Below are 65002 nucleotides of genomic sequence, written 5' to 3' on the forward strand. Positions count from 1 at the left end.
CTCCCACACTCCCCACTGCCTCCTCTGAGCACAGCATGGCAGAGTTATGATCCCACACACCTTGGGGAAGGGCAGACAAAGGAGCCATGCCAGGAATCGGGCACCGCCATGCTAAGCACAGTGGTGCCCAGAGGTTAAATGTTCCCCTTCCTTTGCAAAAGGAAGTCACACACCACCATCTCACCCCTCTGGTTGACTTTAGGCCACTCTGCAGAAGAAAAAGTGACATTTCAGGAAGACAAGCAGGGTGCCTGTGTAGGAGCCTGACATTGTAGCCCAGGAGTGAAGTCATCTCCCCAAGAGAAGTGGAGGGTTTCTGGTATGACTTGTGTGGATCCGTAATCCTCTCAACATGGTCTGCAGGACCAGGGAACAAGGATGAGGGACTTGTTACTTTAAGTTACTTTAATATAACCTTTGTGTACCCTATCTATGGTTAAAAAATGGAGAGGATGCAGCATGTCCCCAAGAAGAGGTCATTTGTTCTGAGTAGCCCTTGCAAAGCTGGAGGCAGCCCTGACAGAGGTCTTGACAAACACTGAGAAGACTCCTGTTCCACTTTCAGACACTTGTGCACTTGCGCAAAACCATGGGACTGAAGCTGAAACTAAGGTTAAGGGGCTCTGGGCTGTACCATGCAGCTCAGGCTGGGAGGTCTGCATCATTTGTCTGGCCTTCAAAACCTGTGAGTGTGTCTAAGGGGAAAGGTGGAATTAGGGTTTGTCCAATTCATTGCACAAAAGCAATGATGACAACAATTGTAATAATACCCCAGTTTACACTTAGTGAGTGATGCTTAGAGCTGCTCAGCGTTGCTTATGATGAGAACCCACCTCGGGAGCCAGTTAATGCTGAACTGACCCTCAGCCATCTTACGTGATGGCAGAGAGACGGCGAATGGCCTTGTGCCCCGGGTTTCTTCGTGACGTCTTTCCTTGTATCCGCCGGATCAATTTTATCTGAACTGTTTGTTGCCCCTGAGCAGTGGTGAGGAGGCAGGAATGCTAAAGATAACTCTGTAAACAGAGAAGGCATGGAGGGGTCAGAGCCCAGGGGAAGGATCAATATGTTGGCTTAGCTGAGGAGATGAACGAATTGTACCTGAGGGCCACATAGACATCCTCAAGAGAAAAAGCAAAGTGTTTTCTGTCTTTAAGAGAAACCACAGATGATTTTTTTGCCTGTATGAGACGAAGGCCCAGATTCCTAGGAAAATCAGGAAATAATAACAATAGTAATAATATTAATAGCAGTACTACTACTACAACTAGTAATATGGTAATAATAATGGTAATAATAGTAATCCAGACTGTGCACCTACAGAAGAGGCGAGTGAGGCGAGGACTCGGGCTGCCTGTTGCCTTTGGAGTTGAAATGCAGCGTGCATACGGGGGCCCATGCAGCGGGGATGTCCCCTGCAGCCTGCAAAGGGCTTGCACAGACATAAATGCTGACTTTCTGCAGTACCCAAATTCCTCATTCCTTCATCTGTTTCCTTCTCATCAGAGGCATTACGGGTGAGAAAACAGGCTCCCCCATCAGCTGTTTCTGGCTTTTCTTTCTCCTCCTTTCAGGCCCCCCTTTGCCCTGTTCCCTGGCGTCTGTAGCCCCCCTTTATCCCCTTTGGTGCCTTCCCTTTCCCTCACAGCTCCTGGCTCCCTGCCCTGGGTGGGTCCCAGGCCCTCCCCCAACAGCCACTAAAACCATCCTTGATTAAATGGTCAACGCCAATATCATTTGAGGTGGGAAAGGCTGTGGGAGCCAGGGAAGGTACCCCTGATGCCACTCAGTTTGGGGTGCAGGGTTGTCCCTGCAGGGAGAGAAGAGGGCAGAAAGAGAAGCAGAGCAGCAGGGTTGGAGGGACCTGGTCTCACCAATCAGCTCCTGGGACTGGGAAACAAAACATCCATCACTTGGGAGAGCAAGACATGAATTTCAGGTTCCTCTCTTGGTTAGCCGGCCGCCAAGCAGCTCTGCTCTCCGGTGCTCAGAAACGTTGGGTCTGCCTGGGCTACTCTTCATTGCAGGGGTCTCTGCCTTGCACAGGGTCTGCTCCCTAGGGTGGTGTCCTCAGCCCAATGGCCTTTCCCAAACATCGTTGAAAGCATCCCTAGAGCTTTTCCTTCATAGCCTCTCCTCTTCCTGCAGCCAGTCCCTCCACTCCCCAGGGGCTCCGCTCCTGCCCAGCGCTGCTGCCCCTCCTGGAAAGCCCCAGCCCTGATGGCAAGGGGAGCACGAGTGCCCCGGGACACTAACAATGGCCACTTCCCAGCTCGTTTAGCCACCACCAGTCCATCCTGAAATCATCATTTTAATGCCAAGAGGGTCTGGGTTTTCCATTTTGTATTTAAGAACTTGATGAAATATCAAGGCAACAAGTGGCTGATCCCCTCCCCATCTGGTTGGGCACGGACTCTCAGCTATGAAGCCATCACCACTGTCCTTGCTCCCGGATTTCCAGCTGCTTCTTCATTTTCTGCCCCCCCGCCTCGGCCCTGCCACCCCATGCGACAACAAGTGAGATTTTCCATCAGGGATTTCTCCTGCCCATCCGTCAGGTCCTCCCTCCCCTGCCCCGTTTGATTAATTGGCGAGGCACCGGCGCATGCAGCGGCAGACACCCCATCTACTGACGCAAGTGCTTTGTTTTTCCATCCTCAGCACTGTAGTATGATACTGATTAAACAGTCGTGGGTATAAAACTGGGTTAAGGCTCCTTTCAGATAACAAGACATTGTTTTCCCTTCCAACATTAAACCCTGTGGGAGGGGGCCTACAAACACAGCTCTGGGAGGTTCACAGCGATGGGTGGTGGGAGGAGGGACTGTCTTGCTCTCAAGGTGCTGGAGAAGTACTCGGAAAGGCTGTGTCCATCAGCTCTCCAGTGCTGGCTTGGAGGGTCAACCTGGGCATGTGGCACTGCCTCTCCAGGCTCTGGTTCCCCAAAAGGCAAAAGTTTTTCCCCAAATGCACGTCTTGCCTAGTTGAACTGGAAGCTCACTGGTTTGAGTACCGCCTGCCCTGGGCTCTCAGCTGGCTGGAGAGCCTCAGCACTGCATCACAGCATCCTGCGCGCAGAACTGCAAGTGTGGGTTAGTGCACGTGTTGGTGCTTACGCTTCCGTGAGTGTCTGGTCAGGAGCACCTCTCCTTCTGCACCCCCTTCCCTTGCCCCATCTCCACTGAATGTGGGAGGAGGGAGCGGGCAGAGGGGACCTCAGCCCTGGGGCAATGCCTCTGCATCATGGCTCGCAGCGTGGCAAGGTTGTGCGCCCTGACTAGAGGATGAAACCCTACCATGGGGACTGTCAGAGGCCACATAGTGACTGCTTGGCTAATCCTTAGCTCCCAGCTTGGCGGGTGCTTTGGGACTCCCCGAGTAAGAAAAGCGTGGCGCAGCCGCACGGCTGGGATCTGTGCATTGTCCTCGTACCGCCGGAGAGCGAAAGACTTCATTCAGGCAGAAGGCGCCTTCAAACATCTGACATTGCCTCCCCAGGGGAGAACGATGAAACCTAGGGATATTTTAGATCAGGCGCTTGTTTCATCTGTTAAAAATTGTGGGTCTTCCTCTGTTGGAAAAGGATCACACGCAGCAGATAAAAAACAGTCCTACTGCTTTTAAAGTCATCTGGAGGCAAGTAAACCTCTGCTTCAGGAAGGATTCAAGGTTGCCTGTGCAGAAACCAAAAGAACATGGATGGCAAAGAGCCATAAGAAAAACCAGTCCTCAGTAAACACAAGCGAGATGCGGGGCTGTTTGCTTCCACGATGGCAGCAGCCACGCTGCTCAGAGAGCATCCAGGTGATTCCAGTCCTGGGAAAATGGGGACGTTATAAGCTTCTGTGTAAAAGTAGCGTCTATCTTTGCTTCCCTTTTAACAAGATTAGTCTTGCTTTTCTCTCCCTCTTTCTTTTGCTGTCTGCCGGCCACCTCCGTGCTCTCCCACTAATGTGATTAGCGGTGCATGGGGACCATACTGGCAGCAACTGTCACAAAGATCTCTGCTTACTTGAGTGCACCTCTTTCCTCAATGAAACATCTTGTGTTTATGGTCACAGGGGGTATTGTTAACTCCTGGATTCGAATAGAAAGGGATATTTACGACCCTCCCATAAAAGTTGATTCAGGGAGACATTTAGGAAAGAAAGGGATAGAAGACAGATGTGTTTCCTACCACAGATGCTGAGGAGGTTCAATTGTTCTGCATATGTAATGACTTTTTATGGTTCCTTACAAATGCTTTCCACACTGCTAGAAAGGTGCCAAAGTCAAATACGTGTAGTTGCTTACAGAAGACAATTTAGTGACCATACAGGACACTACAACTTTATATCTTGTTAAATATGTTGGAGACAGACATTGTTACATGTACAACGTGAAGGGGAATCTCTGCCTCCACCGAGCCATGGCTGCCTTGCTGCCTTCCCCACTGCAGCTCTGCTTTCATTTAACATTTCCTGAGGCTTTCAGAGCATGTTTACTGTCATGCCCATATGGTTAACACTTAAAGCACCTATGGATTTTTTTCCAAGCGAGGCAAGTTATTGGTGTTACGTCGCCAGCTAAATTGCCTGCAGTTTGTGTCTTCCCAAAAGAGCAGAAAAAGATGTTTAAGTCTTCCTAACTGTGCAAACAAATAAGTACTTGTAGGTGACAGGACCGGAAAGGCTGCTGGATTATAGGTTTGAAGAGAACAGATGACCAGTGACTAAAGCATAATTACAGGCGAGAGAAGAGAAGGAAGATGGCAAATTGCTATGTTATCCTAACAGCAGCCAGAGGATGGTTGGCTACATGATGCTTCTGCCCAGGGCTGGCTGGTTTCACTCTCTGATGTGAGCTCCCGCTGTGTGACAAGAGGTTTAAGGTGAGTGTACAGAAAGAAACATGTATCTCAGGTGGTGAAATGCGCTTGTGACTATTTACAGCAGTGGAAGATCTGGCCAAAGCCACTGACTGTGGTCCCTCTGTGCTCCTGTGACAGAAGCAAAGCCATGTCCCAAGAGTTCTTATGCCAAAAATGTTGCGCAAAAAGTGGCTGTGCGCTGAGATGCCTTCGGAGAAACGCAGCTTGTCCCAGCTGCACCCACCATCCTCCCACTGTCATCCAAGGGATCAAAACTAACTTTGACTGAGGACAAAGTCCTTCTGTCTTGACGCACACAGAAGAAAGGGGAAAGATGGGCAGCATGAGATCATCAAGGAGCTTGTGCACCTCCCTTTGCGCTCAAACACAAATATTTCCAGCTGGCCTGGGGTTTTGCAGTGTAACAGAGCTAAGGAGGGTTTCATCGGGACTGGCTTACACTTTTACCAAGTTATCTATGAACTTAAAACCCAGGCGGGGCAGGCTCAAGTTTGGAGTGGATGGATAATTTTCAAATGTCCAGACTGAGTCAAGCTTGTTACAATTAAGAGCTGAACTGCCATTACTTGGGCAGTGCCATCAGGGTGGCTGTAGCTGCCAGGCTGTCTTCCTGCAGTGTGTGATTTTCCACGCAAACATCACAAAAAGGGTTGTGACTGGGTTCCCTGCGCGGACAAGTGCTTTCTAATGATTTTGTATCAATGGATGCATCTTTGTCTAACCATCGGGGATATCAGCGTCACTCCTGCATTCTCATGTCATGAGTGGCCATTCATTACCCTATCATCTCCTGTCCACAAAGAAAATAAAATGTTCCCAGATGGAGAAGTTTTCTTTCTCTGGTAAATAATTAATAATGAAACTACAAGCTGCTGCTTGTCTTGTACGTTCATACAACAAATGGTACTTTCTTTGCCTGCGAATGAGCAAGGTAAAAACCTCATGGGATAGACAGCATGTCTGCAAAAGCCAGACCTCACTTGCTAGAAATATCTGGGCTAAAATGACTGGGGAACAGCCAAGTTTAGTAAAGGCTGGAGTCAAAAAAATGTTACGACTCACAGAAATCCCTGCTCGGGGGAAGCCGAGCTCAGCCACAGCAGTCTCCTTTCTCAGGAGAGCTCAGGTGTGCTCCGTCCACATTTCTTCTGACATGGACAGTGGGCGTCCACGCTGGCCTGCGATTGACCTAACCGTCCCGAGTAGCGAGGGCAAGAGCAGAGGTTTGCAGCCCACCTGCCACGTCAAGCTGAAGTGAGACACCAGTGAAGCCTGGAAGAAGGGGAAGGCCCATCGCAGCAAGCGTCAGACCCCCTCCTGCCAGTGACACAGCGCTGCCGCTAATGTAGGCTTTGTTAATGTTCAACCGCCTTGGGAGAAAATAAGTTCTGACGCGTATTTCTGGTTTCCGAGGTTCTTGCATTATTTCCAGAACCGTAGGGTCTTACCTCATCCTCCAAAATGCTGCATTTTCATTACCAATCGCTCTCACCACATGCTTTGCAGGCCAGATCCTGCCATTAGGTCCTGTACCAATCTCACTGACTTTTTAGGAGCAAATCCCTGTCTTTGAGAATGTATTTATATATTTCCTTCTTTTTGATGTGAGCAGGAGTGTTACATTATAAAGTACCTGCTGACAAGGAAAAACCCCTGGCTACCAGGCCAGGAAACCTGACATTAGTGACATTAGTGACAGCAGCTTCTCATGCATCTGCAGATTGCAACTTTTGCAATGGTCCCAAGGAAAGGACTACACAGGGCAGTGCTGGGCAGAGACAACCAAGCTGGTTCAGAGAACGTTAGCTCAAGCACTGGAAGCTGTGTAAGACCGTGGTGTTTCTCTGTGTTTGTCCGCAGTCCCAGCCCCACACTGATGGAGCCCTTCCCACCACCCACTCAAAGTCACTGGTGCCCTGCCCAGGCAATAGGGATTGTGCCTCAACGACGCTGGCTGTAAAAGCGAGCTAGCAATTGTTACCTAGCCCAGCTTATCCTTGTTTTAATTTGTGTAGGTTTTCAAATTTCATCTCTCCGCTGCCCAAGTCATTTGCTTCACCACGTCTGAGCCCACGATGCTGCCCTGCGCGTCGGGCGGGGGCACAGCCCTGCCATAAAGGGGGACTGCTGCGAGCGGTGAGGAAATGAAGCCAGGAACGCTGCGAGTTCTTGGCCATAAAAAACATGCCGCAGGCTGTGTCTTGCTGGGCAATGTTAGTTCCCAAAGTTGTTTTCCCTAGTTGTTGTCATAAAACTTCAGTGAAACCACTTACAAGCTTCAGAAGTTGCATGGGGGAGGGGGTATACGTTGAGAGTCCATTGTTAGAGACTATAGAGCCTCTTCTGCTTAAACTGGTTTGTACTGGTACGACTTTGCTGGGCTCAGTGGGACGGTCCGTGGGTCAGATCCCAGGAATCAATTAATCATCATTTTCTTTCTTGAAAACAGATGACTCAAGTAAGAGAATTTTGAATAAAGGTGTTTGTGCTGGGCTCCGAAACCTTGCTCTTTCATCTCTCTCATTGGGGACCGGGCGTCTATTCAGCAGGACTGTTTCAAGTGCGAGGCCGAGCTGCAAGCTGCTGGCCAGCCAACGTACCGAAATACAGAAAACAAATAAATGAACTCAACTGACAGGCAGTTTTACAAGGGTGATTGCAAACAGTCGCAACACATCTCTGTGCACATGTACAGCGGCCCGGCGCTTTCAGAGTATGGCAAATATGTAAATGTGCCTCTAAATGAATGCTTAATGATTCAGCTGACCCCCCTGCATATCATTAGCTAATTGAGGCAATCTCTCCTTCTGCCTGCAAACCATCCCCAAGCCGATCGCAGCTCCCCACGCTAACATCCCTGTCCGGATGCCATCCCTCCCTGCCACTCCCAGGCAGCACGTGGCTCGACGGGTGTTTGACACTTAACATTGGAGCTGCAGAGAGCGTTGGTCCATTCTGATGGGCACCCAAGTGGCACAGAGATGTGTGTTTTCGGATGGCAGTAAGCAGGACAGAGGGGCAGCATGGCCAAAAGGAGAGATGCAAGAGAGAATGGATGTGGTCCAGATGCGGTAATTACAATTAAAAGCTATAAAGAGAGTTAGTTCTCTTAAGGAGGAAAGGAGACTTCTCCTAAGAGCCTGAGTTGAATGACTCAGCCCTATAGTCCCCCAAAATCTGTTACAGCAGGGAAAAGCCATGTCCCGCTGAGGCAGACAGGGTTTATTTAAGAGCAAGTTGGCACAACACCCATCAGAGGGGTGGCAGCTGCTCCCCGCGGGGCAGAGCAACAGCTTGCAGGTGGGCAGGGAAGATGGAGCAGAGAGCAGAAAGCCAGAGAGCCTGATGAGTAAATCTGGTTGATGACTTATCATCCAAGTCAGTTGTAGTCACGGACTTATTAATAGATATGATGTAGAATTGTGAAAAACAGTTGGTTTTGTCGGCTTGATGCAGAGCTGAGGAAGGGCTTCATTTTTTCTCTTTACTATGCTGGAGAGATGGAAACTTTTCAAATAAAACAGTAAGCTGTTTTGCTCGGAGTCCTTTGCAGAAAGCACAGCGTATGTTTGTCCAGCTTCCAGCACTTGGATGGTCTGGTGGAGTAGGTATTCACAGAGAGCCTTCTGTTTAAATACATTCAGAATTAGGCCTTTAAATTAAAGGTTGACCCTGGCTATGTGTCACAGCCAGCACTGTGAGCCAGCTACAGGCTTTGGACCCAACTCTGAAGTGATTAAAGCGACTTGAGTGAACTAACTTGTCACTCCCAGATTCATACTCGATTAACCATGACCGGAGTTACACCTTCAGATGAGAGAGTAAGGGAGAACCATGCACCGTTAAGGCACTTGCACTGTATTTATAACAGCCCAGTGAAAGACTGTGCCAAGTGCTGGATGAGCATGTAGCACAGCTTCTTGCCCCAGATTTTAGTATGCAGATTTATGAGTAGGCACAAAATGTGGGTGAATTTTTCACCCACAAATGGCCAAAGGGAGCTGAGAGGATCTGGGAAGAGGAACACATAACAAAATGAACAAAGCTAAGTGTGGTAGAGATCGACCATAATCAGGTAATAGTTGCAGGGAATTCTTGTTTTAAATTATAAACCTACACAAAAGTATTTTTGTTCCTTTGATGACTGCATTGTCCTTGTTCTCCTTCCACGCCCTTCACTCTGGTAGCTCATTATATCCACTCATTTCACCTTGGCTTAATTAGGGATGTGAGAAACAACCAGGATGCTAGTGCTGAGTTCCTGGCTGGGACTGCAGGTACAAACAAATCATTAAGTAGAAAATGTCCAAAGGCCTGTGTCATCTGAAAGAAAGAAAACCTTTCTGTGGGAACAACGGAAGGAAAATTTTGGCCTCATATTCTCAAAAGAAAAGCAGAAATCAGAGGCTAATCCAAACATGTAGGTTGACCTCAAACAAATTGTTTTGCTTTGGGGTGTTTTGTGATGCAGTGTTGGGTTTGTCTCCACTCTGAGTCAAACCAAACTTTGCAGCTGGAATTTCTCTGCAAAACTGGAGTTCAAGTCCTTCCCCCTCCCAGCACAGCTTGGTATGCTTCAGTCTGTCTCCGCCTGCCCCAAGTTAGGGTGATGCTGGCAGTGATCAGCCCACTCGTTGCAGAGCTGACATGCTGGTCCCAGCCCCGCACCTTCAGACAGCCTCACGCCACACTCTCACAGGTACCTCCACCCTCGTGCTATGAAAGCACCGCTCGGATGGGCTGCTGTGCAGCCCACACCCATTTCAGGTGCTTTGAAGTGGTTTCTGCTCCTGGCACAAGGTGACAATCCTGTCTTTTGGCCATGCGGAAACCTCATGGGGTAAGGAGAAGACCTAGGCTTGAGGGCTCTGTGGTTGGGACACAACCCCTTTGCCCTGGGGGTCCATCACTGAGCTGTGTGGATAGAGCCCAAAGCACCCAAATGGTCTGTGTCTCGGCTTTGCTTGCAGCACAGATAGGGCCAGAGCGGGCTTTGGTCTCTCTCCACCCTGGGGCAAATGGTCTCGCCTCTGGGTCTCCAGCAGTAAAATCCCTTCCTTCCCAGAAGCCTAGGAGACCTGGATGATGCTTGGGAAGGCTAACATAAAAGCTATGGTGGCTACCTTATCTCCCACTTTATAAACTAAAAGAAGTGTATGGAAATTACCCGAGGAACAAAACCTGCTAAGTAACCTCATTATCCCTTTCTTTGGGGAGTTTACTGTAAAACGGCAGGCTTTGGATCTTAATTTGCTGGGAAGTACAGTAATGTAATTAGCTAGACTGATAACGAGCTGAGCTGTGTAAATTCTTCAGAGGACAGGAGGAATGTGCTAGACAAAAAGAGAAGGAAAAGGAAGAAGAAAAAAATAATGCTTGCCCTGACAAGAAATCAAAATTTTTCAAAATGTTAGTGATATAAAATTATGGAAGAGTTTTGTTTTGTTTTGGTCAGAGGCAATGCCATTCTCAAATATTTCCTTACTTAAAAAGGACACAATTTCTAGAATCCTTTAATTATTTTTTTAAAATAAAATTCATACATATTTTGAAGCAAAGTATTTTGATTTTTTTCTTTTCTAAGAAGCATCTCCCCTGTCCTGAATTTTTCCTTGTTTGGCTAAAGCAGCTCAAAAACAGCTTGGGGAAACCGTCTCCCAACAAACACGAGAGCACCATCTGCCCGCTGCATGGCTGGGGTCAAGCTCTGCCTGCACCTGGCCCCCTGCGCTGCCTGTGAGGCACCACGGGCTCTTCCCAAACCCAAACTTTGTCGATGACCCAAGCAGCCTTTTTGCTTGGCGCTGCCATCCCTGCTCCCAAAAGCTTTGCTGAGGACCATGCGAAGCTCCGGCGGTGTGAACTTCGTGAGGCTTAGCCATGCGCACCCCTGGGAGAGGAGCTGCCCATGCCTTGCGGGCCCACCTGTCCTGGTGGCCAACACAGGCTTTTGGGGGCTTGTGAAGGTCTTTCGCAGCATGAAATGAAATGAAATGAAGAATGCGTTTCTCTTGTCACTAGATGGCTCTATCTGCTTTCACTAAACGCACACGGTTTTCTTTTTACGGCCCCGAATGAGCAGCAGCCCTACAGCTGTGTGCTTGTAGGGTCACCAGCCACAGCCGGGAAGGTAAATCTCCAGGAGCTGGAAAAATTCACCTGGGTTTTGGTGATGGTTTTCATTATGTTCTTGCTAACTTCCCTCAGTAAAATGAACACTGTTGTGAGAAACCTCATGGTCTGAGATTTGTATGAAACGGTCCCCTTGGGGAGAAGTTCTGGGTTTTCCTCGTCTCAGACTCCTCCAGCAGCCATGGCACTCCAGCCTCTGTGCAGATTCAAACCAAAAAGGGAGGAATTCGGGTGGCACACAGGCATTTAACTCAGGTGCAGGCTGGTGGAGAGCTAGGAGCTTCCTTTTCCTTGTCCTTCCTTAGGTGGGAGGCAAAGAAGGGCTGGCTCCCAGCACACCCCCGAGATGACTCAAATTGGTGGGATGATGCTTTCCAGGCTCCTTGTGCACCACCAGCCATCCCCAGGGTCATCTGGCCCCTGACCAAGGGACGCTGCACCCATGCCAGCAGCTGCCATCCTGTCCCATGCTCACCCCGTGGGACCTGCTTCTGCGCTGCATCTTCTTGGGGGCTGCAGCTTTGAGGCACAAATTTACCTTCTGAAGATGCTCTTCTTCAGGGGCGGGGAGCTCACTGCCACAGCCTGTGCACAGTAGCACGGGGGAAGGTCTGGGGCGATGGGGGCAGCAGGGGACAGGGGGGTTGCAGGGAAGCCATCCCATTGTTTGGCCCATGATGGCAGGGGCGACACTCTCCTGGGATTTTGGCTTCCGTGAGGTGGAGCAGGCAGGCAGCCCTGCCTGCTGGAGCAGAGTCTGCAGCTCTGCAAGCATTGGCGTTTAAAGGTGAGGATGCCGGTACAGGAGCAGGCACAGGGGGAGCACAGGGGAGGTGGACGGGAGGGCAAACCCTGGCTGTGCAGCGGGCAGAGGGCATGCACTAAAGCCCTGTGGATGTCTGCAACCTCAAACCCTTACACTGAAAGCCACATTTTCAGGTTTTGGATGTCTGCAAGTAACTAAAAAGCTACTGCAGGTCTGACTCTAGACAAGAAAGCATATCAGATTGTTGCTTTCCCCAGAACTGTGTGTTGAAAAAAAATACAATATATTCAGGGGCTCCACTGGCTGTATTGGCTTAAGGCTGAGTATTTTATCAGCTGCCAGATCTCTCAAGTGTGTTCGAGAGACGTTTGAAGCAAAATTCCTGCCTGGAAAAAGTTACTATCTGAGAATATAATCCAAAGTCATGAAAGACTGGGAACATCTCTCTACTGATTTCAAAAGGATTTGAATCAGGCCCTGGGGAACTAGTCCGGCATCTCTTCCTTGCATCGGCAGCCTCTGCGCTTCGAGGAGACAACCCTTGTAATAACAACTACTTGCAGGGGTATTTGCAAGATCACAGCTTCAGCTGCAGGCATGATACAAGAGACTAGTGACCACGGTAGGAAAGGAAGCAACTTTGCTTATTTAGATAATTAACAGGCATTTGAGACAAGTGTTGCTGTCTAACGCATTAGTGACAGACTAATAATTCTGTCTGATGAAGCAGCAATTATTACAATAATGTTATGGTCCACTAAAATAACCATCCCTCCTAGCCACTGCTGCCAAGACAGGATGGGTGAAATCGCATTTCTCCTTCTTCCAGGTGAACAGACTACGTGCCGGAGAAGTGCCCCGTGGGGCTTGGCCAGTAGAGGAAGGACTCGTAGAGCTACTGTGTGGCAGCTTCTGTTGCAACCCGCCTTCAGAGGATGCCTTGTTTTTATGGCCACAGATAGCTGCAGGCATAATTTTGCACCTGCAATTTTAGTCAGATAGATAACTGCCGTCCTTATTGACCCATGTAATGCGATGCCTTGAGAGGCCAGTGCTGCGAGCACAAATAGTTGTGACTGATTAGGACAGGCATCATTTGCAGGGCAGACATAATGCTGGGTGTTATGTCCCTTCTGAAAATTGGCTGCGCCGTGAGCCAGGGAGGACCGATAATCCCATCAACGTCCTTTGGGCAGGCAGCTCCTTCCTGGAGTTGTGCCGGGGGATGGAGGAGTAACTTTGCTCGCTTCAGGGGACTTCAGTGAAATGGAAAATCAGGACCATTTTGTTTTAACCTGATTTTGTCTGATCCTGTCTAACAGCTGGGTGAGCTGAATGCTCAAGTGGGTAAATCCTTCAGGGCAAACGCAAGGCAGGGGCAGGAACAGGGGGAGGAGGTGTTTTCCAGAAGAGCCCTCCATCACCCCACAGCCCATGGAGGAGCTGCACTCAAGGCCTCCTTTTCCCCATCCCATCTGGAGGGAGCCAGCTCACACAGGTGCTCACACAGCCAGGTTACCTTTCTTCTCATGCAAGCCATGGCAGACAGGTACAGATAGAAGACTCAGGCAGCGATATTAACTGACTGGCCTCAAACCGTGTAAGGAACATCTGGGACCTGGCTCTAGTTTGGTTTGTATGACATGGAGGAGATTTTATTCAAGGTCTGACTCCTCACCATAAAATAGGCAGGTCAGGATAGCCGACGGGAGGGTTGATGGGGCACAGAGGGCTGTGGGCACTGCTCAGTACAGCTCTGCTCTGCAACTTTGCTGTCGCTTATAGCCCTTGACTCCTGCAGACAGGAGAGAAAAACAGGTAATGCAGGTTTCCTCTATTTCTTCTCTTGGGGGATCAGTCTATTGAGAGATTCATTAAAATCCACTACACCAGAGACACAAAAATATCACCTGACAAGAAAATGCTCTTATGGAAAACAAGTCTTTGATAGCTTTACATACTTCTTGAACACAGGGGAAGCCAGTCAATAAAGTTCCTTGTGGCCTAAAAGCAGAAACATCTGTTGGAGGCGGCTTGCTAGGCTGAATATAGCAGCAGGAAAGCCCAACTGATTAACTCCATCCTCTTCCTAACATGTTTTTGTGGTTCCCAGAAATCCCTAGAAAGGGCTCCTGAGGACACTGGCGCCATTACAAGCCAGCTGTAATTCTGTAAACAGAGAGATCAAGGAATCATTATCCTGACTGCAGTTCGCTTCTGGCATCCAGTTTGCGTAATTCACGCGTGCTTCAGCTGCTCTCCTTTAGCCGTGGGACAAGCTTGTCATGTAGGGAAAGAGGAAGAGCCCATGCTCTGATGAAGGAGAGAATAAAACCATTGTTATTGTGAGGAGGACTGGGGGGGTTGGGGTCCATATAACCTTGCAAGTAGGCTGGAGCTGGGGAAAATGGTAGGGAAGATTAGAGCAGTAATACAGTAGACGCAGGAAGCACTTCCAGTGTGGCTGGGCTGATCCTCCTCGATACGAACAACCACCAGGGCCCTTCTCCCATAGTAACCCCACGGGGTGAAAATGCTTAAGAGGAATAGCCTTTTCTATCCCCTCCTCTGCACCGACTTTTGTCAAGATAGAACAGGACAAGCTGGTAGATAATCTCATCCAGGCTCCCTTTTCCACCAAAGGTTGGACCAGGTGATCTTTTGAGGTCCCTTCCAACCTGAGCTGTTCTATGTTCTAGGACTTCAAGTCTGGTATCAAGTGACAACTTTGTCTCTGACATGACAGACAGCATGAGGGCAACTGCCTTCTTGGTGCGAATAAGGCGTGACTACTTGGCAAACAAATCCAACATGTCATTTTAAGAGTTGTGTTAGGGAAATACGCATTTCCCATCATGTAGCACGCTTTTTTCCCCCCTCACTGGTACACTTCTGCAGTACACAAACACATAACTCAGAACAATTCAGAACTTACGATTTTAAAAGATACTAAGCAACCTGGATGCCTTTCAATGCATTTTAATCAAATATTTTTTTTTTATTTGTACAATTGAAAATAAGTTCATTTTGGAGTTCAGGTTAACATAACATTTAATAAGTTTCTTCAATCTTCCCATACCTGTTTACCCAAAGAAATGTTATTTTCACTGCTGCATTTTGGACAGCTATAAGTAGTTAATTTCACAATTTTTAAGAAATTTCAAGAACTAGAATTTAAGTTGTGATGTAGACAATTTCCTAATGCCAGGCTCCTGAAGCATTAGCTTTACTGACCACTCACCATACAGTATTCCTAATTATCCATATGCTGCCATTCGTCAAGTCTGAAACCTTCAAGAACGATTACATTTCCTGCAAGCTACCTTTCAACTAATGCATTGTCATAAAATTGAGGAAATCCAAAATCAGGTTGCTCTTGTGTTCAGACGTTGTCAGCAGGCTGAAAGATGTAAGGAGAATTCCTTCGCTGGAAGTGTCTCTGTCATCTCCCCTTTGTCAGCCTTGAAGGACATAGCAGTTCCAAGAAGGCATTCGCACTAAATGTCTTCCAGGAGTGGCAGCACCTGGACAATATTCTGACATCCTTTCAGCTGAAAACTATGGAAATAATGATCCTGTGGGGACATGCCTCAACATTCCTATGTATTCAGTATTGCCAAAATGGAGTATCATCTGCAATCCCAAAACCTTGTAGCTGATGAGGAAATATGATTGAGAACTTCTTTCACAGCTTGTACAGCCAAATAATGAACTACCTGCAACACTGCTTCCTGCAGCATGCTGTACATGGGCTAAGCAAACACCTAGGAGGAATACTTGTTCTGATTGTCCATGAACTTCTAGACGGACTGATATCTCAAGTTAACGTTAAGCATCACCCACTGCAAATATTGATACACTGTCAAAGTCAAAACATTTGACTGCGGTACATTACTTTTACCTTTTCAAATATTGCTACTGCAGCTTCCTTACGATCTTGGAAATAATCAACAGACAATGGTCTATTCCCTTTTCAACTGTGTAAAAATGAACAACTGCCAAAAAACCTTTGTTGTTTTTGTGCTTTGAGGCATCTATTGCCCAGAGGGGAAAAAACCCTTTTTCAGCTAAATGTTTGCTTTCTCTGTGAGAGAGGATCTAATATATTGCTGGCATACACAAAGCTCTCTTCCTAGAAAGATGAGTTGTCTTACCTGTAGTTGGAAAACTACACTATTGTTTTCACAATCAAGTGATCCATAGGAGTGATTATGAATCCTACTACCATAGGTTTCCAGCACATCTGGAAACACACAGCACATTTTCACATTTCTACTAATAAAAAGCTCAAAGTTTCACCTTTGTAAGAAATGCCAGAATTACTTCTTTGCTGTATTCCACTTCCATCCTACCCGATGTGACAGTTCACCATGCATAACCGAGGAATGTCTCTATAAACTGCAGGATGTTTCCTGACAATTATTGCCAACTTTATTGAGTTACTCAACATCATTTCTCCACTTACTCTGGAAAGCAGAAAGTCTTTTTTTTTTTTAGACATGTGTCTGGACTTGTTGCAGGATTGTTGACACTGCAATTGCAGTCACGGTCACAAAACTTGTAGGGACCAGCTAAAAACACATTAGTAATAGTTAGCATTATTCTTAAGTCACAGTCATTCTGCATCCCACCTCCACTGGACGAGGCCAAGAGACCTTACATATGGTGCCTCAAACAGCCAATATTAGCTTGCAACAAGTCTATAAGAAAAAGTAATCTTTCAGTTTGCAAACTTTCTCATGCAGGGGAGTAATTTCTGCAATTCCACAGCTACTCTGTAAGCACATTTAAATGTATTTATCTGCATTTTAGTACACATTGAAATAATTTCTGTGTAATGTTCATAAACATAAGATCTTTGGACTTCAATTGTGCTGCATAAAGAGAAACTACTTTTCTTGGAGACGAAGTAAATACGACTTTGCCTACAGCAGAATGATGGGATGGGAAAACGAAACAGCCTTTGGTAGACAGATACATGGCCCATTCACTCAGCAGTTCTTCAGAGGGAAATGAGTATTCACTCATGTGCAGTCTATGTGCAGTCTTTCCTGGATTGATACTTAATTCTGGGTAGATCCTGCTGGCTTAAAGGAATAGTTTTAATCAGAATCCGAGGGATTTACTACCCTGTGGGCTTTTTGGGGGGGGGGGGGGGGGGGGGAGTTGTGCGTTGTTTTTTTCTTGAGGGAATGAACTGCCTCAGTTTTCTGGTTTTTTTGCTCCCTTTCAGCTTACAGATTATTAAAATTTATCAGTAGAATGTGGACCTTGTGTTGGAAATGTACATCTTCAGACTTATTTTTCTCCATTGCATATGTTTACCTCTCAGAAGGTTTACCTCCCACAGTGGAAAAGAGTAAGATCAAATGTGAAAGGGAACCCACTGCTCTTTCCAGCTCTACTAAAGGACTCCTCAAAATCCTCCCTCTGTAGTCACCTCGGAAGACATCAACAGCACAACACAATGAGAATCGCTCAGTCCTGGAGTCTTCCTCTATTTATATATTTCCAAAATTCAATTAAAATTCCCAGAGGACTCTGCTGAAATCTCTAACTGGCATTGCATAGAGCAAAACCCTATGTGACGAATATTTGCTCTCTGTGTAGCCAGTAGCAACATTTTACAAAGTTTTCTCCCTCGCATGCTATTTCCTCACCTGTGTTAGAGAGGCCTGAGGCAATATCATGTTTTCACAGGCAAAGGCTCAAAAAGGAAGATTTATAACTTCAGGCTTGTTTTTTACTGCAATTCTGAGACAAAAAAACATAGCAACTTTTTAAGTGTTTTGGTTAGCATTTGTTAAAAGCTGAGATTTTTTTCAGACTGACTTCCCTTCCAAAAATAAGGTGATTACTTGCCATTGCTTTGCGAGGGTCTGACTGATTCAGCCCTCCCCTTAATCCTGCTACAGATGAGTGAGATAAGAGACTTCCCCCAGGGCCATGGGGATCTGCTTGTGGCCCTGGCCTGGCATGAACTCCTCGCTCTGCCCAGCAGCTTCCCTCCCCGCTGCGTGCTGTGCACAGCCGTTAGGTACCTCGTCCAGCACTCCTGCCAATCTCACTTCACGTGTCCCCTCCTCTCCCATCCAGCCCTCATAGGCTTGATTCCTGATCCTGATCCCCCCACTTTCCTCCCCCACTTCCCTAGCCTGCTCCAAGCACCGCCATCTGCTCAGGCTTTCCCAGCTCTCAGGACACATACGGAGAAGGAGGAATGGGAGTTTTTCTCCCTGGGATGGTTCCCTTGTCACAGCCCTGTTCCAGCTTTCTTCCCCTGTCCCTCACTCTCCTAAAATAAAGCTCAGGTGACAACTCAAATAGCACAAAGCAGAACAGATGATGTGATACCTCAGCAAGGCAAGTCAGGTACCAGAGAGGTGCTGCGCAAGGTATCAGAGCCCCTCAGCAAAGTGGAATTCCATGTCCTCTTTCCGTAGCTGTGACCTCAGGCAGCTTGGGGACACAGCATGACCACAGGCCACGGTGACGGACCACCTCTGCTGTGGGATCCTGGACAGCAGACACCTCTGCTTGGGCTGCAAATGCTTGAATCGCAGGGCAGGTGGCAGGGAGTGTGCAGCAGAGGCTGATGTCTGAGTCTAACCAGCATCACGTAGACCCATCCTCTCTCCTGGCAGGCAGGGACTCAAATCAAAACTACTTGGAAAGACCTTGCCCCAGGACGTGACCTGGCACCTGCAAAATCCATGCAGTGCTTATTGGGGAAGCAGCAGAGCTCCTACGTCCCTAAAACCCCAAAAGAGCTGCTCTGTGGGAGGAACCAGAATTAGGTATTTTTGATCTCTTCATAATCGGATCTCCTCTGGTGCGTGAGGTGGCTCCATACCAGGTGGCAACAGGGGGGTCGTGTCTGGCGCATGAGGTAATGGAGAAGGGACCACGGACCCGGGCTGCTTTCGGGATCAAGCTCTCAGGTGAGGAGGTCGTGGCCCTGTGCACCTCTCACAGCCCCTTAGCGGACGGCGGATCAGGCAGGATCACGGTCGCCGTGCCACGCTGGGCGATCGCAGCCGCGGCCCTGCCGCCTCAGCCAGCTCCGGGCCGCGACGGGCCGGCGCCATCGCCTCAGAGCCCGCCAGACCGCGCATGCGCCCGCTGGGCGCCCCGCCCCTGTCCCCGGGCCCTGCGGCTGGCGCGAGAACGGGAGGCGGGCGGGGACATTCCCGCTCGGAGCCGGTCACGTGCTCGCCGGCATGGCCGGGGAGCGGGCGGCGGGGAGCGCGCAGGAGGCCGCGGGGCCCGCGCGCGCGTCCTCGCCCGGCGGCGGCGGGAGCGCGCTCCCCGCCCGCCCTTTCATCTGCTCCTTCCCCGACTGCGACGCCACCTTCAACAAGGCCTGGAAGCTGGACGCCCACCTCTGCCGGCACACGGGCGAGGTGAGCCGGGCCGGCCGGCGCTGGGCCGCCGGCAGCGCGGCGATGGCCTTGAGGGAGCGGCGACGCGGGGTTCCCGCTCGGGCCTCCCCGTCGGCGGGGGAGGGAGGTTTTGTGTGAGTGAGGTGAGGGGCGGCGTGCCGGGGCCCGGCAGGTGGATGGCGCGGGGCCAGGGCTGCCCCGGGGCCCTGCTGGCGTTGGCCCCCTCGGGGGGGTCGGGCAGCCTGCTTCACCTCGTGGGTACCCACAACACCGTCGGGGGGGGCTGCGTGGGTTGTGTCTGAAATGCCGCCGCCGGGGCATCCTGCTGAAGGCAGCCTCCTGGAAAGAGCCGAGCCCCGTGAGGTGTGGTTTGTCGTCTCTGAACAACCCTCTCCCTTTCAGAGGCCGTACGTCTGCGATTACGAAGGCTGCGGTAAAGGTTTCACGAGAGATTTCCACCGCGCTCGACACCTTCTTACGCACACTGGGGAAAAGCCGTTCGAGTAAGGCCAAATTTTTTACTTCTTAAAATGCATTACGCTTGTCCTTATGGAAATGAAGGGGAGTTAGAACTGGTGCGTGGGTGGTGCAGAGCATGCATGCCTAGTTTTGGTATGAGTGCTGCCGTAACAGCGTGCACGCAGGGTGAGACGTGAGGAATCTCCTTAGCCTAAAACCTCCTATCTGGCAGTGATCCATAATAGATGCTTAAAGGAATGGGCAGATCTCTCCCTAGAATACAGAATTAAAAGAAGGAAGGGCAGTTATCTCCTGTTACTAAGCCCTTAATAGCTGCATGTCATGGATTAGGAGCTAGGAATTCCTACGTGTTTTATTAAAAATCTCTTCTGATATGTTTTCCTGTGGCTTTTGATTGTAACTTAGCCTCTGGCTTTTCGTGTCTTTAAAGCAAATTTTTATATTTGGGTTGTGAGTTTCGGTTATTCTTTGTGTATTCCTCTTGTCCAATGATTGCTGTATCTGCCTAGGAAACAAATCGCTGTTTGAGAGTGATAATAAAAAATGCAGTTCATTTGCAGGTGCACAGCTTATGGATGCAATCAGAAATTTGGAACAAAATCAAACTTAAAGAAGCACATTGAGCGCAAGCATCAAAATCAGCAAAAGCAATATGTGGTGAGTAATTACCTTCGACGCTGTAAAGTGGAGGTTAAACAAGCTCCTTTTTGTGTATCTAGTGAAATACTTCAACTTGTTATCATGCTGTACAAGTTCAAATACTATGATTGGGATTTCAGCAAACACATGTGGACTGAGCTGTCATTATTTGGCCTCTAATGATAACTTAATTTCCTAAATAGTGCGACTTTGAAGGCTGTAACAAGTCTTTCAGGAAACATCAACAACTTAAAGTTCATCAGTGTCACCACACCAATGAACCTCCCTTCAAGTAGGTGGATAATTTTAATAATGAACTTTAACAATTCCATTTAAACACTGTAGATGGAAACGGGTGCCTCTTCTCAAGCTTTTCATTGATGTGGCATTTAAAAAAAAAAACTGGAATGAATTTGTAGTCATGGCTGCAAGTACATTTCTTGTACTAGTCCTTTGCTCAGTAGTCTGTTTTCAGCAACAGTCTTGGTGCTCTGTAACTTCAGCATTCCAGACATTTTCTTAGGGTTTATTACAAGTTCATAGGAAAAATAAACAAAAAAACCCCAGTTTTTAGTTCACACAGTCTGAAATACAAGCATAAGAGCTTGCACAGTAATGAAAAATGCAGCTACCTCTGTTTTCCAGTAACAAGCAGTGACTTGGCTAACACTGAAATGAGTAGTAGCTTAAAAATGGTGAGAGGCTTGGACACCAATCTGAGAAGCTGTGCATTGCAACTCCACTATTTACATGACACATCAGTATAGATCTGATGAAAGCAAAGTTTAGTCTTGTACTTCCTACAGGTGGAACACACTTAACAGGAGTGTTCCACTTAAGTGAAGTGCACTAGTATGGCTCGGTGACAGGCACAAAAATACTGTCAGAGCTGCTGCTCTGACTGCTAGATGTGTACAAGCCACTTAAACCCTCCACTTTCTATCTCTCTTTTATGTTTCAAGAGCCTACTGTGTAGGGATGATATGAGGCTTGATTCTTCAGCGAAAGCTTAACTTGCTGTATACATGAAAATCATACTATAGTTTTAACTCTCGAGGGGATCAAGAGTCCTCTCTTAGAAACATATTATGGAATTTACTTTTACAAGGCCGGGGGGGACGGGACAGAACAGCTCTCTAGGCAAGGGGAAACTTGGATTATTTTGTCCACTTTAATTGTTCTTGACTTAAAGAACAAAAAATATGTGGATGCAGTGAAAGAAACTAAACCAGTGTATTTTATACCTAGATGTAATAATGAAGGGTGTGGAAAGTACTTTTCTACTCCAAGTCAACTAAAGCGGCACGAGAAGATACATGAAGGTAATACAGTTTTTCTTCTTGCTTCAATTATGTTTTAGCAAAGGAAAAAGGACTTCTTCCAGTACAGAGAGTATGCAGGGATGTATGACAGACATGAAAGTATTCTGGGCCTAGTGATCCAGACAGACAAAACAAGAGCACCCATTTTGAATACTCAAATGGGATACAATTGCAAGGCATTGCAGTGTTCAGTTACAATGTACTCGCAGCAGGCTAAACAGAGCTCAGGATTCCTTCAGCCATTTCTTCTGTCTTCTGGAGATGGGCTAATGGTTAAGGCACTAGCCTAGAGCTCCAGAGGTTAGGATCAGTTGCCAGTTCTGCCACAGATCTCCTATGGAGCCTTGGCAAAACCATGTAGGCTTGCATTTTTTAAGTTGTTAGTGTACCTATGTGAAAGGTATTTAAGTGAAATCGTCAGGAAGTGGTCATGTATGTTTGAGCTAATCCTGCTACGCTCCTATCCATTCTTTCAGTACTATTGACAGCTAACCCACTTTCCAGTGCTAGAAAAAAAACCAAACCCAAGGGACTAGGAAGAGTATCCAAAAAGCTGTGATTCATACTGCATTCCTTTCTTAAGACACGGACTTGTTCATAGTTGTTTGACCTTTCCAGTCCTGGGTTTTAAATACTGTTGACTTTCTGTGGTTCATTTAAAAACCATCCTGTCTGCTTGCTAGAATGGTAGAGTCTCTTTAGACTCTGGAATATTACTGTATGGTCAAGATCTTATTTTTTTAATATGTAATACAAATATTTATAGAGAAATTATATATTATTACAGTTATTTTCATCTATTTCAGTGAAAGCGTATGGCTGGTGAGGAAGTAGTTTTACTGAAGCAAGGAGAGAGAGTTTCATAAAATCATTTAAGTTGGAAAGGACCTCTGGAGGTCATCTGGTCCAACTCCCTGCTCAAGGCGAGGTCAGTGAGACCAGGTTACTGAGGGCTGCATCCAGTCAAGTTTTCAATGTTTCCAGGGTCAGGGATTCCCCGGCCTCTCTGGACAACTTGTGTCAGTGATACAAGGTTTCTTCCTTAAATCTGTTAGGATTTTCTCGTGGTCTAATTTGTGTTGGTTGCCTCTTGTCCCATCACTGTGCAGTATGGGAGGAGAGGAGCAATACTGGCCTTTAATTTTCAAATGCTGAAAGTGGAGTTCCCCCTTGTAAAACTGGACTGTGTTTGCCAGAACCTTTGTGATTGTAAACATTTGCCCTGTCTAACAGGCTATGCATGCAAGAAAGAAAACTGCTCATATACTGGAAAAACTTGGACAGAGCTTCTGAAACATAATAAAGAAAGTCATACAGGTAAACTCCAAATGCTTTAGTAAATAGAACGTAACTTTTAATACAAATAGGAAACAAACTGCTAATTTGAAGAGGAGTCCTTGCTGAACTCATTTCATCAACTTGTCGTTGTGTCTAGACAAACTTGTTTGCTAACACTTTATCAGTAAAATGGTTGTCACTCTGGCTAGACTTTTAAGGGATGAAAATGCTGCTCAGTATACTAATTTTGCTTTGTGATCCAGTTAACAAGAAATTGTATAACGCACAATTTCAGATCTGGATAATTCATACTGCATTATTCTCTTCCAGTCTCTGAGCTCCTTGCATTTCATGTGGATTTTAGCATTGTTCTAGGGGACTACTAGGGTTTGATTCTGAGCTCCTGTAAGAAGCTGTTAATTTATACTCTGCCTGTCTCTCTCCCACTCAGAGCCGATAGTTTGCAGTGAGTGTCACAAAACTTTTAAACGGAAAGATTACCTCAAGCAGCATCAAAAAACACATGCTGTGGAGAGGGAAGTCTGCCGATGCCCAAGAGAAGGATGTGGGAGAACTTACACAACTGTATTTAACCTTCAAAGCCATATCCTCTCTTTTCATGAGGAGAAAAAACCATTCTCTTGTGATTATCCGGCCTGTGGAAGAGTGTTTGCAATGAAGGTATGTATTTTTTACACTGTTCTAATCTGAATCACATCATCTGAAATGATAAACCTAACTCTTTTTTCTCCCCCCCCACCCCCGCTCTTTGTAACTGTAGCAGAGCCTAGCAAGGCACGCAGTTGTACATGATCCTGAAAAGAGAAAGCTGAACTCGAAAGTAAGTTATACTCTTGAAAAAGTCCGCTCAACCATACCCTGTCACTTCAGAGGAGGGTAAACGTTATGTGTTTTAGAATGTGACTTCAGGCAGGAAAACAGGCCAGCTATCTACTTAATTTGGGAGATTCTTAATTTCTGAAGCTCCTTTAAATAATGCAGTGCTGGACTATTCATTGATTTCTTCTTTCCCCACCACATTAGTAGTCTTTGCTCCATAGATATGTTAAGTTGCTAATTCTGGATTTATTTCTGGCAGGCAAAGCGTTCTCGTCCTAAGAGGAGCTTAGCCTCTCATCTGAGCGGCTACATTCCTCCTAAAACGCAGCCAGGGAAGGATGCGGTTGTGACAGAAAGCAAGACAATGGATAAGCCCATGGAAAATGAAATACCAACTGTTGAAATTCTGACTCTGCAGTAAAGGTTAACTGAGACAACATTCTTCACAGAATGACCAGTGCAAAGCTCAACAATAACTTGATCAAGTTTACAGTTTCGTTTTTTTTAATAAGAAATTAATATTGTTTACACCTCTTCATAAACTCACTGATGCAACTCATTTGACTTCAGATCTTCGTTTTCATCTTTCTTTACTGTACCATTTTTCTGTTTTTCCATCTTCTGGTGTGCTTTCAACTCTTTGTCTGACATGTGTCTTAAAATACAGGTACTCACTCCTTCTCTAGTAACTTTTGGCTTGGAAAGATAAGTGGCTTTCTCGGACACAGTCTCCAAAATCTGATCAAAAAGCATGAACTAAAAAGAAGGAGAAAAATAGGACTAAATGCCCAAACACAGGTAGAAAAATATTTCAGGCTGTTCTGTAATGACACGATCTCCTGCTTGTGGTTTAGCTATTAGCTGAAACGAGCTAGTTGCTAGTCCTGGTTTGAGCAGTTCCGTCTGTCCTTTCCTAACCATTTGTTCTTTACTCACAAGCAGGTTTAGGAAAGTCACCAGAAGGATTAAGCCATTTCCTGACACTTAGGCTGAATTCCTGACTCATCCTGTTTCGCTGTTGAAAGGTGTCTGTGAAAGTGGAATGCATCTGACTCCTCCCTACCCTCCTCCCACTAGATTCGGGCATATTATTATGGGGCTTTCCTCTTAAGGGGCAGTATTGTTCTAAGGTTAGCAGAATGTGGTAGTATTGAACTGAGTGATACAGTGCATTCATATAACAAGCTGAACTCTTAAGCTCATAATTAAACTTTTAGATTTAAGGACAACCTAAATCTGGACTTTGTCATGAAATGTTCTGCTGCCTCCCATATCCAGTTCTTCCTCCTGCTACCCTTTCCTTGTGAATTCAACTTCCTACAAAAAATTTTGTTCCTTCTGGATGAAGTGATATCACAATTTTTTCCAGCAATTTAGTAGAGAGAATCATCAGGGAAACCTAGTTCACTATGCACATTAAAAGGAAAAAAAAACCTTACATGGAATCTTTATAAAAAAGCCATTTGTGCAAATGACAATGAAGACAAGTCTCAAGGCCCTGCAATTATACTCATGAGTAAGTTGCCATGAGCTCCCTAACATCTTTATAGATGTTTACTTTGCCGGTCTTGGAACACCATTCCAGTAGTTTTTCACACAGCAGTGGACAACTAGCCTTAGCCACAGTTGCACAAATGCATCTTCAGAAGAACACTTAGGTTATTGAAATAATCCAGCTAAAATACAGCAGAATTTTTTTTAAACCTTACTGTTAAACTTTTCAGTGAGTGAGCTGGCTTAAGGCATAGATAGGAAAATTTCAGGGAGTGAGCTGGCTTAAGGCCTAGACAAGAAAATTTCACCAGCAGCAGTTAATAAGGTGGTGCTGCAGAGGAGTAGGAACTGCTTACACTCTGCTCTCAAAGCCAATATTATAACTGCATTCTTAAGAAGGCATGGTACTTGAATTGTCTCTATGGGACTACTTTTCTAGAACTGCAGTGTTTGAACAGATGCAGCTTAAGGTGGGTCAACCATTACTTTCATGGGACCTAGACCATCACTTATTTTAACAGCACATGATATATTAAAAAAAGGTGGCAGTACTGAATAAGGGAAGCTAATACAAGTACAGCTATTTAATTAAATTGATTGGTCCAGCTTTCAGGAGTCCACTTACCATGTCTGTATTGCTATCTTTTGCTTGCCGGATGGTAACTTTAACATGGTATTTCTTTTCAATCCACTGTGCTATCTGTTTAGTCTTGGTCTCCAGGTCGTTCTTGGCAATAGCAGAAGAAAAGGATAACTCCTTCTGAACCATCCCTGTTTAAAACAGAACTAAAACTGTGTTGGCTTAAGATCTGAGAGACCTGTATTAGTTGCTCTCTTTCAACAGCCTATGGTGCTTTGTCTGCTTAACTCCCTTCCCCCATGCTGCTCTCTCATACACAGAGCACCCCAATCTCATTGTCTCAGCATGCACCACTCTCACCTTAGAAGGTGGCTACGTGGTACCTCACGCTCACTGCCATAACTGGGAGACTGAGTGCATGTTTGAGGCACACAGGGAAGTCTTTCAGGGTCAGAAGGCTTAAAGTATTTTTTAGTTACAGTTTTGTGCATACCACCCACAATGCCAGTCTAACAAAGATAAACAGGTAAGCATTGGATCTGGAATTAAAGACTTAGCGTGCAAATTCCTACATTCTGCACATAGTATAGCTGAATGTAAAAGCTTTGAAGTTAGATAGCTCTTCATCTTGAGCCCATTTTCTTGAATGGTGAAGTGCCATATTCAACTGGAAGTACGATGCCTTCTAATATATTTGAACAATTTGTGGTCTCTTCCTCCTTAAAAGATTCTCTAAAGTAGTTACCATTTGAATAATCTTTTTGTAGTTTCTTGAATGGAAAAACTCACTACCACAATAGTGCTCTCCTCTAAAATCAGAACTCTACCCCAAAGCATGGATACCTTCATTAGCCTGAGGATAAGAAAAGAGGATACAAGGTCAGATGCCTCTTCTAAAACCTCTTTGCCAAACTCAGTTTGTTAAACTGCTGGAGCAGGCTGACTTAAGAAAAAACACTGAAAAGTGTTCAATATTGAAAAAGTTGCTCTCTTGCTCTGTACAAGAAAGGGCTCCAGACTTTGTCTTCCTAGCAGCCAGCTAGGAAGAGAATGTTTCATGACTACTGGTGACAAAATTATGTAATTATATTTGTGTATCTGGTGCTCAGTTTGTAAAAACTGCCTGTCACTTTATGCCTTAGTAAAAGAGCAGAAATTCAGCGAGTCTCATAGAACCAGAGTCTAGTTATATCCACTTAAATAAAAATAGATTTTAAAAAAAAGCCAGCAGATGCCAAAATAGCAAATCCTGAGAAGGTAATAGAAGGCTTCTCTGTGGAAGACTAGACTAATCCAAAATTTTATTTTCACCACTGCAAATCCTTAGTAGCGTGGACTGCAGTGACATTGCTTTGGACTTGCACAAATGCAAGTAAGAGGATTTCATCTGCTGAAACCACTTTTAATGCAGCATTTCTCAAAGTGCTCAGTGTTGTAGTGTCAACAATGTACATACCTGGTTTTGGACTTGCTTTTTTCTTCTCTGCACGTTTAAGCTTTTCTTCATGAATCTGCTGCCCAGTCATTAGTCTGTATACAGGAGGGTCTGCATTCTCACGAAGGAGAACTAGTTTCAGGTCATGTTGATCCATAAGTTTGAGTGCCTCTGCTCGGTGCATATTTCCTAAGCTCTCTCCATCCTGGTTGATTACGTGCAAAATCCGATACGGAATTCTTCGCCCAACACTTCCAAATGCTGCTTTCCGTTTTGGTTCCGTGTGAGATTTTTCAGCTGTACAAAATGGTTGAGTAAGTCCAAACACAGTTGACTTTCTAGGGTCAGGTACTACCATCCAGAATGGAGAAAAGACCCTCTTTTGTGGTGTTTGTGTCAGAAGAGTACCAAAGAATCTTTTTGCATATCTATTCTCATTTCTGGTTGCTTGACATAGAAGTTTCATCACGCAAAAGGCCGTCATTCTGAGGAAGCAGGGAAGAAGAAAAAACAAGTTACCCCCATCAGTCAGATTCTTCAAGTTATATTAGAAAGACTTGACTCCAGTTCAGTAAACCCTAGTCCTTAAAACTACTCTTTCAAAAAGATGCATGGTGTTACTATACAGAATGCGCAATCAACAGTAATTTCACAGTAACATAGGCCTTTAACCCCAAGAGAAAATCTGACAAAGGAACAAAATTCATGAAGAGTTGATGTTATCTTCAGTATTTTAAAATTTGAGCCTGAACTTCTTTAAAGAATCCAATACTTCTAGTTCATTTCTCCTCACAAAAGTAGCTACTCTTACACAGCTTTTTTGTGTATAGAGAGATTAGCCAATGGTTAAGAGGGAGAATTTGCTGTCAAATAAAAAGGCATGTCACACTTCTAATATTTTCAGTCCAGATTTTTTTCATGAAGTATCTGACACTAGGACTTTCTTCCTGGTTCTGATACTCTTCTTTGGAAAGTGTTTCATTTAAGCCACGTTAATTCAGAACCACCCTAATCATGTTAGTGAATGAAGTGGCGATTTGTGCAACATCTGTCAGCAGCCATCCCAACATCTACGGTCTGAGTCTTCTATGTTTTGTAAGGTTTTGGAATTTCAAAGCCTTGACCATACAGAGTAAGACTGCCATGCAAAATCTTCACCTTGGCATTAAAACATGATGAAGTAACCATTACTATACTTGAAAATATGGTTTATCCCAGGGTTGAAAACTCTTCCATAGCTAGCATACCACTTGCTTCTCATAGCACTGACCCCAAATTGTGTATTTTTCTCAGTTTTCCAAATGTCATTTTGTGGAAGTAATCCAGCTAGTTACTTGGTCTTATATGGATTAAGCACTAATATTATTTCAGTAATCCTAAAAAAAATTAAAAAAAAAATGTCTTCACTGTCTTTTAAGCTCAAGTTCTACTGATTCAGCCATGCTTCAAAGTGAAAACAGTGCCTTAATTTTAAACCTATTTTATCAGACATTTAAAGTATCGATTGACTTTCCCAGTTCACAAACATTAAATTTAGGGTGGCACATTCCTATTTATAGTGAGCTGATTTTTTTCCAGTTATCAAAACTATTTACATTTCTTACATACAGAAAGCATGCACCTAAGTACCATTTCACCAGAACCATCTAATGTATTTTGCTTCTTCTTGAATGATGAAAAAACAGAAAAATAGAGACACAGGTAAGACTTGCCTGCAACACATGCGTATGCCTAAGATCCCCACTTGCAAATTAAAATTTAAATAAATTGGTACAGGCATCTATCCTGGCATGGTACTCGTGAAGCTATAAACTTTCAAAATAAGCCTCAAAATACACCAGTGCTTGAAATTTGAAGACTAGCAAAACTGATCTTTGAGACATTTCTTCCATTATGTTTCCCATTCTTCCCTGGTTCATGGAATCCCCCTGGCAATTTTGGTGCACCTGACCATGATTTGCATTTTGTTCAAAACTTCAGAAAACGGCCATTTTTTTAACAGCTGCAAAAACTTTCGAAATAAACTGTGGAGTATTATCTGCAGTTTTGGTATTCCATGTTTAAAAGGCAGCAAGTACAGGAAAAGCCAAAGATGACAGAGGAAACCAAAAACGGGTCATACCAGAGGAGTTGGCAAGAGCGTGACTTCTTTTGCCTAGGAAGGAATGTGACTCCACTCTACAAATATATACATGCATACATATGTATATATGACATTCTGTAAACATGTATCCATGTGCATACATATACATGGAGAAGGTGCAAACAATCAGCAAGGATAAGGAACTGTTTATAATTCTAAGCAGTGTTGGCCCAGGAACAAGTAAAATGACCTGCCTGTGAATAAACTCAGTCTGACAATGGGGAGAGTTTGGAGCCTGGGACAGACTTCAGATTTTCGCAGCAGGGACAAAGCCGATATAAACTGCTTGAAGGTGGTACCGGATCAGTTCATAACCAGGGCAGTCTGACTCGGCTGTGTGCTACAGCAGGACCCTGAACTCAGCTAGCCACAGGGCACCGAAGAGAAATACCGGGATATTCACAGCAGAGTCTAAGAACAGCTGGTGGAGCTACCGTCCCTTCCCGCCCTGGGCTCTGCCTCTGCCCAGTCCAGACCAGAACCACGGCCCCTGGGAAACACAGCTTTTTCTCGGCTGTGGTGATGGCCCTACAACGAAACACCCACTGCCAACACACAAGTATCTTTGTGCGTCATCCGTGTAGCCACATAAAAGCCGAGAAGTCCTTATTTTTAAAATGGTTTCATAAACCAGCTGTGGATCCTACACTGCAGAATTCCAGACTGTAATCTGGCTATCACTGGTGCATTATACTATAATTAAATTTACCTTGCATTCAGAGGAGCCTGGCTTGCCCTTGTCAGTTACTGACTTCTAAAACTAAGTCACAGTATCACAGCAATGGAATAATAGTTTATTTTAAAGAAATGTTAGTCTTGCTCTGCTAAATACATGGTTTTGCCTTTATTCTCCTTCATTCTCTGTCACTATTTAAATCTAATAAATCCCGCCTTAACCGAGAAAGAAAATGACGCTCTTTACGGAGGGATTTTTCTTCGTATAACATGGCATGTAAGTGTATTTCGCTTTGTGCATTTCCATCGCTTACACAGACCATGTATTAGCAAGGACAGCTGACTTCGTTGGGAGTTTTAATGAGCAGGCAGGCTACACGCATACTGGGAACGGCAGGAAAAGCACTTGTTCCTGCACTCGCAGGACGTGTTTTGCTGAACGTGTGAGCGCTTCAGTGCCTACAGCTACATGCAGTTGTTACGGGAGATGTTTTGCATCTTGTAGGAGCTGCTGGCGTGTGTTTTCCTCTGCTGTCTCGTGTAAACACACGCTGGAAAGACGCTATTTTCACTTTATGCGTGGATTTGTGCGGGGCGCAGGGAAGAAGGGCTGTGCGTGTTTGTGTTCCCGGGTGTGCATGTCGCGGAAGCTCATCGTGTGCGTGCGTGTGGCGTGACCGTGTGTCTGACCCTGTGACCGCGTCCGTGTGCGTGGCTCCCCGTGACCCGGGCGGGGTGGTGTGTCGCTGCAGGCGGGCCCGGCGGCGGCGGCGGCGGCCCCGCTGCCCGGAGCCCGCCGGGCCTCCCGCGGCCGCCCCGGCCCGGCCCGCAGCGCCCTCCCCGCGCGGCGGGCGGCCCTTACCTGCCGGCCGGGCCGGGCCGAGCCGAGCCGCCGGCCCCAGCCCACCGCAGCAGCCGAGAGACCGGCCTAGGCCGCCGGGAGGGTGGAGACTGGCCCGCCTCTCCCCCTTCTTCCTCCTCCTCTTCCTCTTCCTTCTTCCTCCTCCCGCTCCTCCGCCTCCTCCGACCGCCCGCAGGCGGGGGCGTGTGCGTCCGCGCGTGCCCCTGCGCACGCGTGTGTCTGCGCGCACACCCGCGCGTGCCGCTGTGCGTGCGCGCGCGCACAGCCGCGCGTGCCGGCCCGTGCCCGTGCGCGCCCCTGCGTGTCAGCGTGAGCCGGGCGTGCTCCCGTGCCTCGCCCGTGCCTGCAGCTGCGGCTGCGTCCCCGCTGTCTGTGCACCCGTGTGCGTGCGTGCCTCCCCACGGCTGGGTGCGTGTGTCCGTGCTCACCTGTTTGCGCGTGTGATTGCTACACGGGTGGGACTGGCGGTGTGTGTCTCTGTGCATGCGTTCGTGTGCGTGCGTGCGCTGCGTGTACATGTGTGCGTGCTAGCTCACGGTGTCCACACACCTGTTTCTGCATACATCTGCATGTTGTGCACGCCTTGGGTATCTACAGATGTATTTTTGCATATGGCAGTTTGTGTATAGAGGGTTTCTCTCTATGGATGCATGCACTATTTCCATGCTCGTGTACGTGTGTGGTGTGTCTTGCCTGGTTCTGCGTGTGCAATTGCTTGGTTGTGGTGCTTTCCTTGGCGTGCTGCCGCTGAGCTGCGTCTTTTTGTTGATTCTCTGTGCGTCTGCTGCAGTGGGGGAGTCAGTTGCGTGTGAGCGTAAGGACCGCTGCTAGGAGATGGTTCTCGCTGTGGTCCTACCAGGAAGGCAGTTTGTGGCTGTGAGCGGGAGGAAAATGCGTCCTGAGTGCTTTGCGTGAGCGTTGTGTGTTGAGGCGGTGCACCTGAGTCATGGTACTACCTGGCTGCGTACTATAACACGTCACACCGTCTGTCTCCACCCGTCAGACCGTGCGCCTGCTGGCATGACTGAACGTGCCGTGGTGTGGGCTTGTGTCGCGTGCTGGGATTGCTGGGAGCCGGCGGCGCGCCTCGTGCTGTGGGTCGTGTCCGCTCTGCAGCTGGCTGGGTGTGCGTGCGTGTGCGAGGTGTGGGTGGTGCACGGTAGAGGCGTGTCTGCAGGGGTCAGTAGCGTGTGCGTTTGTGGCACTGCGTGAGTCGGTCTGAAAGCTGCTTGGGTATTTGGGTTGGTTACCTTCTTTGGTAGGCTGCTCTGCCTTAGGTTTGCAGGCTCCTTCTGCCCATTTGGAGATACAAAACGTTGCCTTTGAAAGGGAAGCTGAAATCCACCTACAAACCCTAGGTCCCCAGCTGTAACGCACTAAACGAGTAAAACACTAAGCAGTGTGAGAGTTTGCTGTTCTGTTGTTCTGGTGGGGCAGCGTGTCTGCAGAGAACATCTTTTCAGGAGCTGAGGTGTTTGTGTTTATTGAGGGATGCTGTTTGGCCAGCCGGGCTGGAGCTGAGAACAACACTCGGGCTGAAAGTGTGCTCGTGTTCAGAATTTGGTACAAAGTTAAGCCATGGGAAGCAGCTGGGAGGGAGGCCTTGTCTACCATCCTTCCTGCTTAGAAAAATCAGGACTTTTTAGCTTATTTGCTTTGGGCCACGACTAAGTGACCCCTCCCTCTTTCCTCTCCCCCCTTCCTGCCCAGGAAGAAGAAATGCAATGAAAATCTGAGCTTCACCTTTTTGGTTTGAAAGCTTTCTATTCTTAACTGGGGTCTTAGAATGGTTTAATTCCACGTGCTGTTTTTTTGGTACAGTCGTTTTGGTATACATGTGCAAAAAAGTCTGTCATTGCTTTGTGCTCTCCGTCTTCATAGAAGACGTCGTATGGTAATTGTGTGCGAAACCAGAAAACTTTACTAAATCAGTTCACAATCTGAAATTCATTCATATCGCCTTATTCTCATTAAAACTCCCTGCCTGCAGTAATGAATATGGAAAAATGCCATTAACAGAATTAGCGAAGTAGATGGTGAGTTAACAGCCTGGCTGACAACTGTAGCTTCACCTATTGTATGCAAATAGCACCTGTTTTTTCCATCCTGCTCTTTTGTACATGTCTTGATTTTGCTCAGGCTTTATGCCTTTACAGTTGTAAGATCTTTGGGAACAGGGGTTGCCATCACTTATATCAGTAGAGTGCCTAAGAAAACTGGATCTCAGTTTGATGCTCTTGAAACATAAATTATTGAAATTCTACAGTATCCAGTTGTGGAGAGTGGAATATTCCGCAATAAGAAAAGGCGAGACAAAAATGTTTTTTACTGCTCTTTTCATGGTCTGGAAATCAAGTGTGGAATTTGAATAACCATGAAGGGAAGTTTTGGCAGAGCTGAAGCCTGGAGAGAGATTTTTTTCTTTCATCCTCAGCTCTGCAATATGCATTAGAGGAGAGCTTGTCAACGGCCCAGCTTGCAGTTAGCTACTATTGCCTCTCTGAGAAGCATCCCCATAAGACAGATAATTTTCAGCAATGTTAGTAGGAGCAATAAAGCTAATAATCCTCTTCACTGTGATAAAAACTACCTGCATGAAAGCAAGGTACTCTGGAGCATACAGCTTGCATTCCTTCTCTCTTCCCTTTTTTAAATTCTGTTAAGTTTAAACCTGATGTTTGTTTTACTTCATGCCTTTCTAATTAAATTTAGTGTGCCAAGAAATAGTGCAGCCTTCTCATGCTGTTTGTCCTCAATTAACTTGATCTTTCTGGGGGTTCATTGTACTCTTTCTCCTTGTCCTTTGTCTCATGTCTGTTTACACTGTAATTGTCCAGGGGCTGTGTTTTTATATGTGCCTGTCACAGTGGGACTGCAGTCTTAATTATTTGAAAGACACTATCATAATAAATGCAGTTAATAATAACTTTCTCCCTTCTATTTTGCCTGATGCACATCATCCTCTGCCCACCCCTGACAATACTCAGTCATTTATTTGTTTTTTAATTCCTAAATCTGCATCTGTCTTTTTTTCCATTTGACATTTAGTTTCCCAAGCTGGTTAGCAAAGTTGTTGTTTTCACTTTATTATTTTTTATGCCAAATCAAGGCCTGTTCTGCTAGACCTCATGCCAAACCGAAGACAATTCATGCCCCAGAGAATTTAAAATGCAAATATTTGAGAAGGAGAAAGGATGGTGGATGGAGAGATTTCTCGCCCTCATACATGAACAGTGTAGTGATCTGCCAGAGGCTCAAGATGCTACTGGGAAGCTTCCTGCATATTCACAACCGATCTGTGGGGGGCAGTTTGCTTGTCCCCTGAGGATGCTGGAAACTGGTTCCAGTCCCTCGGTGTTTCGGGGTCGATCTCCCCCTGAAGTTATTCGTTCTGGGTACAGTAAGCTGCTTGTAATGCCCAGCAGAGAGCGAGAATGCCCTTAGCTGGATGACAAAGTGCTCACCTGGAGACCCAAGGCTCCCGTTTACTTTCATTCAAACTCCATCATTCATTTTGTGGGAGGAGGAAACAAGCTGCTGAAGTGCCTTACGCCTGCAAGGAGCTCGTACCTGCTGGCTCTGGGTGGAGGACAGGTCTTACTTTGGTCTGCGGTGAACATCTTGCTGCTTTCTAAACTGGAGCTGTAGTTCTCAATATCTGGTCCAAAACATTTCAAGTGCCAAACAAGATCATCAGGAATTTATTACTGATATTGTTGGGTTTATGCAGTGCCTGGGGCTCTTGGTCATGGACCAGTGGCAGCGGGTGGGACAGCAGGTTTTTTCAGTCTTATTACTAAATCTGCGATTAGTCTCCTGCACACTGGCGCTTGCAAAAGTACTGAGCAGCTGGAGGGCCACTTACCCTATGCACCTCTGTTTTCCTATTTTTCTGTATAATTCCCTCCTTCACAGGGCGTTTCAGCAGGGAAGCTTTGGGGATGACTTGGAGAGAGTCTCTTTCTCCTCCCCACCCCTGCTCTTTAGCAGCAGCTGGCATGGCTCGCCTCCACCTTCCCGCTAGTTATAACCATGGCTGTGTGGTTCTGCAGTCCCCTGGTTCAGACAGGGGCCGTAGCCTCCCCTATGCACTCCTTAGGATTCCTTTTCCCGTTAGTGTTTATAAAAGACTTTCGCACGTAACTCAGATGAAAAACTCCCTTGTGCTGAGCTGAGCATTGCCATATGGCAGAGGACGCGTCAGAGTAAACACATATTTAAAGGACACAGAAATTCCGGGGATGTAGTAGGTCCAGATTCCTGGATTCTGCAGTAGCTCATTTACTCCTTTTCCATCCCCAGCTTTTGAAAGTTGCTTCCTACACACACTTCTCTATTTTTATTCTAGCAAGAGACAGCAAAAAAATTAAAGCAAACCCAAAAATTCTGTTGAGTGGTAAACAGTCACTGCTAACTGATGCCCTGCACGGAATATACAAATACAGTTGAAACAGCTGAAGTTTTGTTTCGTTTCTGAGATCTGCCCCTGTTACAGGACTTAAAACAAATCTTTTGAAGATGCATGCTCTGCCGTTAAATTGCTTGGGCTGATTTACTGAATCCAGGCAAAGAAGTAATTTTGCTCCCTGAAAAGCAAGGCTGACTGAATTTATTAAAATGTTAATCATAAAGCAAGCCCGTGGGTCCCTGGGGCGAGACACAATGAAAGTTAAAACTTCCCAGTGTAGAAAGTTTTTTAACTGTCTAGTTTTACATCTTGACTGTAGGGAGAGGAGTTTCCACTGTACATCTAAGACATTGTTCTGCAGCCTTTGCAAGTTGCTGGGTTCAGCTGCGAAGATTTTAAAAGCTGCTTTTGTTGGCAGCCTAGGACACATCCGTGACCTTATTAAAGTGGAAGTGAAAGCTCTCCTTTTTTTTTTTTTTGCAACAGTAAATCTACTAATTTTACAGTCAGTTGAACAGCAATAGATTAATTTGTTTAAAGTCTGCATTCACAAAGAAAACGTGAACTTCACTGCCTTGAATACCCGAAACTACAGTGCGATATTTAAAGAGTAGAAACTATTACAACTTGCCCTAGAATGGTCCAAGCAGTTCCCTGTCACCTGCTTCTCAGCACAGGTGCTGACCTCCCCGTCTATTCTATCCCTCCTGACAGACTAGCAGCGAGGCTGGGGCTTTGTGTGCAACAGAGAGTGCTTTTCCAATGACTGGGCCAGTTTTCTTCAGCAACCACAGGAAGCAGAATAAAGAAAAGGTTAAGGGCCACCGCAAGGGTCAGAATGGGTTAAATTTAGTTAACATCAGAGGTTATAGCTTTTAACAAGAGCATGAAGGAAACTTATTTGAAGATGCAATTTGTTTCTTCTTTGTCAACCATTATTTTTTTTTACTCTATTGATAGTGACAGCTTAACAAAGTTTTTATATGCCAGGGTTTTCATCCTTTAGAGGATAAAGAACTGTGATGCAAAAAAGAGATGCAGGTGGAAGACTTTATAAAGCCTCCATGATTTTCAAATTGAGGGTTGAAAGTAGGCTCCCTGCATGGCTAAGTCAAAAATAATTTGTAAATGTTAAAAAAAAAAAATTACAGACAGAGGAGCTGCTTTCCCCCCCCGCCCCCCCAGTGTAACTTGCCAAGAGTTGTGTTTTATCGGAGGCTTTACAATCTGACTGGTTTTGTATGTATTTTTCCCAAGGTAATCTTATTTTCTTTTTTATCTCCCTCTAAAGATGATCAAAATGAAATGCCCTTAACAACAGTCTTCATCATCTCCCTTCAAGATTTTTTAGAGTATAACGCATGATGCTAGTTTTTTGAGGTTTTTTTCTCCCAATTTAGTGAAGAAGCAAAAACTACAAAACACAGTCAGTGGGTAGCTCCACCATGAAGTTCTCATTCAGCTTCTTGGAATGCAAAGATGAGGAAAGTTTAAATCTTTCTGAAAATTATTGAAGAAAAATAATAATAAAAAAAAGTTCAGTAGGATTTTTCACATTTATACACAACAGCTCATCTTCTGCCAATCAATCTTTTCTTCAAAATTAATTCATAAAATTACTATGTTTTTTGTTGTTTTATCCTGGTACAAAGTAAAGAACTGAAATCAGAATTTAATTAAGTCTAATAAGAATTCATAAGTACAAACTGCGCATTTTGATAGGTTTGGGTTTTTTTTTTTACTTTTTAACATGTTTTCCTAGAGAAAAAAAGAGCTGATGTGATCATTCTGTCTTCCTATCCATCTGTCTTTCTGCAAGTTCTCTCAGCACAGTTTTAATCTCTTGGACACTTCAGCCCAGTTTGGCAAAGAGATAGGGGCCCCAAAGATATTGTACATTTATAATAACTATAAATATTTATATATTTCTAAAAAGTTTTGTGAAAATCAGTGCTTAAACAGTGGGGAGGCCCTGAAATTAATGTCTTGTTCTGGCAAAAGGGTTCATCCAGTTGACCAGACAGCGTGTGTGCGTGGGCTGCCCGGTTAACACACGGGTATGATCAGATCAGCTACAGTCCATGGTGTCTTTTGCCTCGCCGGCTGCCCAGGGGAGCAATGTGGAAGGCTGAGGGAGTGCTGCGGTGGGGGATTGAGAGATGGGAGAAGGAGCTAGGACATTTTAAGGGCAACAAGGAGGCGTAGGGAACATGCTGGGGGGATATTGATATCTTTAATTTTGGTATTTGATATTTTAGGTCTGTTGTAGGAGATAGGAAGAACAGTGGGAATGATGACAGTGGGAGCTGAGAGACAACACAAACCTTGACAATTCAAGTATCAGTTATTTCAGTGCTCGTGGGACAACTTTTGTTTGCTTACAGGAGAAATTTCATGTGATTTGTGGTGTCATTGCAGTCTGCGCGACCAAGGCTTGAAACTTCGAATTCACTTGCTGTTGTGTTAACTTAGACTAGCGCTGGGTTCCCAGCTGTACGACTGAGAGCTAATTTTGCTCTCCAGAGGGCCGAATTAGTCCTTTGAGATGCACATCATCACTTTGACACTTCTGGGAGGGTTCTGTTTGAAATCAGTTAGTATGAACTTTTTTGTCAGCGTGGAATAAATTCTTCCCTAAGGGACAGCTAGCAGATCTAGAGAAAGTCTGTTCAGCTCACAGAGAGAAGTATTTGTACTGGCATGGTGTATAGACATGTATATAGACACTTGACTGGCAAAGGACTAGAGAAGGGGAGTAGGGAGCTGGAGAAATACGGGGCCTTCTCTGTCCCGAAAGATGGGGAAAATGGCACGATCCGGCTAGAATAGCTGAGGGCTGTGTATCCTCTCTCTTTGGTCCACACACGCACAGGGGCAGCCTCTGCTGAGGAGGTGACTTCCTATGGCCTACCTGCAGCACAAAACAAACAAGAAAAAGTGTGGCTCTCCGCAGCCCAGACAAACTGGCCGGAAAAACAACAAAAACTCCCACTTATTATTCTGCTCACAAGCTGCCACCAAAACTCAGCTGTGAGGACAATAACAGCATCTTTTTAAAAATGTAAAACTGACATTTTTTTCCCTTCTGAGCTGCTCTTACAGGCTTTAAAGCATTAATTTCAAAAGCTTCACAAAGGCAGCAGGCATCAAACAGTCCAGGCTGAGTGGAAGCTTGGGGAGGAGAATTGCAAAGTAAGTTGTGTGGGTGATGGCTGCAGACACACCAAAGCAAGGTTATTTGTTCATTACAAGTCAGTGATTGTGGCTTGCTTTTAATGATGGAGCAGCAGAGAAGAAGAGTTAGAGCAGCCCAAAGAGCCCTGGATTCATGTAGCCTAAATTTCAGCTACATCTTTTGCCTCATGCTTGTGCTGGCTGCGTGATTCTTGGCTTGGGAGTCAGGAGATGCGAGTTTTGACTGCAGTGCTGCCACTGGCGTGCCCTGTGACCTTGGATAAGTCACTTCATCTCTGTGCTTCTCCTCTCATATTTTTGCCCACTCAGACAGAATCTCTCTCCCTTTTTCCTTGCAGGGTCTTTCCCTAATTATACATCTGGACCACGCCTAGCACAATGGAGCTGTGCTCTCAGGTTAGGCACTGCTATAATCTGAATGAACAATACAGAAATGCTGCACTGAGCACTTCACTAGGACTCTCCTGTTATCTCAGGGCTTCACTGATAACCTTAATAAAAAAAAAGTCCTTCAAAAGACTGAGCGTTCCTGCCTACTGCCCAATTGCTTGCTTTTTGTGTAGCATCTTGAACATGAAAAAACATCAATTATGATCCCTGGGTTGTCAGAAAATAATGATTTATAGTGTTTGATGCTTCCTGAATTATTGGTAACATATTTTTTCTTCCTGAAATCTCAGCGGTAGCTTCAGTACTTCACTGTGCCTAATTTTTGTCAAACTGAATTATAAACCAACACGCCTCTATATATCTTACTCATTTTTATAGGTTTTCCTTAAATTTGCTCTTTTGTGTAGGTGCAGTTCATGTGTCTGAGACTGGGGACAAAGCCTCCTCCAGAATTAATTACACAGTACATCTGAAATCTACTCTATTTTGTCCCCATAAGGATGAGGACCACTGTCAGGATTACTGGCTCTGCAATATAATTCAGCAAAATTGAGTATGTTCTCTAAGATCAGCTTTCCCTGTAGATGTTCCTCTACCTGGTCCAAGATGTCAACATCTTAAAAAAAAAAAATTGCTATACCCTCGGGAAAAAAATTTACATGCTTCAGCGACAAAGCATTCACACCAATCCATACGTGCCCTTGCAGCTCCTTCTGTTCCAACCAGAGTTTGGACTGGATTCTTCCAGGAGATACATATGGAAAACTCATCATCCAGATTTTTGCATTTCACCCTTTCCTACAATGCTCTATCTTTTGTCTTTATATCAGATGCACTCTCAGTGAGCATCTACAACAAACCTCTCACAGGTAGGCCAGCTTTCAGTGTCCCGTGTAAATTGGCTGATCCCAGACTTTGTACATTGGTGACTTCCAGACCCCACAGTGCGTTATCTACTTCATGTTTAATTCCAGTAGTCTCCCTCCACTTTCCTTTCTGCCATCCCTCCACATGCTATAGGGTTATAGGAACAAGTTTTTGGCTCCAGGAGGAACGGCTGTCAAAGACAATTTACTACTTTGTGATAGAAGTGTAGAATCGGAGAATAATTCAGGTTGGAAGGGACCTCAGGGGGGTCATCTACCCCAATGGCATACCAAGAATTTTGGATTATGACCTCAACTTGGGTGAAAAAAACCCTTATTTATCTGTGAATCACTTCAGGAATCAGCAGGACCTAAGTGATTTTCAGGTTCTGCCCTTTTACATTCTAATGAAGGATTGGGACCTTTATGTATACATTTTCGTAGAAGCAATTACAGTCCTACACGCTCAGTCCATTTGAAATATAAGGAACTAATCTGTATTTGAGTAGAAGGTTGAGAATTTATTTGTTAATAATTTTAAAGCACTTTAATTGTGCTGAGACATCTTTACATTCCAAGCAATTTATGTATTTATTTGGATTCATCCGCCAGTGATACTTACATGGTATCAGACCATAAGTTATTTACATAAATTAAACATGGATGATGGAGCCACGAGGAATAAGTAATATTTTTTTCTATAAAGAGCAGCAGGAGGTAATTGTTTCGATAAGAAATTCAGAAACCAGCTCTGCATTAACACATAGAATTTTACTCAGAAATCAAATGAATTATTCCTATATTCAGCTAAGATCAAGTAACTCACAAACACGCATGGTGTTAGAAGGACTGAGCAGAATTTATTCATGCTGTAAAGGCTCACATGCATTCATTCTATTTAAATTTGTCAAAGGAAAATCATTCTGCAAAATGTACTAATGGGAAGTTCTGTAAGTATTATTCACCATAACGGGATCTTAAAAAAAAAATCTTGATTTACTAATCTGCAGCTTTATAGTGTTTCCCCATGTTCAAGGTAGTATAAAATTTGTGCCTGGTCCTAACAAGTAAGGGAATTAGCATACATAGAGAAACTGAAGTTTCTTGTTTGTCTGCTTGTTTACAAGGAAATAGAGCAACAGAGCTGGAATTATTTTTTTTAACACCCAAATCTCATACATCTCTCATGTGAATCAACATGTTTCAGCACGCCACTGGAAAAGATAAGAGTTATTGTTAGCTATTTCATGTCTGGGTAAAAATAAAGTGGGAAAAATAGCAGCATCTTTCCTTAAATGGCCAAAAAAGGGAAAAAGTTAAAAGCAAGCCTAGAAACGGGGCCAGCTGGTGCTTTATTTAGTGGTTCTTTTTCCATTAGCTCACCCTGCTTTTGTAAACTTTGGAGAGGGATGCCGTGTTGTAACAGTAACATTTGCTTTGCTTTTACAGTTACATATGTGGGTAATGAAAAACAACTGTACTTTGTGAGCTTGAAATATAATTAACTGATGCTCTAAAAGGTAAATGGTTTCTTCTAATTATGTCTAAAAACCAGTCATGAGCCAAGCAAAGTGATTTATGTAGAGTAATTGTAACAAATGTCTGAGTAAATATATAGAGGCTATCCCACTGTTTCCTTCTGTTATTTTAAAAGTATTAATCGTAGATCCTTTGAAATATTTTCAATAAAATTAAATTTTGGAAAAAATGTAGCATTTCATTGAAGCCAAATGCTTTGCTCTGGGATCCTTGCTCAGAGGAGGGAAAAGCAGGTTCAGGTTTTCACTGCATCAGCTTCATATCAAAATCTGTCATCTCACATCACTCCAGGCGAGATATGTGAACCTAGTTTTCCACGTTCCTGTCCAGTTGTCCCCAGCCATTTACAAACTGACTGCAGGACAAACAGAAAAAGCATAGAAAATTTCCAAATTTGCATATTTTCCATGAAATTCTGTTCTGAGCTTTTGGTTGGCAATCAAGATATTTTTGCACAGTGAACAAAGCTACTGATCTTTTCCTTGGCTTTTAAAAAAGATTTTGTCAAATTATAGACCCAAATGCTTTGATATGGAAATGCCCTGAGGTGCTTTATACCTTCATTGCCCTCTCCAGGCTGGGTTTTCTAGCCGGACTAAATTTTGCAAAGTACACCAATTACTAATTTTATTAAATTGTGCCTCAGCAGTTAAGCTGAGCCCTGAAAAGAGAAGAGGAGAAGAGAAAGAAAAGAAAAGAAAAAAGAAAAAAAGAAGAAAAAAGAATAATTTCAGTTGGAGGGGACCTAGAATGGTCATTTAGTCCCACTGCCTGACCACTTCAGGGCTGACCAAAAGTTAAAGCATGTTATTAAAGGCATTGTTCAAATGCTTCTTAAACACTGACAGGCATGGGACATCGACCGCCTCTCTAGGAAGCCTGTTCCACTGTTTGACCACCCTATGGTGGGACAACCTACCCAGCCCAAAGGATCCCCACTTTGAGTTCCTCCGAGTGTTCAGAATGGCATATCCCCATCAAAATGTGCTTTGTTTGGGACAGCTCACTGGGACAGAAGGGGCAGAATATTCCACAGACAGAACACGTCCTTTCAGTAAAAATGAAAAGCTGTTCTGTTTTGTTTTCCATAAAAACAGTTTCAGTGGAAAATTTTTGGACAAGCCCTAAATAATAACCACTCCCAAAGTTTGCCAGGAAAAAGAGCAGAACAACGTTGTTTATTGACTGTATAAGCACTTTGTTGAAGTCTATATGGGTTGGAAATGTCTACTGTAGACTGAACAAACGTAGAGTCTTAGGGTGGTGTTAGTTCAGTCGCTAGAATTGCATAATGTCATTTGCATAATCACTCCCGTACCAGTAACTACTCCATACCTCCGCAGTTATGGCGGTAGTTTAGTTGAATGCATAAAAGAGGAATTACAGAACCTGCTTCTCCTCCCTTCTCGGTTCCCTGTCGATAGGGAAAGGGCCCATTATCTGGGGCAGGCACACAGGGATGTGCACTTCAACAAAGGGTTATGGTCCGTGTTCATTATATGCAAATTTGCTAAAGCATTAATCTGCTAGGCATTAACATAATATCAATTGGTGCGTCGGGGTAATTCTCATCTGATCCAAAACATTCCCTCATGTAAGCAAAAAGGTTTAGCTACATAGAGAAATGAAGAACTAATTCATTTTGGATCTACCCATATCAAAATCAGCAAATATGAACCAGAGTTGAATATGACCTGATTATATGTGCAAAAACCCCCTGCCTTACAGGCAGTTTATTCATTTAAATAATAAAATTAAACAAGATATAATTCTAAATGCATCTTGCTTAACTTGATCACTTAAATAAGCAGCCATCTGGCATGAATGACACAGATGAAGTTCTTCCTTAAATTTTTTTTCTTTTCATTTTTCAACACCAGAATTGTTTTGCACCTTATGCTTATTTCATGTTACTTCTCTGCTAGAGTATCTTTACATAGAGATTGGGGGCAGAAGTTAATAGACATTATAATACAAGTACAAGCTGAACTCACTGTCTCTACAACTTGATACTAATCAGCTGAAGGGAGTACATTAGCATCCCTATTTATGCAATTATTTTAGCCACAGGAGAATCCATTTGTTGCTAGAGGAATACAGCTGAAATCTATCAGGATTAGAAGGCAAGAAAGGATATCATAAAAAGGCTGAGTAAAAACCCTAGCAAGTTGAAATAATCCAGTTCTCTATTTGAGGTCAGAGTCCTAATTTCATTAAAAGTATTTTTGTCTTTTTGAAAAAGAAACACCTTTTGCTATTCTTTATTAAACAGAAAATGCTTTTGGGGTTACAAAGCATTACTTAAGGTCTAATTCTGAAGGCATATGTGTGTGTAAGAGCTGTTTTACACATAGGGACTGTCCTACTGACTTTGAAGGGATAAAAGGCTTGAGAAAAGTTATGTATGCAGGAGAGTGCTTAAGAACTGGGACTGCTGATGGGGTCATTGGTAAGTACCTGTGTGTATCTTTGCTTAGAGCTTTAGATAATTATAGTTACAAGGATTGTACTACAGTAAAATTAGTAAGAGCAAATTATCTTTAATTGGGGTGGAATGTTTTTTACAATGACCTTATGTAGAGTCTCTCGCTTACAAAGGTGTCCTGTGCTCTGCAGTATCTTGAGAAGAGCGGACCCTCAATTTTGATACTTGTGTAGTACATGTAGGAGTAGTACGACCAGCAGTTGATTCCTCTCCCTTGAGGATGCAGGCCTGTGGAGCTTGACCTAGTTTCCAGCACACACATCAATCCTGACAGTTGGGTCTCTAAGACATTCCCAATATTCACTTTCATCACACGCCTTCAGATCCCACCCTCTTTGCTATGTGACTCTGGAAAGCCCCCGTGTGTGGGTGTTGCTGTGGTATTCACACCATGTGTGTCCTGGTGTTGTCAGCTGGATAATGTGCTCATCTGCCAGCTGTATTTTGCTGTGCGTGATCTGACTGTTGCCATTCCTCTCCCTGACTGCTCCCATTTTGCAGGTGGAGGACTGCCCACGTAGAAAAGTTGTGGGCAGTATTGGCAGTGACAGCTATATTTGCATTTACGCTACAAGTGTGTGATGAAGGAGGAGTTGTTAAAATAATACTTTTTCCTTTACATCAATGTGCAACATATGGTGGATTTGTAAAGAAAGGAAAAATTTGTAAGATGCTTAGTGTGGGCAACTGTGTATGCTGGCCAGGTGACTCAATGAGGATTTAAGATGCCTGGATTTAGTATTTGCCTCCTTCTACTCAAAGACCTTTAAAAGTCACTTCATCTCTCTATGCTGCCGTTTTCCCTCCCACCTGTAATCTTGTCAGGTTAGCCAGCAGGCTCCCCAAGGAGTTTTCACTGTGTTTCACTTGATGTTCATAGAGTGACATTCATCATGGGGATACGGCTACCATGGCATAAAAAAGGACTGTCCGTGAACTGAGTCATAGTCCCTGACTGCACAGTTACTCCTAACCTGTGGGACACACGAGGAAAATCTTTTAATGTAAACCTCAATGAAAAAGGTTCAAGTTAATGTAGTTGACTGGTTTTGGCACACCAAGAGCTTACTACAATTCACCCCGGGCTCATCTCGCTGAAGAAACTGGGCAGGTCAAGATACCTCTGTGGTGCATCTAAGTCCTCCTGTCCAGCCAAGGTCTCTAGGTGCTGCTGTCATACAAGCAGGTAGGAAAATATCCCGAGCAGGGAGAGCTGTAGAAAAGGAACTGACTAGTATTGCTACACAAATGCAGTTTCCTTTTCCTAAGTCAAAATACACTTAACATCACAGAGTTATGTAGGAATGGGTAACTAGAAGAATGTCTCGTTCCTTCTGGTTTATCAGCTTCAGAAGATTTCTGTCATGTTTTGAATATATTTTTTCTCCTGCAGCAAAGATTCCAATATGGAAGGAAAATAAAAATGGCAGGTTTATTTCATTTCAAAATTATTCTGGCTTTGTCAGTTTGATTTTAATGCAAATGTAAGAATGAGGTATCCTTTCCATTATTAAGTTAGAATAACCTTCCTTCCTCCCACCCTGCACATGCACACACCCCCTAGTGCTGCTAGTTGTAGTAATTAGCTCAATGTGCTAATGACAGTTTCCAGGGAAAATGCTGACAGGATTAATGAATGGGTGAATTTCACTTTAATAAATGTATAGGCAATTTTCTAAATGCAGATGGCACTGTCCACCCTGATAGGGGCTCAGCCTAGAGCTACTTAATACAGTAAGTGTCTGGGGAAAGTGGTTAATTTGTAATATGTTTTATGATACTGTATTGGGTTTGCATGGCAAGGTTTTGGTAGCGGGGGGGCTACAGGGGAGGCTTCTGTGAGAAGATGCGAGAAGCTTCCCCTGTGTCTGACAGAGCCAATGCCAGCTGGCTCCAAGACGGACCTGCTGCTGGCCAAGGCCAAGCCCATCAGCAACAGTGGTAGCGCCTCTGAGATAATGTATCTAAGAAGGGGGAAAAAAACCCTGTGCAACTGCAGCCGAAGAGAGGAGTGAGAAGATGTGAGAGAAATAACTCTGCAGACACCAAGGTCAGTGAAGAAGGAGGGGGAGGAGGTGCTCCAGGCACTAGAGCAGAGATTCCCCTGCAGCCCGTGGTGAAGACCATGGTGAGGCAGGCTGTCCCCCTGCAGCCCATGGAGGTCCACAGTTGAGCAGATATCCACCTGCAGCCCGTGGAGGACCCCACGCCAGAGCAGGTGGATGCCCGAAGGAGGCTGTGACCCCGTGGAGAGCCCATGCTGGAGCAGTTTGTGAAGAACTGTGGCTCATGGGAAGGACTCACGTTGGAGAATTTGTGGAGGACTGTCTCCTGTGGGAGGGACCCCACGCTGGAGCAGGGGAAGAGTGTGAGGAGTCCTCCCCCTGAGGAGGAAGGAGAGGCAGAAACGATGTGTGATGAACTGACCGCAACCCCCATTCCCCGTCCCCCTGTGCCTCTGGTGGGGAGGAGGTAGAGAATTCAGGAGTAAAGTTAAGCCTGGGAAGAAGGGAAGGGTGGGGGGAAGGTGTTTTTAAGATTTTGTTTTTATTTCTCATTATCTCACTCTGATTTGATTGGTAATAAATTAAACTAATTTCCCCCAGTTGAGTCTGTTTTGCCCTTGATGGTAATTGCAGAGTGATCTCTCCCTGTCCTTATCTTGACCCACGAGCCTTTCGTTGTATTTTCTCTCCCCTGTCCAGCTGAGGAGGGGAGTGATAGAGCAGCTTTGGTGGGCACCTGGTGTCCAGCCAGGGTCAACCCACCACAGATACTGATTAGAATAGAAATAATGCTTATGTTTGCTTCCCAATGCATTATTCATTTCTCAGCAATTTGGAAATGTGGCATCCTTCTATATGTTCACCTTTTCCAGACCTGTCCATTGAATCATGAGAAAGGAATGAACGTGCAGTGTCATTAGAGCAGAGTCTCCTGTGTTTTTCCTGCCAGCCTGCACCTCCTGTCAGTCACAAGGTTTATTTTGTATCCTAAAAGGAAAAGATAGCAACAGGACCCTCACTTTGGTTATAACACAGGCTAAGGAGTGTAACATACATTAAAACATTTGATTGCAAGCACCAATCCTGCCCTTGCGGGTCCAAGGGAACTTGGACCCTCCTGATGTTTGCTAGTTCTTGTGGTCCAAGCTCCTCCGTAAACATGGTATTTATTAACTTCATGTTGTCATACAACATTCCCAATCTTAATATGAGCACAGAAAAACAATGTTCTTACCTGTCACATCCCAGTAGATTTCAGGATTTTGCAATTTAGTTTCCTTCTGGCAGAGTAATCAGCAATGTAAACTGTGGATTACTCTTTTACTGTGCCTTTCTTATTTACACACAGATGCTGTTCTTTGAACAGAGATGGTCACGTACAAATGCACCTTCTCTTTCTGAATGCTGAAGACAGCTGCCTGTGTCCCAGTGGCAGGTACCAGTTGTATGTGAAGAATCAATGCCAGAGACCTGAGGGCAGAGAGCAGTGCTTGACATCTGCGACAGTGATCCTAAAAGGAAGGGAGGGACATGTGAATGGGTCTTGGGAGAGACTGGCCCCTGACAGTGACTAGTGATGGATGCTTACAGCAGGATGTACAGACAGAGTAAGTAGAGATTCTTCCTTGCTGTACCCTTCTGGCTTAGGAATAGTTGTGTTGTGTGCATTCATGTACATGTTTATACTTATATATCCATTCCTGCTTATATACTTGTGGAGACATATATTTCCATTTTCATGAGCTAAAGGTTGGATTGCCATCTTTGTTTGTAATAGCACTTGATTTTTTTCTTATGCTATTTGTATCTAATCCCTTTTTACAACTCATCTGTGCCTTTACGTATCTCATATCTTGTGACAACAATTTCCAAAATTTTAGTAAAATAGCACTTTTCTGTTTCTTTTAAAACTTATTATTCTTTGAGAAATAATGAATAGCCATTCTCTTGTTTTCTCAATGTCATTCATAATTTAACATATCACTGTCTTCATTCTTTTTGTAAACTTCAGTGTTCTCATATTTGCGGTCACTTCCCATAAAAGTCATTCCATACCTTTAGTATCCTTATCTCATCATTTGTCAGTTCTAGCACATGCTTTTAATGTAGGGAGACCAGAACTGTATACAGTATTCAAGGTCTGAGTACATCCATACTATGGCATAATGGTGTTTTCTATTTTGCTCTCTGTTCTTTTCCTAATAACTCCTGACATCATATTTACCTTTTTGACCACCACTGAGTAATGAGCTGGTATTTCAGAGACCTATTCAAAGATCTCTTCCCTGGTGATAACAGCTAATTTAGAGACCATCACTGAATATACATGGTTAGGATTGTTTTCCCCCATGCACATTACTTAGTATTTATCAATGTTGGATTTCATCTTCCATTTTATCCTCAAAGTCACTCCACAGCATAAAATCCATCTGCAGCTCTTCATAGCCTGTTGTCATCATTGTTACTCCCTGACAATTTTGCAACATCAGCAAACTTTGTCACCTCACTATTCACCCCTTCTCCAAATCACTTATGAAAATGTTGGCCAGCACAACTCTCCAGTGGTTACCTCCTTCATTGTGAAAAACTGCCTCATCTTTTCCACCTTTTGTTTCACATCTTTTAACCACTTTAGATTAGCTATTAATTCTCATAGGAGGATTTTTCATGACAGCTCCATTCCTGTCAGAGCCTTCATGAGGGACCCCAGTGAGAGCTTTTTGGAAAAACAGTAGAAGGAAAAGAAAGTAACAGCACAAAGTTCTCTGTGCACAGAAGGAAAAAGTACTTACGAAGGTGGGTGAAGCAAAGCTCCTACTGATCTCATCGTACCTGGAAGAAAGATGCAAGCAAGTGGAAAACGAAATATCTGAGGCAACTGTTTGGATGAAAAAACACTCCACAGAGCCAGGGTGTTTGCCCAGGCAGCCAGGGAATCTCAGTCCTTGGAGAGCTTCAGACCCTGACTGGACAAGTTCCTTAGAAACCTGATCCAGGTCTTAAATCATGCTTTCCAGTAGTCAGTGCGAAGTCCCAAACCTCCATCCACAGCAGTTGCAACTCTGGATATTTTATTTGTCAAGTTCTCCTGTAACTGTCCTGGCCAAAGATAGTGTTGGTCTAACCTTCTGTGATGGTCCCCATGTGCAACCCAAATCATGTCTTTGAGCAGCACCTGTGTACAAAATCATTTCATGTCCCTCATTTTAGAGAGCAAATCTTTCTCCCAGACAAATCTGATAATTAATTGTCATTTATTACCACAAATTGTTGTAATTAGAGATGGTTTGCTATTAACGGGCTGTAAAAAAGTGAATCACTGTTTAATTCAAGCTGCCGTTTCGTGATTTAGTCATGACTTGCCTGCGTCCTTCAGGCCAGTGACAAAGGTAATGTATGAACTGCTGTCTGGAGAGTGCAGTGAGCTCCCCAGGTGGAACTGGGGCTCTGGGGTGCAGTTTGTCACCCTGGTACACCTGGTAATGGAGAAGGTGATTTATTTCTCAGCTGAAAGGGCACAGCAGTGTGAGCAGTTAGGCCTGCTGAGGAAAGAGCGTCAGCTCTTCTCTGATTCTCTCTCTGCTCCCTCTGCACCCACCTTGGCAATAACTCCCCTGGGCTCAGTGCAAGACCCTAAGCCAAACTCGAGCAGCTGTACACTGTGTTCACCCCCATCTTACTCCTCCCTGGGGGCCCACCACTTTCCTCTGAACTCAAAGCTTTGCTCAGGCTTCAAAGACCTGTATTCTCAGGGCTTAAAAATATCTATATAAGTATTCGTTATGTTCTTCAAATAACTAAAGCGATCATTTTCAGAATTTAATTTACAGTACTTGTTTCATTATTTATTTCTAGAGCTTAATTTTTTGAGATAAAGATCATGGACCACAACATCACAAAACAGTTTCTATTCCATGTTTATCTCTTCAGGCTTCATCACAAAGTGTGACAATGTTCATTGCATACTTCCTTTGTCTTTATCATACCAATCTTAAAAGAAACCCACACTCCTTTAAGAAGTCTTAGATCATTAGCAGTTCAACAGATTGCACTAGCTAAGCTTAAAGGGTGGGTTGAAAAATGTTGTAGTTACTGTTGTGAAGTCTTTTGTGGGCACACATCACGCTTTGATCCTGACTTACACTGCTCAATGGTGTTACTGTATGAAGCAATCTCAGCAGTTGCTGTGAATTGCGTTTCTCTTGTTCCAGCCCATGCTATGTCATACCACCCATTGAATTGTGCAGCAACTACGTTTGTGCTGTGAATTATGACTGAAAAACTGATCTGGTTTAAAAATAAATATTTTACAGGTTTTTTTTAGAGGTGGGGCCAAAAGCCTTGACTCAGTTCACGATGTGGCTGCAAAATTATTGCTCCAGAGCCAAGATGTGACATGGTACCGGGTGGGCAAAGGAATGTGCTGCAGGAGTGAGGGGGCAGAGATGCATTGCTGCTCACCACAAAGCCACAGCCTCATGTGGAGACAGTTCTCCATCAGCCACTGCTCTCGTCTCCTTTCCCTGCCCTTTCATTCCCACCCACCATGCTACCACCTGTGCTGTACTGGCATGAGCAGTTTTGTGACTGTTGAGCCAAACAGCTGAAAAATGACTTTGCAAAAAGGTGGATTATTTTTCATCCAACTAAGTACAGTGGTCCTGGTCGCCCTATGTTGCTCAAATGACTGTGCTGGCACAATTGGTGGGCAGACTGGAAGCAGAAGCAAATGCTGAAGGTGGAGTTGGGAGGAAATACGGATTGACTGTCTTGTTAGTGGCAATGTAGAAATGTACACAATACAAATACATTTGAAATGTATACAGCCCAAGAACCAGACTCTATGCCTTCCATGTCCCCCACGGTCCTACCACATATCGTGCATCCAGACACCAGGATCCCTCACGCAGCGCTGCCCCACCATCACTCCGATAATGCCCATGTGTGGGCAGGTATTCATGATCAGCTGGCTGGTGGTAACACCCTCAGTGGTGGCATTGACTTTGCAACGGTGGGATAGATGACACTGTTAGACTCCAACAATACCAAGCAGCATGCCTCGGTACCACGGCAGTGTCACTGAGGTATTGCAGAAGTGTTTCAGGTGGCTGTGGGTGGGGGCAGAGAGCTTGCTTTGTCTCCTGACTAACCTAGCACCTAATGGTGGAGGCGGCAGCACAAAGCAGAGCCTGTCTCCTGAGAGGAATACACGTGTCCTGGGTAGGTGTTGCTGAGACTGCCATAGCCTGAGGGCCTGATTGTTTGGTATCATGAACATTTGGACTTGTGATACTGCTAGGGTGTTGGTGTGCCCTCATCGCTACCCTGGAGCCCAAGGAAGAGCCCAAACACACAGGCAGAAGAGTCAGTGACTGCTCCTGACATCTGAGCTTCTCCATGTACATGTACATGTTCTGTCACTCATATAGACTCCATGGCTGTTGTGTATCAAAATGCACAGTTCAAATACCACAGTGGCACACTGATGTGTTCATAATAAAACCTTTCCCTCTGGTCTCCAGCTAAAAGCCATTTCCAGGATACAAGACACAAGAGAGTCAATGTTGCTTAGCAGGTTTCCATGTCAGCTCTCCATGTGTGTGCACCTTTCCTCTCCTCACTGTGGGCCAAAATAAGGCAATGCTCCAGCTCTCCCCATGAGCTCAGGGCATATGTGACAGATAAATTGTGCTAAGCTGACAGCCCATGGCTGCCTTTGAGCCCTCTGCCTTGGTAAGGTGACCTGTGTGTGCATGCTACCGGGGCTCTGCAGGGGTAGGGACCAGCAGGTTCTTCCTGCACCCCTGGAACAGGCAGGTCGGGGTCCTCTCTGGCGTGGCAGGAGCTGCTCCTCTCCCCAGATGCAGGTAAATCAAAATCTGGATCTCTAGACAACTTTTGCTCCAGTTCCTTTCCTTAACCTGCTGAAGCAAGTCCAACCATCCCACGTCACCCAGCACTGCCCCAAGACTCTCTTTGACCAAATAATTTCTCAGTTTAAAGTGGTTTGTTCCAAGCTGGCTGTAAATCATGCAGATTGAGTGTGTCCTCCCCCAGATCTCTCTCAGGCCAAGAACACCAACGTGGACAAAGCACAATCCTTCAGAGAGCGTCCCCAGCCCCGAGGGCGGCAGAGCCGTGGTGGCATCTAACGTGGGTGAAGTGCTGGGACATCCTGGCCATGGCTTGGCCACCAAGGGCACAAAAGCCCTACATGATAACAGGGCACCAGAGGGAGGCTCAGACAGCCCATCGCTGCCTGCGTGCACAGGGTTAAAAGGAAAAGGCAACCTGCTGTCATCCATTGGGCATAAAATATGCTCCATGGCAAAGCCTTTCCAAGGACACCTACTTACAGGGGCAGCAAATGTGGACTGCAGCCTCTGGACCCACCTCTGCAGCCTTCTCAGGAGGCTTCTCTGGAGAAGGCTGTGCAAAGAGCAGGAAGCATTGCTGGGATTAAAAAGCTCCATCAGTGCAGGGACAGTAATTACTGGCAGGTAATCCGTTCATCTGGGGGGCAGCTGTGTTCACTAGTTGTTCTTTTTAGTTGCTACTATGGAAGGGAACACACTTTTGTCCATCTTCAGAAGGGAATGGTGGTGGATTTCTCCTGGGGGAAGGAGAGATGCTTAAAGAGAATTAAGGAGGCTACAGCTCTTCCATTAGTACAACCTGGCACACCCTGTGCTGTGGATCATTTTCCTGGGAAAGAGGCTGTGTCTCTGCATCCAGCCTGGAGAAAGATGTAATAAGCAGCTATTAGCATCGTGTCTGCAGGTCGCTGAGCACTGCAGCGAGCTGCTTGTCAGCTCTGAACCAGGTTCCTGCCATCTGTGCTCTTTGAGTGGAGAAGTCCTTGAAGTTCCATCTGTTTCTTAAAATGGAGAGATTTGATGAAATTCATCTGACAATAACTATGGAATAGGATCAGTTTGGTGTTGTTTGGTTTGCTAGTACACTAATGTATTGTCTCTGTGCTCACAAACTTCCATTTTCAGTAAGCTGCACATCGATCGCTTTGGATTTTGGTTTGCTGCTGCTTAGATTACTGTGCTAGGCCATGCCTCAGAGTGGCTTGTGCCAGGCTGCTTGCAGACTTTTAAGACAGTCTCATTGCCCTGATCTTAGCATGCTTACATCAGGGCTTGATGCTCTCTCTATAAGCAAGGGGAAAGGAAAAATACTCATGGGGGTGGAAGGAGGGGATTTCTTCATCACTGCCCAGGTTGTGCATCTGGGGTGTAGAGGGAAAACTTAAACCCAAACTGAAAAGTCCGAAACAACGTAAACCAGTGACTACATGGTTTTCTGGGTTATTCAGGCTGGGATCTGTTGCAAAGCATCAGCTTGATTGACAGGAAATCTGATCATGATTTTCTGTGCTGAATGCCATGTCAGAGGGACCCGCCAAGTGAACTGGGGCTTTTGGGGGGTTGCACAGGCAAAGGCAGGGGCAGGAAGGAAGAGCCAGCCATGGCGATGTTGCTGCCCTGCATCTCCTGATAAAGTATGAAGAAATGGGAAAAAGCTCTGTTCTATCTTTCTCTCACCAGCGTGCTTGCAGCTTTTCCACTGTCTGTCTGTGTGTGTGTCTCTTTCCTTAACACACTTACACAGATAAAAGCAGTTTTGGCAAGAGGCAGGATGAAGGATCTAAAAACCACATTCCTCTCCCTACTTGGGTCTCTTCTTGCAAAAATAGTGTTAATTTTTATTACTATTACATAAAGTAAATGCTAAACAGCATCCATTGAGGAAACACCAGAAGCCAGGCCTGTGACAGAACAGCTGAGGTGCTAGACATGGGGCTGGCCGCCTGGCGAGCGGCAGACGCTTTCTGGCTGGGTCTGCTGTTCTGCATCGAGGGTGGGCGCAGTGTCTGTGACTGCCAAAGCTGGAGCTGACCTCAAGCTGTCTTTATCAGAGACAAAGATGAGTGTGGATATCTGTGGGGTTTCATCTGTTTGTAGTGGAACGAGAAGAGTTGGTATTTAAGGATGTAACTGGCTCCCATGATAAATCTCTCCCTTCGTGCCTCCACCACACTCCCGCGTATGCAGAGGACCTCACAAAAAAACATGGTTTCCCAGAAATTTCCCAGGCTATACTTTATTTATAGAGCTAAAAGTCTGGAAAAATCAGCAAATGCGCTACCGTTGTGCTATTTAAGCGTTTTCTCCATCACAGACCTTTTTGGCCTGTATCTTAGGTGCGTGCCCAGGTGAGCTCCCCACTGACCTAGCTCTTCAGCCTGCAGATCCTTCTCATAAAATTCACAGTATTTAAGGGCAGAAGGGAACACCAAATTGCCTGGGCAGACTGCCTGTCTATCACAGGCTATTACAATTCATTTGCTTACCTCTGTCTGGAGCCCAATTACTTGTGTTGGGACTACAGGCATCCGGCCTTGAGCTGGTGATAGCTATTGCCTTTGGCACTGAGAGTTAGCTATTGCCTTTGGCACTGAGAGTGAATGGTTAAGCACCCTGGCTGGTGCAGGTCTGCGCTCCACTTCCAAGCTGAATTTGTGTGGCTGCAGCTTCATTCCTTAGTTCTTGCTATGACTTTCTCCTCTATATCATACAGTCCCTTTGCAACCCCTGTTTTCTCTCTGAACAAGTTCATACAAATTGTAGCAAGGTCAGCTCTCAATATCCTTTATAAGCTCTTCAGGTTTTTCACAGCAGGATTTTCTCCAAGACTTGAAATGGGCGTTTTTTGGTAGCTTTTTAAATACTGAACACCTTCCAAAATTGCAGAGGCCAGAAGTGGATACAGTGTTAGGGTCATCAATGTGCACAGTTAAAATAGCCCTTTCAGCCCCGGTTGGATATGCAGGGACCACGAGAGCCCTTTAGGCACACGAGGGACGTGTTTTCCCACTTTTCCCCTGAATTCCTCATCCCTCCTTGGACACAGCCCTGCTGTCCTGCTCCCTTCCCTACTGCTCCACGTCTGGCTCTGGGATTCAAAAGCCTTTTCTTTGTAGGGCTCGGCAGACTGAGAAGTCCAGCTTATGGTGTACGGCTGTCCTGTGCCTTCCACTGGTCCGTGGGCCACCTGGAAAGGTGCTGCTCTCTTGGCCACCAAGGAGACCACCAGATCCTGTGGACTCCCAGTGAAGCCACCCCATCCTGCATGCACTCAGTGAGTGCTCCGGCACTGCTGACAGCTGCTTGCTGAGGGGTCAGCAGCCAGCTCATCACCCCTTTCAGATGTGCAATTTTAAAAATAATTTCTAAGAAATTCCTTTTAGCATCTTTTAGGGATGAAGTGATGCAAGAATTTGTCCAGATAATGGAAAATGCAGGACAAAGCACAAGGGCCAAAGACAATAACAAGGCAGAAACGAAAGTGAAGGTCCCAAGGGCTTGGGCATACATCTGAGTGATCGAGCTCACCAAGCCCCTGCTGTGTGCTGTCTGCTGGGCTCCAGCTGCTCCTGGGCGAGCTTTTAGGCAATGGTAAGGTGAGGCAATGGGCATCAGCAGGGACAGAGGTCCAGCCCAACCACAATGTCTTGCCTTCCATGAGTGGTAGGAGAACAGGGTCAAAAAACTGCTGCAGCCCAGACAGGACAGTGTAACCTGGCCTGGCACACTCACCCGGTTGGGTTTTACATCTGTCTCGGGGGCCTGAATAATTGCCCCCAGTAGCTGCTCCAGCATTTCATACATCAGGCCCCTACTCTGAGTGCCAAAGAACTCACTTAGGAGGTTACTGTAAAAACCCATTAAAAACCATCCTGGTGCAAGAGCTCACAGGACCTTTGCTCTTGCCCGTGCATCCTCACGCAGCCTGAGCATCTCCAGCCTTTGGAAGCAGCTGTGAGCAGGCTGAACAGTTCAGCCTTCCCTAAATTGATGGATGCATAGTCCATCGCAAGGATATTAAGCCAAATTTGCGCTGGTGCAAATAGATGCAGCTCCTGTTAAATTCAGTGCAAAACCAGGCGTAGAAACCAAAGCTGAATTCCAGCTGGAGTCTCTTTTTTCTGTAATAAATTCCTAAATGGATTGTCAGATTTGATATTCTCTCATAAATGTCTAATTAAGGAAAAAGCAAACCTCTGCTTCATAAAATCCCTGACTGATAGTACTAATAAAATGTCATAAATGCAATGAACGTTGTGATAATGCTTTTAGAGACTAATTGCCTTTCGTTATCATTAGCACAGAACTGATCAGCACCCAGACTAAGATACCGCTGTGCCGTGGTGGAGTTGCCGGATGCAGGACAGGGACTGTCCAGAAGGAAGAGGCGAAAGGAGGGGTCTTTGTGTCAGCAGCTGGGTTTGATACCTTCTTCACCTGCCCCTGGGCTGGAGACCACCTTGCGGCCCCGGGAGTGGGGAGCACTGTCCCCAGACCCTTGGGAGTTCACCGACATGGGTTGTCCCCATGCATGGTCTGCCCTCTGCCCTGCGGAGCATTACCCTTGCGGCAGGGAGCTGAGCATGAGGATTGTGGCTTCCACCGCGGCAATTTGGGGAGCCCCCAGCTCAACCCCTCAGCTTCGTTCGAGGCAAGGAGGAGGCTCCCGGCCCGACTTGCATGCCCTCGGGCAGGGATGCAGGCCGAGCTTTGCTTTGTTGCTCCCCCCGCATCACACGAGTGAGCTCTCCCTGCATCCCACGCTCACCCCCACGCCCCAGCAGTACAGGGGCTTTAAAGTTGGAGATTGTTGCGTGGAAATTATGTGCAAATATGCAAATTATTTCATTATGTCGCTGGCATGAAATGGCACACACAGAGTGGATAAAAGCTTGGCAGCTACAGAAATGGGGAAAGCGAAAAGGAGTTCAGAGAGGGATGCTAAGCTCCCTCGTCCTCCTCTTGCCCTCCATGCAAGCGAACTGCAGGGAGAAAAAAGTCTCCAGGCTGACCTGGGAAAGCGTGACATCTCCACCTAGCTTTCCATGGCTACCTCCATCATGCCTGGTTAATGCAGCTGAACATCGATGCTTTGGCTGGAATTTATTCACATATCAAGCCACATCTGTGCCATGTTGCAGTATGCGTGTATTCTTCCCAGCCTCGTCTAGTAAATCATAAGTGGTAGAGAGAAGGAGGGACCAGGAGCTTCTGTTTTCTTTAGCCTCCAAAGCAAAAAGAGAGGACTGGCAGTAAGAACAGATTTTTTTTGCATAATTTATTGTCTAACACAGCAGTGCTGGGGGTCAGGAAGGGGTGGGACAGTACATATGAAACACCTGGAGTTACAACACCGAGGAAGTTTTGAAAGAATATGCATAAATCTTTCCAGCACACGTATTTTCCCACCCCTGCCTGGTGTCACACTGGCTGTTGGTTAGATGGCAGCACCGATCCGAGGCCGGAGGCTGCCAGCACTGACCCAGCATCACTCTCCCCCCGAGCGCTGCAGCTCACCCAGGAGCCTGCCTGCTCCAAAATCCTAACCCCGGCTGGCTTCTGTCGGCCATGTCCAGCCTCACGCTTGGAGCCTCAGCAATTAGATCATTTAATAAACCATCTCATTTCTGGCTGTTTTGTGTAAAGCATTTTACCTGGCTTTATTTCCCACATTGCTTTGTATTCCTTCAAACTCCAACCCCGCAAATCGATGCGGTGCCGCTATTGTTGCTTCTAAAATGTTTACTCCTGGCTCTCTTTAGGACCTAAAAGGCTGAAAACTGCATCGTAATTGCCCAATTAGTCCTAATGCTGCGTAGTGTTGACTGTTTAGTTACCATATATTGTGTACAGAACTAATTGTGGTGAAAGTAAATGAATGTGAAGGAAACAAACAAGCTACTAGAAAATAATTACTTGGAGTGTTTCTTTTTAGTACCTGTACAGCAGATTTCATTATAGTCAACAGCTTCTAAAGCTGCTTGAAATAGCGGTATTTGTCATTTTCATAGAAACTTGATAATGACATTAATTTATCTTAATGGTCTGTTCTATTGTTATAAATAGTAAAATTAGCTTAAATTGTCTTGCTTTTGCTGGTTTTGGATGGCTCCAAAGGGCCCCACAACAGCAGATGAGTAGATAATTTGGTGTGCTTGACAGATTTCCAATAATTTGTTATGTGGAACATGAGGTAATGCTAGTACCATTAATGTTCATTTTCCTCTAAATTCATTACTGCCCTTTTCCCTTTTATCTTTTTTAATGTCTGGGCCATTTTTCTATATTTCAAGTGGAGCTACAAAGCCTATTCATATTCAGCTATAGTAGCTATTAACATTCTGCACATAGAGAACATCATGTAGAAAAACAACTCTTTATGAAATGATGAGGCTGGTGGCTATTTATGCTGGGAAGTAGGCAAAATGGGTTGTTTGCTGGTATTAGGGATTGGCTGTAATTAAGTCAAATGTAATTTTAAAGAAATTTAAATGTTTTCATTTTTATAGCCAAGGTAAAACACAATTCAGGCAAATTCTAAGAAGGTGTAAATGCATTAATAAAAACTATTTTCCCTGTTTTCTGCCACTCCTGTTTAAACTTCACCAAGGATTTTATGCACAACTAGTTATTTGCACAATATTTTCTACCCAATTTAAACGTAATTAGTCTTGGGAAAGTATTAACATTAGCGGTACTTTTATGTGGGTTTGCTGATATGGTAATGATCTGAACAAACGGGAGTGCTTTCCATCAGGGAAGAATTACTTTGCTGCCGCCTTCTTTTCTTTCTTTTTACTTTTGTATCTAACCAACATTGGCATCCTCTTCCCCTCCAGGTGCAGAGATGCAGAGCAATGGAAGGGGAGGAAGGGACTGAGGTTTCACTGTCCGTATCTTGCCAGCGTGTACGTAGCATATATGAAAACCCAAGCAGAAGCAGTGAGACATGAGGCTGGCTGCCATGGGGTGACTATGGAGGGATGCCCGGCACCACGGCCACATTCCCCATCATGTGGCAGGGGAGCAGGGGCAGGCCAGGAGAGGAGAGGGGCTTTGCTCTGGGAGAGGATGCCCTGGTGGTGCCTCGCTGGTGAACGGTGGTGGTGGTGGTGAGCCCCCGTTCAGCCAGGTGGGAGGGGGATGACCCTGCAGGCACCCCCTTTCTGCTGGAAAGTGGTCGGTGAGCTGTAGACCTTGGCAGGCCAATGTGAATGCTTCCACCAAAGAGTGTTGTTTTGATGAAACTTCAAAGAGAAAGTGCTCCTCAGTGATGAAAGCATTTTTGAAAATTGCCATTTCATAAAATCTTGGAGTCATCTTTCAGGAAAAGCTTAATTGAGAATATACTTAATTCCTGTATTATTTTTACATTATTTTTAGGTTTCACACAATCACAGAGGGGTTGAGGTGGGAAGGGAGCTCTGGAGGTCATTTGGTCCAACCCTCTGCGCAAGCAGGGCCACCTCAAGCCGGTTGCCCAGGACCATGTCCAGACAGATTTTAGATATCTCCAAGATGGGAGCTGATATTTCTGCAGTTTAAGTGTATCAGGCAATATGCACCTCTGAGAGACCACGAATTAATGTGATAGTCAAAACAATGCATTATTTTAAACTTGTCTTTAAAAATCAGCTGCTGCTTATGCCTGATATAAATGTCCACCCTTTAAGTCCACATCCCAGCACTGCTGCTTGGTTGTGACGGCGTGATGATGGGACCCCCTCACCCAGGTTTAGCCACGCAGCGGGGTTCTCAGCTAACCCCCTCCTCAGTCAGGGGGCATGAAAACCTCCAGGGCTGGCCCAGCCCTTGCTCAGGCAAACTTCTAAGGACGTGGAGGAATCACCCTCCCAGCCTCCCTGCTGCTCATGGAGGCACGATTAGAGGAGATGCTCAGCCTCTGGGTGGGTGAAGTTGGCTGAGATGGGCCCTCCCCACAGCTGCCAACGAGCTGAATGGGCATTTTCCCTCTGCACAACCGGGGACCCCAAAGGTGGGTGCCCTAACACCAGCTGGCATCGCCACCCGGCTCCCTGCAGCCGACAGCAGCAGCCAGCATGGGTGCAGGTGCTTGCGGGGGGTGGCTCGTTCCTGAGTTACCCAATGTTACCCCTAAAGGGGTCATGTTTCCCTGACAGCCCCCAGACCACAAGCTTTGAGCTAGGTTTTGTCTGAGATGCATTATTTCCAACCCAGGAACACCTTACAAGAGATGGCTTGAGGCGATGGCTCCCCCAGCGTGGACCTCCCTGAGTCCCAAGGGACCACCCCTTGGGACTCCCTTGGGTGCCCCATTTTTATGTTTTACCATGTGTGCTTAATGTTGTCTGATGCTGCCTGCATCCCGGGAGGGGAGCTGAAATCTTCTTCGTTGCTTAAATTTTCTTGACTGCTCTCAAAACCAGCCTCTCTCAGGGGCTTTACATCTGACTTACTTGGAAAACTCCTGTCTACGGGAGGATTCATCTCACCTACCTTTAGACACTATTGTGTGAAAGTCGGTGCCTTGGCTGCTCATCCCCACTCCCTTTCAAGATGGGAAAAAAAAAGCTATGCCCACAGTGTGAGTCATCTGATTTATTTTAGACAACTACATTAGGATAAGATGAACAGCACCTAAAAGTGCCAATTTCTCTCCATTAGGGAGAAAGGGAGCCCAGGCTCCCTGGTATAAACATTAGGTATTAACAAGACAGATATCTGTGCCTGGGCAGAGCATCTCTGTCCTCATGCCTCACATCCAGACCGTTGGTGGGAGAGATGCCCGTCTGGTGAAATTCTCCTCCATCGTGAGGGTCCCAGGTAGCTCAAAGACTGCACAGCTACAGCCGTGTTTTATTTCAAGGTATGAAAGTGCAACGTAATTACACGTTGCCGAGTCTTTCCAGACTTCCAAAGCTTATGTTTCTTTCCAAGTTTGGGCTGAAGCTTACCTGCAGTCTCCCCAAAGGTCTATTTTGCTGTTCCTGCTTTGTATATATGAGTTTTAAATCTTTTTTTTTTTAAAGATGTGCTTGTCTTATTTTTAAATTCTGGGAATGTCACTGTGCATGCTGAATTTTAAGAAAATCCTTTTTGTCTGTCGCTGCTCCTGTACTGAGAAATGTATTGCCTTGACTGAGCATTTATAGTTAAAATATCTGATATTCAAAGCTTCCAAAGACTCACCGAGTGACAGTCAGACACACCTGGCTGAAGCTGGAAACGGCACATTTTATCTGTTGTTCGCAAGCATCTGTCACAACATGCCAGGTTTGCTCCTTGCTCCCTGGTTAGCTTTTATCTGTTTGACAATGAAAAATCACGCTAAACGAAGGGGAAATTTGCATCGCAAAGATGCATCTCTGTGCTCAGCCTTCCACCCTCGTGATAAAGTCGATAGGTTTTTCATTTCAGCACCGCAACCCATACGATTGGTAAAAAACCACCCTCAAGCCCGGGTGAGCAGCTCCTTATTCTTCGCTGTGAATGGGAGACAGTGAGAGAGCAACGCAGCGTCTGAAGGATACAGCTGATAAAATATGTACCCTAAACCAAGGAAGATGTCCATCTGGCTGTTCATCGGTAAAATAATAACCGAAGAATGAGCCGTGAGCCTCACATCTTATTTACTCCGGTTGACTTTACCTGGAATCCCTGAGAGGAAGCTGTGGCCAGTGCCTGGGAAGACCCTGCCCGCCTGTGGCAGCTGACGGCCCCCGCGAGGCCACCGGCATCAGGCAGCGAGAGGCGTGACGGCGGGGCCAGCCGTCAGAGTGGCTCTGAGCTGGGGGCTGGCAGCGTTGCCACTAAAACCTCCGCTTCCAGGGCTTTCGCACACGTGTATAAAAGGTTGATTTGCTCTGGGGCTCTGCACAGAGGAGTTTGTTTAGGGAGCAAGTTTTGGGTTTAATTGTATTTCAGAGAGCAGGTGCTTGAATGCTCCAGCCATGAGAAACAGCAATAGCTGAGGAGCTGTGGCTTCTTGTGCTAACAGAGCACGAATTAAGGCAAAGTCAAGCCATTACGTTGTTGATAATCCACGTGCAGCATAGTCGTGTAGCCCATGAAACCATAACATACACAAAGACCTGGATGTAGTTGATCTATTTGCTAATAGAATTAACCAATTCTAGCAATAAAGGAAGGATTTTCTAAAAGCAGACAAACGCATTAGACGTCATTAGATTGGGGCAAATTTTCCTCTGCCTCGTGGAAGATGGGCGCGCGGCAGCAGCCATCTGCCGAAAGATGTTTCTGCGGTGTTTTTCGATTGACTCCACTCCTGATAAAAAATCCCTTCCCTCACCTTTCTTGCCAACAAAAATAATGAGACACAGAAATAAAATGAAATAAGCATAGACAGAAGCATAGCTGCTGGATGCCTTCAAAGCCTGCCCTGGGGCTGAACCACCTGTCCTGGCTGTAGCTTGCAGCAGCAGTTCTGGTCCAGGGTGGTGGGGTCAATCCTTCCCAGGTCTTGGTACTTCGGGAAAGGTAGGCTATGTAAATAGTGAGGGGAAGTTGAATTAGGAGAGAAGGAGGCAAAGGAAAAATGAGCATGTTTTTTTTTTTTTAACCTAGCTAAGACTGATTTACAGCTGTGTAAGGAAGCAGAGCCATGCCTCCAGGAGCTGTGAGTCTGGAAGGAGAACAAACAAGCGAAATTCAGTCTGGCCCATGCTGGGCCACCCAAAAAGCTGCAAACTTTTAGGTAATTGTCTATAATTTGTTATCTATAACATATAGGTAGTTATAGTTAATTACATGGGTAATATAATACCCATAAATATATGAGTAATACATAATATATAGGTCATAAAAATATATTGTCTATAAAACATGCTAGAAAATTATCTACAATTTCCCTGTCCTGAGGTTTTGATTGATTACGCACCCTCGTTCCTGACCACATCCAATCTGGCTGGGAGGCAGGATGCTACCAAAACCCGTCCTTGTGCAAGCGCTGCTGTTGCAAGTGGCTCTGGGCCCAGGCCAGGGGTTTCAGAGCACGGTGTTGGAAATTGGTGCCACCCAACCTTCGAGAGGGTACCTGAGGAGGCCGCTGCAGTACAGGTTCACGTACATGGCCATTGACTGAGGGAATATTTTCCTGTGAGTGTGTGAGTCCCAGGAGACTCAGCTGACGAAAAATATTTTTCTATGGTTGATGTCTCACTAGATTTCTGGCAGATGCTTTTGGAGAGGAAAAAAAAAAAGCGTTTCATTCAAGAAGATCCTTGCGAAATACAGTTTCTTTAGATTGCAGTTCAGGTTGCTCTGGACAGCTAAGAGATATGCTCTGAAAATACAACTATTTTTGATGTCAGTGAAAGTACTGAAACTCGCACAGATGATGCTATGATCCAGGGGAAAGGCAGTAAAACTGGCAATACTGACGCATGAACACCCCCCGGCAGGACACAGCGTGTGGGAGTGAGGACTGACCCTGCACCCCAGGGGGACAGCCCAAGGAGAGGACTTCTCGGGCAGGAGGCGGGTGTGCTCGGGGCTCTTTCTGCCTTGGTAAATGAACCAGGACCAGGGAGCCAGCCGCGGCACCGGCCCCGGGGAGCTGCTGGTGGCACTCAGCGCCTGCTCTGCTTTAGCTTCACAGTGCAAAGGTGTTCACTGGATGCGAGATTAAAATGTGGACCCTGAAATGGTGTCCGTAGAGGAATAAGGCACAGGGTCACCAGTTTCTGAAAACACCGTGGCCAGTGCTGGAAAGCAGCGGCTGTAGCACAAGCTAATGGTGATCACCCTTTCGGCATCCGCCCCTGCAACGGCCAGTGCCAGGAAAAGCTTCCCGGTTATGGGAGATGAACAGTGTCCGAAAAGGCTGAGCAGCTACTCACAGCTGCTGTGAGAGTGGACTTGCTGACTGGGCGCCAAAGGTGTTGAAACATTTCTCGGGTGAGCTGTGGCACTGAAGGAATGGGCAGGGCTGGTGGCATGTGGGTGCTGATGGTGGAGGGAGAGAGGGTGGCCCTGCGGTACACCCGCTCCACAGGAAAAAATGGTCTGAACCTGCTCTGGACCTCCAGTATCCTCAGTGTAGAGGAGCAGCAGGACTGGTTTCACCATAGGAGGCACAGAGTTGGATCCTGGTGCATCCTCAGCCCAGTTCATATGCAAAAGGCACTGGGGAAAGAGGGACCACTCGCTTTTCTGCTCACCTGGAGAGTGATGCCCGAGACACAGCTCTGCTCAGCGGGCAAGGAGCTATGAGAGGAGGCAGATGCAGCAGAAGACGCATGAGCTATTTGTGCCCCTGCCTATGGGGCAGGTTAACTGGGATGCAGGAGAGGGGCTGGTTGCTCTCTCCCTGAGATTGGCTGTAACCCACCAGCAGCACTCCAAAATTTGCCGATTATCACAGTTTGAGTTTAACTGAGCCAAGCTGGAGATGGGGTAACTGAAATTCAACAAGTCTCAGAATATTTGCTGTTCTGCCCTGTGTGAACTCACACAAATCTATTTTTCAAGGTTTATGGTAAAATCCAGTCATGCTGCTGAGACCAGGCTGGAGCTCTTTTCTGCATCATTAATTCCTTGGCTTGTTTTTCTTTTTCCAAAGTTCTCTGCAGGTCATTCCTTGCAAGTGCAGTGAGGGATGGAAGAGCACATTGAATTCATTATCGATAAACAGTTACATCTTGAAGTTACACAGAGCCATTATTTCACAAAGATGCAAACAAAATGGTTTTGCATCGTGTGAATTATTTTCCTATTTGAAACACAGAATCTCTCTCAAATAGCTTTAAAACCCATATTATAGTGAAGCATCCAGTTTGTTCCATTAACTACTCACGGAGTCAACTGGAGAACCACTGTTATTAATTTCAATGGAAAGCTAACGTGCGGTTCATTTTCTGTAATTGCAGGCCCATCACCTGAAGACCCAGGAAAAGCTTTTAATCCAAGGCATTTTTAGAAGGGTATGATTACATCGCATATCTTCATAAGGTGCATAATTACCAGGGCATCTATCACAAAGAAACACAAAGGGCGAAACTTCCCAGGCTGTTAGAGAGCAGTCCCCTCCCGCCGCCCTGGGGCCGCCTGTGTGTGGGGTGCTGGGGTGGGCACTGGAGGGGGGGGACCTCTCCAGGACCCAGCCGTGATGCTTCCCTCACAGTGGGGAGCAGCAAACCCAGTAGCTGCCCTGGTGCCAGGCTGCACCCCCAGCGCCAACGGTGCCGGCAGCGAAGGTAAGCCCAAAATACCCCTTACGCCTCCCTGCGCTGCAGGCTGTGTGCTACCTGTCAGAGGATGATGCAGAGACACCCTGAGCCTGGAGGAAGCATTAGCAGGCTGGAAGATGCGTTGGAAAAAGCAGCGCTTAAAGGGTCGT

General features: G+C 45.6%; 2 protein-coding genes across 2 annotated transcripts; one reads left to right on the forward strand and one right to left on the reverse strand.

Annotated features, from left to right (window-relative positions):
- Positions 1–18988: 18988 nt before the first annotated feature.
- Positions 18989–24268, forward strand: GTF3A (general transcription factor IIIA). The gene is made up of 9 exons (XM_050915061.1): positions 18989–19171; positions 19553–19653; positions 20191–20287; positions 20473–20561; positions 21518–21591; positions 22825–22908; positions 23321–23550; positions 23651–23710; positions 23969–24268. The coding sequence occupies exons 1-9, from the start codon at positions 18989–18991 to the stop codon at positions 24128–24130; spliced, it is 1080 nt and encodes a 359-aa protein (XP_050771018.1). The 3' UTR covers positions 24131–24268.
- MTIF3 (mitochondrial translational initiation factor 3) lies at positions 24253–30942 on the reverse strand. The gene is made up of 4 exons (XM_050909617.1): positions 30899–30942; positions 27240–27703; positions 25829–25974; positions 24253–24465 (listed from the first exon to the last, which is right to left on the reverse strand). The coding sequence occupies exons 2-4, from the start codon at positions 27700–27702 to the stop codon at positions 24253–24255; spliced, it is 822 nt and encodes a 273-aa protein (XP_050765574.1). The 5' UTR covers position 27703; positions 30899–30942.
- Between the last annotated feature and the right edge of the window lie 34060 nt (positions 30943–65002).

The sequence above is a fragment of the Gymnogyps californianus genome, chromosome 1 (assembly GCF_018139145.2).
Source record: "Gymnogyps californianus isolate 813 chromosome 1, ASM1813914v2, whole genome shotgun sequence".
NCBI classification, from domain to species: Eukaryota; Metazoa; Chordata; class Aves; order Accipitriformes; family Cathartidae; genus Gymnogyps; species Gymnogyps californianus.

Coding starts and splice junctions, on each gene's coding strand:
- GTF3A (XM_050915061.1), top strand. CDS start 18,989: ATGGCCGGGGAGCGGGCGGCGGGGAGCGCGCAGGAGGCCGCGGGGCCC. Junction 22,909..23,320: donor TAATAAAGAAAGTCATACAG/GTAAACTCCAAA, acceptor TCTCCCACTCAG/AGCCGATAGTTTGCAGTGAG. Junction 23,551..23,650: donor GAAGAGTGTTTGCAATGAAG/GTATGTATTTTT, acceptor TTGTAACTGTAG/CAGAGCCTAGCAAGGCACGC.
- MTIF3 (XM_050909617.1), bottom strand. CDS start 27,702: ATGACGGCCTTTTGCGTGATGAAACTTCTATGTCAAGCAACCAGAAAT. Junction 25,975..27,239: donor AAAAGCAAGTCCAAAACCAG/GTATGTACATTG, acceptor TGTTTTAAACAG/GGATGGTTCAGAAGGAGTTA. Junction 24,466..25,828: donor AAGATAGCAATACAGACATG/GTAAGTGGACTC, acceptor CCTTCTTTTTAG/TTCATGCTTTTTGATCAGAT.